Source organism: Triticum urartu, chromosome 5 (assembly GCF_003073215.2).
Source record: "Triticum urartu cultivar G1812 chromosome 5, Tu2.1, whole genome shotgun sequence".
Classification (NCBI taxonomy): domain Eukaryota; kingdom Viridiplantae; phylum Streptophyta; class Magnoliopsida; order Poales; family Poaceae; genus Triticum; species Triticum urartu.
The window spans coordinates 642,674,160-642,746,248 of NC_053026.1; the positions used below are offsets into that span (position 1 = coordinate 642,674,160).

At 44.3% G+C, this 72,089-nt stretch overlaps 2 protein-coding genes and 1 pseudogene across 4 annotated transcripts; 2 read left to right on the forward strand and 1 right to left on the reverse strand.

Annotated features, from left to right (window-relative positions):
- Positions 1-39,476: 39,476 nt before the first annotated feature.
- On the forward strand, positions 39,477-42,756 carry LOC125511530 (pentatricopeptide repeat-containing protein At1g03100, mitochondrial). The gene is made up of 2 exons (XM_048676919.1): positions 39,477-39,809; positions 39,926-42,756. The coding sequence occupies exon 2, from the start codon at positions 39,937-39,939 to the stop codon at positions 42,256-42,258; it is 2,322 nt and encodes a 773-aa protein (XP_048532876.1). The 5' UTR covers positions 39,477-39,809; positions 39,926-39,936; the 3' UTR covers positions 42,259-42,756.
- Positions 42,757-43,131: 375 nt separating this feature from the next.
- On the forward strand, positions 43,132-49,324 carry LOC125511529 (annotated as a pseudogene).
- Positions 49,325-49,455: 131 nt separating this feature from the next.
- Positions 49,456-52,971, reverse strand: LOC125511531 (putative F-box/FBD/LRR-repeat protein At4g03220). 3 transcript variants are annotated; one of them, XM_048676922.1, is made up of 5 exons: positions 51,927-52,971; positions 51,658-51,852; positions 51,152-51,443; positions 50,153-50,218; positions 49,456-50,048 (listed from the first exon to the last, which is right to left on the reverse strand). In XM_048676922.1, exons 1-4 carry the CDS (start codon positions 52,926-52,928, stop codon positions 50,181-50,183), a joined length of 1,527 nt encoding a protein of 508 aa, XP_048532879.1. In that variant the 5' UTR covers positions 52,929-52,971; the 3' UTR covers positions 49,456-50,048; positions 50,153-50,180. The 3 variants fall into 3 exon arrangements, with proteins under 3 accessions (XP_048532879.1, XP_048532880.1, XP_048532878.1); XM_048676923.1 differs by having other exon boundaries at positions 49,456-50,218; positions 52,014-52,971; XM_048676921.1 differs by having other exon boundaries at positions 49,456-50,218.
- Positions 52,972-72,089: the final 19,118 nt, after the last annotated feature.

Below are 72,089 nucleotides of genomic sequence, written 5' to 3' on the forward strand. Positions count from 1 at the left end.
TCTTTTAGCACCGCCTTCCACCCCCAATCAAGTGGTCAAGTAGAGAGAGTCAATCAAATTCTGGAGGATATGCTCTGGTCTTCTGTCATCTCATTCGGAATGGATTGGGAGAAATGCCTTCCATTCGCAGAGTTCGCTTATAACAATAGTCATCAAGCTAGCTTGGGCAAAGCTCCTTTCGAAGTTCTCTATGGACGAAAATGTCGAACACCTCATAACTGGTCAGAAACCGGGGAAAGACAACTCTTTGGCCCGGATATGATTCAGGAAGCAGAAGAGCAGGTTCGCGTTATTCGTGAGAAAAACAGAACAGCCCAATCTCGTCAAAAGAGACAATATGACCGTAAACATAAGCTCATGACCTATGAAGTCGGCGAGAAGGCTTACCTTCGGGTTACTCCGTTAAAGGGAACCCATCGTTTCGGTATCAAAGGCAAATTGGCTCCGCGTTACATTGGACCCTTTCGCATTCTTGCCAAACGAGGAGAAGTTGCCTACCAATTGGAACTACCTCCGCATCTTTCCAGAGTTCACGATGTCTTCCACGTTTCTCAACTCAGGCGTTGCTTCGCGGATCCTATCCGTGGAGTGGACCACGAAACGCTTGATCTACAAGATAATCTCTCATATCGGGAATATCCCGTTCGTATCCTTGATCAAGCCGAGCGTACCACTCGACGCCATAACATCAAGTTTCTTAAGGTTCAATGGTGACACCACTCAAAAAAGAAGCCACTTGGGAAAGGGAGGATCGTCTTCGACTCGAGTACTCCACCTTCTTCCCAACGGATCCTAAATCCCAGGATGAGATTTTTCGAGTGGGGGTGAGTTGTCACACCCTAGCTAGTTCATGCATTGGGGTGTTGCATCATGTTTAATTTCCCAGAAAAATGAAATGGGGATGACAGAACCCCCAGCACCCCCCCCCTCCCTTGAACAACTAGGGTTTACAAAAAACTTTTTCAATGAACCTGAAATGCCCTTCTAAAAAGTCCACCCTTTTTGTTTTGGGTTAAAACCTTTGACAAAAATGGTGCACACTTTCCTAGGACATCTTAAGGTCACTGGATTAAGTCATTACTAATTACATTTGGGCAATTCAAATGCTATAAATATTTTAAAATGCCCAAATAATCCTAAAAGTATTTTTAGGCTCTTGAGAATATTTTAAAATGTGCCTCTGAATATTTTCAGGTTTTTCCTAAATGAAATAGTATTTTTACTATTTCAAAACACAAAACAGAACAAATAAAAAACAGAAAAAGAGAGAGAAAGGAAACTTACCAGCCGGCCCACCTGGCGGCCCAGCACTGTGCTGGCCCATGGCCAGTCAGCTGCTTCCTCTCACCAGGTAGGCAGGCAGAGAGGTGAGAGCCGGCGCGCCTGAGCTCGCCACGGCGCCACCTGCTTGCCGCCCGCGTCCCTGGACGTCTGTACGACCTCCACGTCGTCGCCCCAACCCCCTGGACCCCTCCATTCGCCCCCAATGCCTCTCCCTTGCCCTCTCCCACCATGGCCGACGCCCCTGCCGCCGCACCGTCGCCGTAGCCACGCCCTCCGTCGTCCTCGCGCCGCGCCATCGTGTCCACGAGCTCCGTCGTCGTCGACTACGTCGAGCAGGCCGAGCCCCGAGCGCTCGCCCGCTCTGGAGTCGCCCCGACCCCGTCTTCCCCAACTCCGGCCGCCGGAGATCCCCTTCGCCTTCACCGCAGCACCAGCTCATCCCCGACCTCTCCGTCTTCCTCGTTGTGATCGTCGTGAGCCCAACTACCTCCTCCCCCTCTCCATTAACTTCCTCTTGCACCGTGTGCACCGCACCACGCACACCCAAGCACCCGCCGCCGCCGAGCTCGTCGCCGACGTGACTCCGGCCACCCACCGTCCACACCCTTGTGACCAACGCACTCACCGCACTCGTAGGAGCCCGTAGCACCACTCCACGCACCTCGCTGTGCCCCATAGCCTCGGTTTCGACCTCGCCCGAACTCCGGCGACCGCCAAGGTTGTCGCCGGCGATGTTTCCGGCCACCCCAGCTCCACCCACTGCCACCACTCGATGCGGCTTGCTCCCAGCTACGCGTAGATGCTCTCCGCTGTCGTTTTGGTCACTGGAGCACGAAACCTGCATCACTCCGCCGTGTCTGGCCTCGCCGGCGGCTAAACGCCGGCGAGTTTGACCCTGTTTGACACAGTGTGGGCCCAGGTTGACTTCCCCTGAGTCTATGACATGTGGGACCGCCCTACTAATTAATTTAGATTATCACTAATCAAACTTATTTAGTTAATTTACCACTGACAGACGGGGCCCCCCGGTCAGGTTTGACCTGGGCTGGCGCCTTTGACCTGCTGACGTCACCCTGACGCAATGCTGACGCAATAACTAAATTACTGGAATTATTCTTATATAGGAAATTCCAGAAAATATTACAAACTTCAAAAATTCATAACTTTTAATCTGTAACTCCAAATGCAAAGATTTATATATGAAATTTGATCAGAAAAATTCAATATTTCCATCTGTAATGGTTTCATGCATAACAAAACATTTTAACCTTGCTGATTAGGTGAAACAAGCTAATACACTTATAATGCTTAAGAACATAAGCTTCCATTTGAATCTTTGATTCAAATGGACCCAAACCAACTTGTTTCACATTGCATTAGGCAGGACACCTCATATTGCCATGTCATAGCATGCATCATATTGTTGCATATTGCCATGTGATGATTGTGTTATGTGCTGTCTTTCGTGGTTGGTTTTGCCTCCGAGGATATCTCTGAGTATCCAACTGAAGGGCAGTACCCTACTACTACTCCATCAGGCAAGCAGCACCATTGATCATATCGATACAATCCCATGTTCTCGCTTCTACTCTCATTTACTGCATTAAGACAACAATGTTTCAAACTGCTGTGTGCTGCGGTAGTTGAACCTTTATCCTCTGCATGACCTGTCATTGCCACAGTAACTAGATGAAACCCACTAGCATGTGTAGGAGTTGATTGAGCCATGTATGTGTTTCCTACCTTGCTATGCCTGCTATGCTTAGACTTGTGTCAGGTCTGGTTCATCTGGGTGATGGGCTAGAGTGAAATGATTACATCGGTAATGTGAGGGATGTGTTGAACATGATTTGGTAAAGGTATCGATGAGAGGCCATGTAGGAGTACATGGTGGGTTGTTTCATTGAGGCCGTCCCTAAGAACTGAGATCTGTATGTGTGATTTAAGAATCAGTTACTACCATGCATTGGGATCCTTAATTGACCCTCTCGGCTTCTTAACCACTCTAGTACTCTATCCAGGAGTCGCAACTAGTTTCTGGTGTTTGTAGATTATGTGTTGGCGGCCGTGCGTAGCGCTGACCCTAGGGGTGGGCTATGTTGCGGTAGATACACTGTGGCCGGGTATGTTGGGCGCCCGTTTGGCATCTCGGGACCCTGTACACATCATTCGGGGCCGTATGTGGAAACCTCGGCCGGACTCCCTGCGGATGGAACCTGGATAGGCGATAAACCTGGACTAGAGACTTGTGTGTTTAGGTAGGCCGTGGCCGACACCCTCGTTGGGCTTCCGCTTGAAGGTTGTCGAGTACATGTTGTGTAACGACGATAAGTGGTGAGAGCGTGTATGAAGAAGTACACCCCTGCAGGGTTAACATCATCTATTCGAATAGCCGCGTCCGCGGTAAAGGACTACTTGGTTGCCTATACAGTTCATAGACAAGTTAATGGTTACTACTAAAAGACTCAAGATAAGTGTGAGTACCGAGGATGGCCCTCTCGTAGGATGACGAGGGAGGATACCCAGTGGAGTATTGTGTTGGTGATTAGTGGACTCGTGTGCGAAAACTATTTTATAGTGGTGTCTCGTAGGATAGCTTAGCCAAGAGTTAGAGCTGGCTTGCTGCAATAACTCCACCACCTTCTTGAGAATGAGCATGTATAGTAGGATCTGTTGTAAGACTTGCTGAGTACCTTTGTACTCATGTTGCTTTAATTACTGTTTTCAGACGACAATACCGCCCCCTCCGATGGGTTTTATGTAGACCTCGACGTCGATGAGTAACTTGCCACCCAGGTGGTGATTCTGGCCATGGAGGGGCCTATGTAGATAGACAGGCTTCGACAAGCCTTCTTTCTTTCTAGTGTTTGTACTCAGACTTATTTGCTTTCGCATGTTCTTGTATGCTTGTATGACTTGAGTGTCGGGTCTTGTGACCCCTACCTGTATGAACATGTTATGTATGGCTCTCCGGAGCCTTTAAATAAAGTACTTGAGTTGTAGAGTTTTGTTGTGATGCCATGTTGTATTTACACATATCGAGCATATTGTGTGTATGATTGAAATGCTTGGTATGTGTGGGATCTGACAATCTAGTTGTTTATCCTTGGCAGCCTCTCTTATGGGGAAGTGTAGTCTAGTGCTCCTTGAGCCATAGTAGTCCGCTACAGCCCGGTTCACCGGAGTCCTGCTAGCCCGGCACTACTGCTCAAGACACTTGACTGGCCGGCATGTGTTTCACTTCGTTCCTATGTCTGTCCCTTCGGGGAAATGTCACGCGGTGACATCCGGAGTCCTGCCTAGCCTGCTACAGCCCGGGTTCCCCGGAGTCCTGTTAGCCCAGTGCTACAGCCCGGTTTCACACGCTGTTGACCGACATGCTCGATGTGATTCATCTATGCCTGTCCCCATAGGTCTATGCCGCTTTGGGTTCACGACTAGCCATGTCGGCCCGGGTTCTCTGTCATATGAACGTTAAGCGTGCGGACCCTACGGGTTAGAGAACTATGTAGACATGACCGACACACCTCTCTGGTCAATAACCAATAGCGGGACCTGGATGCCCATATTGGCTCCTACATATTCTACGAAGATCTTTATCGGTCAGACCGCATAACAGCATACATTGTTCCCTTTGTCATTGGTATGTTACTTGCCCTCGATTCGGTCGTCAATATCTCAATACCTAGTTCAATCTCGTTGCTAGCAAGTCTCTTTACTCGTTCTGTAATACATCATCCCGCAACTAACTCATTAGTTGCAATGCTTGCAAGGCTTATAGTGATGTGCATTATGATACGTCTCCATCGTATCTACTTTTCCAAACACTTTTGCCCTTGTTTTGGACTCTAACTTGTATGATTTGAATGGAACTAACCCGGACTGACGCTTTTTTCAGCAGAATTACCATGGTGTTGTTTTATGTGCAAAAAACAAATATTCTTGGAATGACCTGAAACTCCACGGAACATCTTAGAAAAAACAATAAAAAATCCTTGCCAAAGATGAAGACCAGGGGGCCCACACCCTTCTCACGAGGGTGCCCCCCCTAGGGCGCGCCCCCCAACCTCGTGGGCCTCCTGTTGCGTCTCCGAATCCAACTCTACCTCCATATATTGAGTTTCGATGAGAAAAAAATTAGAGAGAAGAAATCATCGCGTTTTACGATACGGAGCCGCCGCCAAGCCCTAAAACCTCTCGGGAGGGCTGATCTGCAGTCCGTTCGGGGCTCTGGAGAGGGGGATTCGTCGTCGTCATCATCATCAACCATCCTCCATCACCAATTTCATGATGCTCACCGCCGTGCGTGAGTAATTCCATCGTAGCTTGCTGGACGGTGATGGGTTGGATGAGATTTATCATGTAATCGAGTTAGTTTTGTTAGGGTTTGATCCCTAGTATCCATTATGTTCTGAGATTGATGTTGCTATGACTTTTCTATGCTTAATGCTTGTCACTAGGGCCCGAGTGCCATGATTTCAGATCTGAACCTATTATGTTTTCATGAATATATGTGAGTTCTTGATCCTATCTTGCAAGTCTATAGTCACCTACTATGTGTTATGATCCGGCAACCCTGAAGTGACAATAATCGGGACCACTCCCGGTGATGACCATAGTTTGAGGAGTTCATGTATTCACTATGTGCTAATGCTTTGTTCCGGTTCTCTATTAAAAGGAGGCCTTAATATCCCTTAGTTACCAATAGGACCCCGCTGCCACGGGAGGGTAGGACAAAAGATGTCATGCAAGTTCTTTTCCATAAGCACGTATGACTATATATGGAATACATGCCTACATTACATTGATGAATTGGAGCTAGTTCTGTGTCACCCTATGTTATGACTGTTACATGATGAACCGCATCCGGCATAATTATCCATCACTGATCCGGTGCCTACGAGTTTTCCATATACTGGTTTTCGCTTATTTACTTTCCTGCTGCTACTGTTACAATCACTACAAAATACCAAAAACATTACTTTTGTTGTCTTTACTTTTGTTGCCGCTACCACCACTATCATATTACTTTGCTACTAAACACTTTGCTGCAGATATTAAGTTTCCAGGTGTGGTTGAATTGACAACTCAGCTGCTAATACTTGAGAATATTCTTTGGCTCCCATTGTGTCGAATCAATAAATTTGGGTTGAATACTCTACCCTCGAAAGCTGTTGCGATCCCCTATACTTGTTAATAAATTTGGCTCCCATAATGTTACTAAAAATTTCAGAATTTTTCAGAAAATGATGAGGAGATTATTGAGGGGCTCATCGAGCCAAAGCTCGAAGGAAAAGGCACCGAAGACTAAGTATAATTTGCCGCGCATCGCGGAGATTCGGACGTGTGAATGGCCTTCTGATGATTTCTTGAGAGCAGCCGGTATCTATGAAGATTTTCATGAATTGGCTCATAATGCAGGCCTCACCGCTTTCCTCCACGACCAATGCGATCAGTATCTCTTACTCACAAATATCTTTGTGCAAAACTTTCATTTTCATTCTAGGAACTCACCACCTACGGTGGAGTTTCATTTATATGATGAGCATAAGGAGATGTCACTTTATGATTTTTGTCGGATTTGTTTAGTCCCTTTTGAGGGCAAGACAGAAGAACCACATCATGATGATGTGGCTGGGTTTATTGATAATAACACTGTAGGAGAAACCAGGAAGGTTTCCGACGCACGAATCACTAGCATACATTTCCCTGTTTTGCGTTACTTTGCATTATTTGCTAGTCGTTGTTTAATTGGACGCGGAAATTCTGGAAACCTTAGTATCCCTGATTTAATTATTCTGCTCCAAGGTTTATACAGTGATAACACTTTTAGTTTGGGCGGTATTATTGCTAGATGGTTAAATATGAACTGTACTAAGGGCCACATCTTTGGGGGCATCTATGCCACACGCCTAGCCGCACATTTTAACATACCTATTAGGCATGCTGAGAAGGAAGAAAAGGTGCTGCCCCGTGTTTATCTAGATCATAAAAGTATGGTGGCACATGATTTTATTGTTAAAAATAGGGCAGGGGAGCTTAAATATCAATTGTTCTTTAATAAACATCATCCTGATACTATTACCTTGCATGCTCCTTCTTTGTTTGATTTGACTGCAGGCACGTACCTTGTTTCGTTGATGGCTATTCACGCCTACCGGAACCCTGTACCAGCCCCGGAACATGAGCCACAAGATGAGCCTCCACGACAATCTGTTTATTCTTGGGATCCAGAGATGACTGTCAGCCAGTGGCAGTCAGAGTCTTCTTCTTCATCACAGTATGATCCCAACTATTCCTGCTCATCACAGTACGACCCCAACAAGTATTATTATGGATATCCGCCAGGCCAGTCGTGGCCATAGACCAACTTAGGCCAAAAGGCTAAGCTTGGGGGAGTACGTATTTCTCACCGACATTACATTTATGTTCACACACACTCATTGCTAGATGTCGGTGCTCATACTTTTTCACTGTAATATCCATGCTAGTTTATTTTCTTTTTCCTGCTTTCTTCTTGTGTGTTTGTTAAACCTTAAGAAAAACCAAAAAAATAGTAGTAGTTTATTTTTCTGCTATAGTAGTAATAATTAAAAAGAAAACCCAAAAATATTTCCCGTTCTTCTTTTGCTTGTTGGGAGCTTTCCCGTGTAAATAGTTTTATTTCTTTTCTTTTCTTTGGGGGTCAGTAGGAGAAGGCCATAATTAAATTGTTGAAGTGGCTCTTATATGCATCATTGTTGATTTAACCAAGAGCCCATATTGCCTTGTCTTCACCTGTTTATTGTATGCTCGCAGATTCCAGCTTAGTCCAATGCGCGTACACTCTTATTATTATTCACACCGTTCGGTCATGCAAGTGAAAGGCAATTATGATGATATATGATGGACTGACTGAGATGAGAAAAGCTGGTATGAACTTGACCTCTTTTGTTTTTGTAAATATGATGAGCCCGTCGTTCTTGATTCAGCTTATAATGAATAAATATGTTTGCAATGACAATTAGAGATTATAGTTGCTTGTGACATGCTTGATTAGCTATGAGTTATAATGATTTACCTTGTATGCCAACATGCTATTGAGATGATTATGATGTGGTATGATGGGGTGGTATCCTCTTTTGAATGATTTAAGTGACTTGACTTGGCACATGTTCACGCATGTAGTTGAAACAAAATCAACATAGCCTTCACGATATTTATGTTCATGGTGGATTATATCCTACTCATGCTTGCATCCAATGTTTATTAATTTTAATGCATGTACATGGCTGTTCCCGCTCTCTAGTTGGTTGCTTCCCAGTCTTTTGCTAGCCTTCACTTGTACTAAGCGGGAATACTGCTTGTGCATCCAATCCCTTAAACCCCAAAGTTATTTCAGATGAGTACACCATACCTTCCTATATGCGGTATCTACCTGCCGTTCCAAGTAAATTTGTATGTGCCAAACTCTAAACCTTCAAATAAACATTCTGTTTTGTATGCTCGAATAGCTCATGTATCAACAAAGGCTGTCCTTATCTTCCGTGTTAGGCGGGTTATTGTCAAGAGGAGTGGACTCCGCTCCTCACTCACGAGAAAATGGCTGGTCACCGGGATGCCCAGTCCCATGCTTTATGCAAACTAAATCAAAATTAATTGCAAACAAAACTCCCCCTGGGACCTGATGTATGTTGGAGGCACTCATTGTTTCGAGCAAGCCATGGATTGATGCTTGTTGGTGGAGGGGGAGTATAAACTTTACCATTCTATTTGGGAACCGCTTATAATGTGTTTAGCATGGAAGATATCGACATCTCTTAGTTTTTACGTTGACAATGAAAGTATACCGCTCAAAATACAATTTATCTCTATTTCAAAACTGAGCTTTGGCACCTCTACAAATCCCTGCTTTCCTCTGCGAAGGGCCTATCCATTTACTTTTATGTTGAGTCATCACCCTCTTATTAAAAAGCACTAGCTGGAGAGCACAGCCGTCATTTGCATTCATCACTGTTAATTTATATTGGGTATGACTATGATTGGATCTCTTTTACCATGAATTACAATGTCTAGTCAGTCCTTGATCTTTAAAGGTGCGCTACATTTATGTTTTGCGGTCTCGGAAAGGGCTAGCGAGATACCATCTTGTTATATCATATTATGATTGTTTTGAGAAAGTGTTGTCATCCGAGATTTATTATTATGACTTGCTAGTTGATTATGCTATTGATATGAGTAATTGTGAGACCTGAGAATTATTGCAAATGTGGTTAGTTATGATCTATGCTGAAAACTTGAATGCTGGCTTGACATAGTTACAACAACAAGAGCAAACAGAGTTTGTAAAATTTTTTCTTTCTTTCTTTCAGTTTGTCAACTGAATTGCTTGAGGACAAGCAAGGGTTTAAACTTGGGGGAGTTGATACGTCTCCGTCGTATCTACTTTTCCAAACACTTTTGCCCTTGTTTTGGACTCTAACTTGTATGATTTGAATGGAACTAACCCGGACTGACACTATTTTCAGTAGAATTACCATGGTGTTGTTTTATGTGCAGAAAACAAATATTCTCGGAATGACCTGAAACTCCACGGAACATCTTAGAAAAAACAATAAAAAATCCTCGCCAAAGATGAAGACCAGGGGGCCCACACCCTTCTCACGAGGGTGGGGGCGCCCCCCCCTAGGGCGCGGCCCCTACCTCATGGGCCCCCTGTTGCGTCTCCGACTCCAACTCCACCTCCATATATTGAGTTTCGATGAGAAAAAAATCAGAGAGAAGAAATCATCACGTTTTACGATACGGAGCCGCCGCCAAGCCCTAAAACCTCTCGGGAGGGATGATCTGGAGTCCGTTCGGGGCTCCGGAGAGGGGGATTCGTCGTCGTCGTCATCATCAACCATCCTCCATCACCAATTTCATGATGCTCACCGCCGTGCGTGAGTAATTCCATCATAGGCTTGCTGGACGGTGATGGGTTGGATGAGATTTATCATGTAATCGAGTTAGTTTTGTTAGGGTTTGATCCCTAGTATCCATTATGTTCTGAGATTGATGTTGCTATGACTTTGCTATGCTTAATGCTTGTCACTAGGGCCCGAGTGCCATGATTTCAGATCTGAACCTATTATGTTTTCATGAATATATGTGAGTTCTTGATCCTATCTTGCAAGTCTATAGTCACCTACTATGTGTTATGATCCGGCAACCCCAAAGTGACAATAATCGGGACCACTCCCGGTGATGACCATAGTTTGAGGAGTTCATGTATTCACTATGTGCTAATGCTTTGTTCCGGTTCTCTATTAAAAGGAGGCCTTGATATCCCTTAGTTTCCAATAGGACCCCGCTGCCACGGGAGGGTAGGACAAAAGATGTCATGCAAGTTCTTTTCCATAAGCACGTATGACTATATACGGAATACATGCCTACATTACATTGATGAATTGGAGCTAGTTCTGTGTCACCCTATGTTATGACTGTTACATGATGAACCTCGTCCGGCATAATTATCCATCACTGATTCGGTGCCTACGAGTTTTCCATATACTGGTTTTCGCTTACTTACTTTCCCGCTGCTACTGTTACAATCACTACAAAATACCAAAAACATTACTTTTGCTGTCTTTACTTTTGTTGCCGCTGCCACCACTATCATATTACTTTGCTACTAAACACTTTGCCGCAGATACTAAGTTTCCAGGTGTGGTTGAATTGACAACTCAGCTGCTAATACTTGAGAATATTCTTTGGCTCCCCTTGTGTCGAATCAATAAATTTGGGTTGAATACTCTACCCTCGAAAGATGTTGCGATCCCCTATACTTGTGGGTTATCACATTACCGAGTGGGCCCAGAGATACCTCTCCTACAATCGGAGTGACAAATCCTAATCTCGAAATACGCCAACCCAACAAGTACCTTCGGAGACACCTGTAGAGCACCTTTATAATCACCCAGTTACGTTGTGATGTTTGGTGGCACACAAAGTGTTCCTCTGATAAACAGGAGTTGCATAATCTCATAGTCATAGGAACATGTATAAGTCATGAAGAAAGCAATAGCAACAAACTAAACGATCATCGTGCTAAGCTAACGGATGGGTCAAGTCAATCACATCATTCTCTAATGATGTGATCCCGTTAATCAATGACAACTCATGTCTATGGTTAGGAAACATAACCATCATTGATTCAATGAGCTAGTCAAGTAGAGGCATACTAGTGACACTTTGTTTGTCTATGTATTCACACAAGTATTATGTTTCCGGTTAATACAATTCTAGCATGAATAATAAACATTTATCATGATATAAGGAAATAAATAATAACTTTATTATTGCCTCTAGGGCATATTTCCTTCAGTCTCCCACTTGCACTAGAGTCAATAATCTAGATTACAAAGTAATGATTCTAACACCCATGGAGCCTTGGTGTTGATCATGTTTTGCTCGTGGAAGAGGCTTAGTCAACGGGTCTGCAACATTCAGATCTGTATGTATCTTGCAAATTTCTATGTCTCTCACCTGGACTATATCCCGGATGAAATTGAAGCGTCTCTTGATGTGCTTGGTTCTCTTGTGAAATCTGGATTCCTTCGCCAAGGAAATTGCACCAGTATTGTCACAAAAGATTTTCATTGGACCTGATGCACTAGGTATGACACCTAGATCGGATATGAACTCCTTCATCCAGACTCCTTCATTCGCTGCTTCCGAATCAGCTATGTACTCCGCTTCTCATGTAGATCCCGCCACGACGCTTCATTTAGAACTGCACCAACTGACAGCTCCACCGTTCAATGTAAACACATATCCGGTTTGCGATTTAGAATTGTCCGGATCAGTGTCAAAGCTTGCATCGATGTAACCATTTACGACTAGCTCTTTGTCACCTCCATAAACGAGAAACATATCCTTAGTCCTTTTCAGGTATTTCAGGATGTTCTTGACCGCTGTCCAGTGATCCACTCCTGGATTACTTTGGTACCTCCCTGCTAGACCTATAGCAAGGCACACATCAGGTCTGGTACACAGCATTGCATACATGATAGAGCCTATGGCTGAAGCATAGGGAACATCTTTCATCTTCTCTCTATCTTCTACAGTGGTCGGGCATTGAGTCTTACTCAACTTCACACCTTGTAACATAGGCAAGAACCCTTTCTTTGCTTGATCCATTTTGAACTTCTTCAAAACGTTGTCAAGGTATGTGCTTTGTGAAAGTCCAATTAAGCGTCTTGATCTATCTCTATAGATCTTGATGCCCAATATATAAGCAGCTTCACCGAGGTCTTTCATTGAAAAACTCTTATTCAAGTATCCCTTTATGCTATCCAGAAATTCTATATCATTCCCAATCAACAATATGTCATCCACATATAATATCAGAAATGCTACAGAGCTCCCACTCACTTTCTTGTAAATACAGGCTTCTCCAAAAGTCTGTATAAAACCAAATGCTTTGATCACACTATCAAAGCATTTATTCCAACTCCGAGAGGCTTGCAGCAGTCCATAAATGGATCGCTGGAGGTTGCATACTTTGTTAGCTCCCTTTGGATCGACAAAACCTTCTGGTTGCATCATATACAACTCTTCTTCCAGAAATCCATTCAGGAATGCAGTTTTTACATCCATTTGCCAAATTTCATAATCATAAAATGCGGCAATTGCTAACATGATTCGGACAGACTTAAGCATCGCTACACGTGAGAAGGTCTCATCGTAGTCAATCCCTTGAACTTGTCGAAAACCTTTCACAAAAAGTCAAGCTTTATAGACAGTAACATTACCGTCAGCGTCAGTCTTCTTCTTGAAGATCCATTTATTCTCAATGGGTTGCCGATCATCGGCAAGTCAACCAAAGTCCACACTTTGTTCTCATACATGGATCCCATCTCGGATTTCATGTCTTCAAGCCATTTTGCGGAATCTGAGCTCACCATCGCTTCTTCATAATTTGTAGGTTCATCATGGTCTAGTAACATGACTTCCAGAACAGGATTACCGTACCACTCTGGTGCGGATCTTACTCTGGTTGATCTATGAGGTTTAGTAATAACTTGATCTGAAGTTTCATGATCATCATAATTAACTACCTCACTAATTGGTGTAGGTGTCACAAGAATCGGTTTCTGTGATGAACTACTTTCCAATAAGGGAGCAGGCACAGTTACCTCATCAAGTTCTACTTTCCTCCCACTCACTTCTTTCGAGAGAAACTCCTTCTCTAGAAAGGATCCATTCTTAGCAATGAATGTCTTGCCTTCGGATCTGTGATAGAAGGTGTACCCAACAGTCTCCTTTCGGTATCCTATGAAGACACATTTCTCCGATTTGGGTTCGAGCTTATCAGGTTGAAGCTTTTTCATATAAGCATCGCAGCCCCAAACTTTAAGAAACGACAACTTTGGTTTCTTGCCAAACCATAGTTCATAAGGCGTCGTCTCAACGGATTTCGATGGTGCCCTATTTAACGTGAATGCACTCGTCTCTAAAGCATAACCCCAAAACGATAGTGGTAAATCAGTAAGAGACATCATAGATCGCACCATATCTAGTAAAGTACGATTACGATGTTCAGACACACCATTACACTATGGTGTTCCAGGTGGCGTGAGTTGCGAAACTATTCTGCATTGTTTCAAATGTAGACCAAACTCGTAACTCAAATATTCTCCTCCACGATCTGATCGTAGAAACTTTATTTTCTTGTTACGATGATTTTCAACTTCACTCTGAAATTCTTTGAACTTTTCAAATGTTTCAAACTTATGTTTCATTAAGTAGATATACCCATATCTGCTCAAATCATCTGTGAAGGTGAGAAAATAACGATATCCGCCACGAGCTTCAATATACATTGGACCACATACATTTGTATGTATTATTTCCAACAAATTTGTTGCTCTCTCCATAGTTCTGGAGAACGGAGTTTTAGTCATCTTGCCCATGAGGCACGGTTCGCAAGTTGTCGTGGTTTTGTCACGGCAGATGTCCTATTGAAAGGACTTAGTTGTGGAGCCATCGCTACGGGTTAGCTTGAAGGGGTTAAAGCGGACACAAGAACGCAAGAGAGTTTATACTAGTTCGGCCCCTTCAATGAAGGTAAAAGCCTACCTCTAGTTGTGATGGAATTGATGGGTGTTTCGATGACTAGGGAGCAAATAAGCTTCGCCTATGTCTCGAATTGTTGTCTGTTGTCCCTAAACCGCCGCTGGGTCGTCCCCTTATATACATGGGTGACGCCTGCCAGTTCAGAGAGTCCCAACATCGGTTCATACTCGTATCCGGGTTCGTCTCTCCTTGTTCCTAACTTATATTACAAGTATATGCACAAAGCTGATGTACGGCTATAGGTTGTAAACCGACTACGGGCCCTGGGCCTTTATCTGCCTCTTTAGGCTTTAACACCTTTGAACTACTGATGGAGTTAATCCAGCCCAGGTAGGCCGGTTTATGCCCAGTAGTAATATCCCCAACATTAGGCCCCAGATTGATTTGAACAGGTTCATGTCAATCCTTAGCAAAAATCTTCGTCTTCAACATCTTCTTGTAGTTTTTGAACCGCCGTGACGTCATCTTCTCTGTTTGCTGTAAACCGGCGTGACATCATCTGTCATAAAGAAAACATCCATGCTATCTTCTTGTTTAATATATTCGCAATGACCGAGGTGACCGCCCTACTTCCAAAATCTGCGGTCCCTTGATTCCCGCGCCTGACACATGTCCTTTGCCTTATAAATAGGCCTGAAGGGTCATTTCTTTCCTTCCCTTCGTGCCCTTCCTCTTCGTCTTCCTCGCGTCGCCAGTCTTAGAGCTCCGCCGCCGCCGTCGTCTTCTGCATCACCCTTGGCCGCTGCATCAACTTGAACGCGCCAGAAAGCCGCGGCGACCTTCCGCGTTTTCCTTAGCTCTGGTAGGTCTTCTATTCTTCTCAACATAGATCTGATCTAGGGCTTCGTGTTCTTGCGGTGTTCATCACTTGTTCATACTCATGTACTATCTCCTGGATGCACATGCGAACCCTTGCTTTGTGTAGCGGTAACTTTTAGTACCCGCCGTTAGTTTCCTGCCCAAAACCGTAGATCTCACATATACTTCTGCCCTTTGATTCAATATTGTTCTGCTTTGATCTTCGACTATTTTTCTTATTTTCTGAACTTGCTTCAGATCCAACGCAGTAACAAGACCTTGTGAAACCTGTTTCTGCAGACTTAACCATCCGCAATCTCAATTGCTTCAATGTTTAGATCAGGCGGTTTAACCTGATAGAAAATTTTCCAAACCGGTATATGCCATTAGTCCCCTTGTTGAACCGCCATATGTTGTTGCTTCATAAAACTTCGGTTTAGATAGATCTGCTTCCGGTTTAACCTTGTAGATTTCATCATGGCCAAGCAAGTGTATGAGTGCAACTGGGTCCCTTCTCGCGTCACAGAGGATCAACTGGAGGATTTAGTCCTGATTGGCGCCTTGGGCAGCAAAGACACCATCCATTGGAGGGCTCCTGGGAAAGAATGCCCCCCCACACCTCGAGAAGGAGAGGTTGTTGTCTTCGTAGACCACTTAGCCCGGGGTTTTAAACCGCCCGGTTCTAAATTTTACCGGGATGTTCTAGCTGATTTCCAACTCCATCCGCAAGACACTGGCCCCAACTCTGTTACAAATATGTGCCACTTCCAAGTGCTCTGTGAGGTGTTCTTTCAAGAGGAGCCCACGGTGGAATTATTCAGAGATCTTTTCCATCTAAACCGCCGTACTGAGTTTACTGATGGCTCTAATACGGAGTTGGGTGGCATGGCGATTCAAAAAAGTAAAGAGGTCACATACCCTCACGCCAAGCTGCACAGTCACCCCAAGGAGTGGAATCAGACATGGTTCTACTGCAAAGATACCTCCCCTGCTGGTGAGAATCCCTTGCCTGGTTTTTGTCTGGAGCGGCTCAGCAATACCCATCCTTTTCCTCAACGATTGACTGCCCAGGAGAGAAGCAAATATGCTCCCCAGCTGTCAAAGCTCAGAGCCTTTATGGCCAATGGTTTAACAGGGGTTGACCTTGCTCGCTGTTGGATATCATGGAGCATACTGCCCCTTAGTCAGCGCTCCGGTTTGATGTGCGAATATACTGATAGTGTGGATGACCCACTGCGACATTCAAGACTCCAGCTGTCCGGTGAAGAAATCACGGAGGCTGTGCGTAAGATACTGAATGAACCGGAGCACATCTGCGCTAGAACCGGCCTGCTTCCCTTCTGCGCCACCAACAAACCACCAGTTGTAAGACTTTGATTTTTCTCTTTGCTGAATCTGTTATCGATATGTCTGGCCATTGATTCTAATATCAGTATCTGCATAATCAGGGTGATGACCTGTTTTGGAGCAAAAAGCTGTCACAGGAGAAACCAGAGAAAACAGATAAACCGGAAAGGGAAACCTGGCAAAAAACTAAAGCTGTGAAGAAGACTACCCACCGGAAAAGAACCACTGCATCTTCTAATCCGTCCCCTGATGACGAGGTGGATAATCCGGACTTTGAGGTAGAGCTTGACTCACTTGGTTTATTTTTCATGCATCTTATTGATGATGATATTTGTCAGGATGATGCCGAAGCCAGCCATGCGGATGTTGCAGAGGTAATTATTCTCTCTTCCGATTCAGAAACTTTGCCTTCACAAAAAATCCGTCAGGCAAACCAGAAAGTTAAATTTTCTCATCCTCTTGCTTATTTGGATCCTAAACTTCTTATGAAGACTCAACAACACAAAGCTCGCCGCACCACCCGGCACAGCGGCCAGGTAGTTACCTCTGCCGGTTTACCGAACAGTCCGGTTCAGAAACGTCATTCCGAGGTCTCTAATTCACTTGTCAGTACTTGTCCTAAAGCGGGCTGCTTTCGTCAACCTCTTAATCCGTCTGACTCCGATTATCAGGCTATTTCCCACTCATCTTCTGGCGAGTCGTCGGCTACTCAGCTCCCACTGCTCAAAACGGTGCTTGGGTAAGCTATATTTATTGTGATGTTTGCAGTATATTGCCTTAGAACATATGCTGTATTTAATTTTGTTATTTTTCTCAGGGCCAAACCTAGGCCGAGCAAGAAGGCCCGCCTGGATAAAGCGGCCGAAGAAGATGTCATTCTTGAACCAGGCACAACACCCAATCTTGAAGCGGCTATTCCTGAGGATATTCCCAATGATCCACCGCAGCCAGATGATGATCTTACTGCTGAGGAAAGACCTACTGATACCTCAGGTCCTATCCATCAGCCCACAGGTTCCCTCCGGGTTGAAAGCTCCACCGGTCTCGCAAAATCTACTGACAAGCCAACAGCTCCAGTGCAAACCGGCGGTACGAATGATGATGAAGTTGTCATTACTGGCACTGGCCATACTGAGCCAAGCAACCCTGTCGCTTTATCCAAACATTCTGCCAAGGAGGAATTAGCTGCTTTTGGCAAAGGCAAGTGGAATGCTGATCTGACGGCTTACGCTGCTCTGAATGCCCGAGATATCCATTCTGGCTATCTGAACCGGCTGTATACCAGCCGTGACTATGAAGTCGGTCTGGTTAATATGATGAAGGATAAATATGAGGTAACTTCCATATGCTCCTTCTTGCTTGTATGCTTTCATTCTTGTTGACTCTCCTAGCCCCTAAGGGCCGATTTGAAATATTCTTTCAAACTGGGACTTAATACTATGAATCTTGATGATTTGAAATTTGTTGATGTAGTCCCCAAGGGCCGGTTCAACTTAGCGTAGTTAAACCGGTACTTTAAGTAAATGAAACTGCCGCATCAGAATACATATGATCAAATAGCCATTAGCCCCCAAGTGCCAAGTTGAATACTTGTATTGAGCTTGGGACTTTGTAAACAATTGAAAGATGAAGATCGAATATGCATTAGCCCCCAAGTGCCAAGTTGAATACTTCTATTGAACTTGGGACTTTGTAAACCATTGAAAGATGAAGATCGAATATGCATTAGCCCCCAAGTGTTAAGAACATAACTTGTTATGTGGTTGGCACTTGAATCCTTCTACCAATTTGCTGAAGCATATATTTGTATGCATGCAGGCGGAGCTAAAGACGAAAGAGAACCAAGTCATCGATCTTCAAGAAGCCCTGAAAACCCAACAAGCTGAAACCTCCAAAGCAAAAGAGGAATTGGCCAGTGCTTTAAGCGCCATGGAACAACTTAAGGAAAACTTCAAAAAGAAACGGGCGGACTGGGCCACTGAGAAATCCGCTTTGATCAAACGAGCAGAGGATGCTGAGGCTGCACTAAAACCAGTGGCAGATGAACTGACCAGCATAAAGCGGCACGTGCATGCCATGACTGCTGCTATCTTTGTTAAGCCAGTTTTCCTACTGAATTGGCTCTACCTTCTGACAAAGTCGCCGGTTTATTAACCCTTTATGGTATTTCAGAGACACGCATTGGTCACTTGGGGTCAGATGTACGAAAGAAGCTAAAAGCCGCCTATACATTGGTTGAACAATTGTATACTGGTGCCCAGCGGATCATCTGTACCGCCTCTCATAACAAACCGGCGCCTACTTTGATTCAAGATACTCTGATGAAACTGTCAGTGCTTCCTGCCCGGATTGAAGAGCTAAAGAAATCTGCTGCTCGAACCGGCGAAATCAATGCTTTAATCCGGGCAAAAGCCTGGGTGCCGGATTTTGATCCTGTTGAAGCGGCTCAGGGCTATCCCATCTTGAAGGAAGACGGATTAGAATTCGTTGAAGCGGATCTGCGAGCGATAAACCGGGAGGTGCGTCCACTAGCTTGTCAGTTGGCTGAGGAAGCAGACTTGTCTCGTTATCAAGCGCAATATGACAGTCAGAACAAGCGAATAGCTGCGCCAATCCATGAATCATAAAATCTGATTCCTCCAATCCGTAAGCATACTTACGCTCCCGATATTGACCCGTCCTTGCTGATCCACGATGAAGCTATTTTTCAAGCATTAATGGGAATCGACTGGACAACTGTGGATTTCCAGCCACTGGGTAGGGATACGGAGGCTGAAGCGGCGCAGGACGACCTACAACCATCAGGCCAGGCTGGTGACCAAGCTTGAACCGGACGCCGGTTTAAAACTGCCTCTTCTTCGCGAAAAACAATTATATTATTATGGGCACCATGTTGCCTTGTAATAGGCTAGCCGATACCTTTGATGTTGATATGCCTTCGTGCATAATTTGTTCTTCCTATGGCAATGAACTTTCCAAAATACTTTCTGAAATGAAAAATTCGTCAAGTGCCACCGCGGTTGTACCGTCAGGCGGAATATGATGTCTGCATATATGAAATCAGAACAAAATTTTAAGTATGACCAAATTTCGAGATACATAATACCTACCGTCATTGAGCGTGAAGTTGGCTTGGCCAATCTTGAAGCGGAGTTTTGCAAACCCATACTGTTGGAGGAGATAACAGCTCCTGTGTATATATATGACGCTGGTTTACCATGTAAACCATGCCGGGTTATGATAAACACCGTGTTACTCCATAAGAGGATGTTAACAACAAGGATCAAACCGGACTAATAGTCTCCGGATTGACGTGAACTGTGTTCCGTCAATTGATTGGTTAAAAAACTTTGTCGGTTTAAAGAACACAATAAAAAGCAAAAAAACCCTTTAAAGAAAAGTATGAAGCAAAAGCAACGACAAAAACGTTTGCCAAAAAAGATTTATTTAAGCTGATCAAATGGCGTAACCATGGCTAAACACGACCAAGCTCCCGTTAGGTGTAACTATGGTTCTAGTTAGCCAGGTCCCCAAGTGATTCTTGTGGCATTTATGCCAACCAAATGGCGTGGTCATGGTTCGGGTTCGACCAAGCCCCCAAGTGATTCTGTGGCCTTAGGCCGATCAAGACGCATGACTGGTTCAGACATGACCAAGTCCCCAAGTGATCTAGTGGCTTTCGCCTATCAAGAGGCATGGTATTGGTTCGGACACGACCAATCCTCCAAGTGATATAACACGATACTTTTAGCAAAGCGAACTCAAGGGGTAAACCGGAGGCCGTTTTAGAGCAACTCCGTGTAACCTCACATGATGTAAAAGAACAGATACCCCGCTTTAGCTGAGGTTCCGGTTTATTATACTTAATCATAATATATACATTGTATGTACATAAGTATAGCCAATGGCTCAGGTATAGTAAGGCCGAAGATGAGCTATATTCCATGGCCTGTTAGTCTCTTCCCCTGATGCACGTGAGTCCTTATGCTCTCGAATATCGATCAGATAGTACGACCCGTTGTGCAGATTCTTGCTGACCACGAAAGGCCCCTCCCAAGGTGGGGATAGCTTATGCATATTGGTCAGATCTTGGATGAGCCGAAGCACCAAATCTCCTTCCTAGAAGGCTCTGGTTCTGACTCGGTGACTGTGATAACGACGAAGATCCTGCTGGTAAATCGCCGACCGGGCGGCTGCGATGTCACGCTCTTCATCCAACCGGTCCAAAGCATCTTGCCGTGCTGTCTCGTTGTCCGCTTCAACATAAGCCGTGACACGCGGTGAGTCATGACGGATATCGCTGGGGAGAACCGCCTCCGCTCCATAAACCATGAAGAACGGTGTGTATCCTATTGATCTGTTGGGTGTTGTATTGATGCTCCATAACACAGATGGTAATTCTTCTACCCAACAACCCGATGTTCTCTGCAAAGGAACCATGAGCCGGGGCTTGATGCCTCTCAAGATCTCTTGATTAGCTCTTTCTGCTTGACCATTGGACTGTGGATGTGCCACTGATGAAACGTCGAGCCGGATGTGCTCCCGTTCGCAGAACTCCTTCATAACACCTTTGGATAAATTGGTACCATTATCTGTGATAATACTGTGCGGAAAGCCAAACCGGAAAATCACCTTTTTGATGAACTGAACCGCCGTGGCCGCATCATACTTGCTAACAGGTTCTGCCTCCACCCACTTTGTAAACTTGTCCACCGCCACCAGGAGGTGGGTCTTCTTATCTTTGGACCTTTTGAAAGGCCCAACCATATCCAGCCCCCAAGTCGCAAATGGCCAAGTAATTGGAATCATCCTCAATTCTTGAGCCGGTACATGAGCGCGTCTTGAAAACTTTTGGCAACCATCACATCGTCTGACCAGATCCTTCGCATCAGCATGAGCAGTTAACCAATAGAAACCATGGCGAAACACTTTAGCCACCAGAGACTTTGAACTGGCGTGGTGACCATAATCTCCTTCGTGGATCTCCCGCAAAATTTCACGGCCTTCTTCAGGAGACACGCAACGTTGAAAAGCTCCTGATACACTGCAATGATGCAACTCACCGTTGATGACAGCCATGGACTTGGATCACCGAATTATCTGCCGGGCCAGAATCTCATCTTCTGGCAACTCGCCCCGGTTCTTGTACGCCAGATAAGGAAGCGTCCAATCCGGAATAACATGAAGAACTGCCACCAATTGAGCCTCCGGATCAGGAATGGCCAAATCCTCTTCACCAGGGATCTTCACCGATGGGTTGTGCAGCACATCCAGAAAAACATTGGGTGGGACCGGTTTGCGCTGAGAGCCCAGCCGGCTTAAAGCGTCCGCCGCTTCATTTTTCCGCCGGTCTACGTGGTCCACCTGATAGCCTCTGAAATAACCTGCAACAATATCCACCTCACGACGATATGCTGCCATGAGTGGGTCCTTGGAGTCCCAAGTGCCAGACACTTGCTGAGCCACAAGGTCCGAATCACCGAAGCACTTAACTCGACTTAGACTCATCTCCTTAGCCATCCGAAGACCATGGAGCAAGGCTTCATACTCAGCTGCATTGTTAGTACAAGGGAACATTAAACGGAGAACATAACAAAACTTATCACCTCATGGGGAAGTTAATACGACTCCAGCCCCCGAGCCTTCCAACTGCCTGGATCCGTCAAAATGGATGGTCCAATACGTATGATCCGGCTTTTCTTCAGGTGCTTGCATTTCCGTCCAATCATTGATGAAATCAACAAGTGCTTGAGACTTAATCGCTGTCCGAGGCACATATTTCAAACCGTACGGCCCCGGCTCTATAGCCCACTTTGCAATCCGGCCAGTTGCTTCCCGGTTTTGGATGATATCTCCCAAAGGAGCAGAACTGACCACCGTAATTGGGTGCCCTTGGAAGTATTGCTTAAGCTTCCGGCTTGCCATAAAAACTCCGTACACCAGCTTCTGCCAATGCGGATACCTTTGCTTGGACTCAATGAGCACCTCACTGATATAATAGACCGGATGTTGAACCAGATGCTCCTTATCTGCCTCCTTTCGTTCCACCACAATAGCCACGCTGATCGCACGAGCATTAGCAGCAACATATAGCAGTAACGGCTCCTTGTCAATGGGAGCGGCGAGCACAGGCGGATTGCCCAATTGCCGCTTTAATTCCTCAAATTCTTCATCAGCAGCAGAAGTCCAGACGAATTAATCCGTCTTCTTCAACATCTGATACAAAGGGATCGCCTTCTCACCCAGGCGGCTGATAAACCGGCTTAACGCGGCAATCCGGCCTGCCAGGCGTTGAACATCATTGATACACTTCGGTTTAGCCAGGGAGGTGATGGCTGTGATCTTCTCCGGATTAGCCTCAATTCCCTTGTTGGACACCAGAAAGCCCAATAACTTGCCCGCCGGTACACCAAAGACACACTTGTCCGGATTAAGCATCATCTTGTACATCCTTAGGTTATCAAAGGTTTCCTTCAAATCGTCAACCAGAGTCTCCTTCTCCCTGGATTTAACCACGATATCATCCACGTAAGCATGTACATTACGGCCAATCTGCTTGTGAAGACAATTTTGTACACACCGTTGATAAGTTGCCTGGGCACTTTTGAGCCCAAAGGGCATAGACACATAGCAGAAGGCTCCAAAGGGAGTTATGAATGCTGTCTTCTCCTGGTCCTTAACTGCCATTTTGATCTGATGATAACCAAAATATGCATCCAAAAAACTTAAACGCTCATAACCCGCCGTAGCATCAATGATTTGATCAATACGGGGGAGGGCAAAAGGATCTGCTGGACAAGCTTTATTAAGATCTGTGTAGTCCACACACATATGCCAGGTGTCATTTTTCTTAAGGACTAGCACCGGATTGGCAAGCCACTCAGGGTGAAAAACTTCAACAATAAAACCAGTTGCTAAGAGCCTGGCTACCTCTTCCCCAATCGCCTTGCGTATTTCTTCGTTAAACCGGCGGAGGAACTGTTTCACCGGTTTGTATTTAGGATCCACATTAAGTGTGTGCTCAGTGAGTTGCCTCGGTACACCTGGCATGTCAGAGGGCTTCCATGCAAAAATGTCCCGATTCTCACGGATGAACTCGATGAGCACGCTTTCCTATTGCGGATCCAAGTTGGCACTAATGCTGAACTGCTTGGACGAATCGCCAGGCACGAAGTCAACAAGCTTAGTTTCTGCTGCCGATTTGAACTTCAGGGCCGGATCATGCTCCGTAGTTGGCTTCTTCAACGGAGTCATGTCTGCCGGATCAACATTGTCTTTATAGTACTTCAACTCCTCGGTGGCACAAACCGACTCTGCATAAGCCGCATCTCCTTCCTCGCATTCCAAAGCGATTTTGCGGCTTCCGTGAACCGTTATTGTCCCCTTGTGACCCGGCATCTTGAGCTGCAAATACACATAACAGGGCCGAGCCATAAACTTGGCGTATGCCGGACGCCCAAACAGGGCATGATATGGACTTTGGATTTTCACCACTTCAAACGTTAATGTCTCCGATCTGGAATCATGATCATCCCCAAAGGCCACTTCAAGAGCTATCTTACCAACAGGATATGCTGATCTGCCAGACACTACACCGTGGAATACTGTATTGGACGGTTTGAGATTCTTATCTGTAAGTCTCATACGACAGAAGGTCTCATAGTATAGGATGTTAATGTTGCTCCCTCCATCCATGAGCACTTTGGTGAACTTATAACCTCCCACCTGAGGCGCCACCACCAGAGCCAACTGACCCGGATTATCGACCTGGAGTGGGTGATCCTTTCTGCTCCATATGATTGGTTGTTCAGACCAACGTAGATAACGGGGTGTGGCCGGTTCAACAGAGTTGACTGCCCGCCTCTGAACCTTCCAGTCTCGCTTGTCCAAGCTAGTGGTAAAGACATGGTACTGCCCACTACTCAACTGCTTTGGGTTGCTTTGGTAACCTGACTGTTGCTGCTGTTGGTTGTGACCACCTTGGTTGTTCTGACTATTTTGACCATTATGCCCGCCCGGATTACCATTAAATCCTGAACCGGAACTTCCTCCACCGTAACCCGGCCCGGATCCTGAGTCGCCGCCAGATCCGTGGTCATACCGGAAATTATTAGAATTCTTGAACTCCTGCATAATAAAACAATCCTTCCAAAGGTGGTTTGTTGGCTCCTCCTTCGTCCCATGTTTTGGACAGGGCTGGTTTAGCAAATAGTTCAGGCGGTTTGGGTTGGGGTTGGGCGCTCCACTATGATTTTTCGGCCTGCCCTTGCGCCGCTGGCCATTGTCCTGTACGTTGGTATTAGCCACAAAATCCAAGTTGCCATCCGCTTTACGCTTGCCTCCTCCGCCATTGCCTACCCAGTGATGTTGCTGACCTTTGGAGCTGCTGTTCTTCTTCCCCTTCCCTGTCTTGTCATCATCAGACTCGGGATCCTTGGTAGCATATTTTACCAAAGTGGCCATGAGGGTTCCCATGTCGGTGCAATGACGCTTCATCCGTCCCAATTTCAACTTCAGGGGCCCAAACCGGCAGTTGCCTTCTAGGTTTAATACTGCGGTGTCAGCGTTGATGCGGTCTGAGGAGTGCAACACTTGTGCAACCCGGCACACCCAATGAGTCGTTGACTCTCCTTCCTCCTGGACGCATGCAGCTAAGTCCACTATCGACATAGGCTGTTTACAGGTATCCTTGAAATTGTTGATAAACCGGGCTCGTAATTGGGCCCACGAGATGATAGAATTAGCAGGCAAGCTTTTTAGCCAAGTACGGGCCGTTCCTTCAAGCATCATGGTGAAGTATTTCGCACACGCTGTGTCATCCACATCAAGCATCTCCATGGCCATCTCATAGCTCTCTACCCATGTCTCTGGTGGTTGATCCGCCGTATAATTTGGTACCTTGCGTGGGCCTTTGAAATCCTTGGGCAAACGCACGTTGCGTAAAGCGGGGATGAGGCAAGGCACCCCCAAAGAACTAGAAGTAACACCAGGTTCGATCGAAATGGTTGGACGAACCGGCGTGAGCTGCCGAGCCTGATGTTGTGCGGCTAACTCGGCCTCCCTATGCACTCGGGCCCGGTTCACCACTTCCTGAGCGTCATCAGCACCACCCATCGGGTTGTTACCATGGGGTGCTCCACGTCGTTCATTACTCAATACTGCTAGTTCATCCATATGTCTGCTATAGCTCCGGCTCGGACGGGGGGTCGAGTGGATTCGGTCGCGGCTGTACGAGTACGCCTCCTGTTGGGCCAAAGCTGTCCTCAGAAGTTCCTTGACCCGTCGCGTCTCTACTGCTTGCGGCGAGTCACCTTCAACTAGAATGGCCTCCAGTCGTGCAGCAGCGGCAACAAGATTGTCCATTGGGTTGGAGTAGTGACCCGGAGGTGTTAAAGCATCCCGAGGTATAACGGTGTTTTGACGAGGCGGGTCGATCTGACGAGGCTGAACCGGTGCACCGGTCCCAGGGGCTTCTGCCCGGTTCCCCTCCAGCGGATTGCCGGCTCTTGGCCCTGGAGTGTTGAAAAGGTCTCTGGCCTCGAAAACCGGAGGTAAGCGGGATCGATGCTTCCTTCTCATGACTTCATGTGATGCGCTCTGGTCTAACATAAGCCTGTAGGCCTGTGCGTCTAAAGCAGCCCGCTCTGCGGCCATCCTGGTGTCCTCAGCCGCCAGATCCACCTTGGCCTGGGTGATATGTTCCTTTACCTTTGCAATCTCCGTATTGTGAACGTCCTGATCTGGCGGATTAACTTCCGCCATAAGCACAGCCAACGCATCAAATAGCTCTGATAGAACCTGAGCCGGCGGGCGCACAGAGCCTCCTGCCCCGGCGGCCGTTGCTGCTGCTGAACCGGAAATCGTTGCCGCAGCTGTCGAAGAATGAAGCGTTGCTTGTGTTCCGGCCATGAATATTCCAACCCGGTTGGGCGGATCAGAGGGGTCCGGAATACTGTCGCCATCGGAACAGCTCCCAATCCGGCCATCTTGTAGCTGATAAAGAGATTCGGTTTCTCCGGTCGAAGATTCGTCACCGGAACGACTGGCAGTCGCCCCGCGAAGCTCCGATCCATCCTCATAACTCCCTCCATGGATCATTCCCATGAAGGCACGCTTCATGGCCGGTTTAACCCGGGCGGATCGCGTACGCTAAGCCGTCTCGACGAGGTCGGTGCAGATGTCCGGCTCAGGGCCCGGTTCACCGATCTTGCCAATGAAAACATGAATGCTACCAAAGGGGACCCGGTACCCGTACTCAATTGAGCCGGCCTCGGGGCCCCAGCCTGCGTCGTCGATGTAGAGTTTGCCGCGACGACTCTTAGTCATCCGGCCTACAGCGTAGCCCTCGAGTCCTTCAAAGCGGCCCTCCAAGAACCGGAAACCATCGTGCGATAGCCCCACGGTGGGCGCCAACTGTCGTGGTTTTGTCACGGCAGATGTCCTATTGAAAGGACTTAGTTGTGGAGCCATCGCTACGGGTTAGCTTGAAGGGGTTAAAGCGGACACAAGAACGCAAGAGAGTTTATACTAGTTCGGCCCCTTCAATGAAGGTAAAAGCCTACCTCTAGTTGTGATGGAATTGATGGGTGTTTCGATGACTAGGGAGCAAATAAGCTTCGCCTATGTCTCGAATTGTTGTCTGTTGTCCCTGAACCGCCGCCGGGTCGTCCCCTTATATACATGGGTGACGCCTGCCGGTTCAGAGAGTCCCAACACCGGTTCATACTCGTATCCGGGTTGGTCTCTCCTTGTTCCTAACTTATATTACAAGTATATGCACAAAGCTGATGTACGTCTACATGTTGTAAACCGACTACGGGCCCTGGGCCTTTATCTGCCTCTTTGGGCTTTAACACCTTTGAACTACTGATGGAGTTAATCCGGCCCAGGTAGGCCGGTTTATGCCCAGTAGTAATATCCCCAACACAAGTACCAAGTGATTCATAATCAAGTGGTTCCAAAAGTCCATCCGAATGGAGTTTCTTCATGCGCTTTACACCGATATGACCTAAATGGCAGTGCCACAAATAAGTTGCACTATCATTATCAACTCTGCATCTTTTGGCTTCAACATTATGAATATGTGTATCACTACTATCGAGATTCATCAAAAATAGACCACTCTTCAAGGGTGCATGACCATAAAAGATATTACTCATATAAATAGAAAAACCATTATTCTCTGATTTAAATGAATAACCGTCTCACATCAAACAAATCCAGATATAATGTTCATGCTCAACGCTGGCACCAAATAACAATTATTTAGGTCTAATACTAATCCCGAAGGTAGATGTAGAGGTAGTGTGCCGACGGGGATCACATCGACTTTGGAACCGTTTCCCACGCGCATCGTCATCTCGTCCTTGGCCAGTGTTCGCTTAATCCGTAGTCCCTGTTTCGAGTTGCAAATATTAGCAACAGAACCAGTATCAAATACCCAGGTGCTACTGCGAGCTCTGGTAAGGTACACATTAATAACATGTATATCACATATACCCTTGTTCACCTTGCCATCCTTCTTATCCGCCAAATACTTGGGGCAGTTCCGCTTCCTGTGACCAGTCTGCTTGCAGTAGAAGCACTCAGTCTCAGGCTTATGTCCAGACTTGGGTTTCTTCTCTTGAGCAACAACTTGTTTGTTGTTCTTCTTCAAGTTCCCCTTCTTCTTCCCTTTGCCCTTTTTCCTGAAACTGGTGGTCTTATTGACCATCAACACTTGATGCTCCTTCTTGATTTCTACCTCTGTAGCCTTTAGCATTGCGAAGAGCTTGGGAATCGTCTTATCCATCCCTTGCATGTTATAGTTCATCACGAAGCTCTTGTAGCTTGGTGGCAGTGATTGAAGAACTCTGTCAATGACACTATCAACAGGAAGATTAACTCCCAGTTGAGTCAAGTGATTATGATACCCAGACATTTTGAGTATATGTTCACTGATAGAACTATTCTCCTCCATCTTGCAGCTGCAGAACTTATTTGAGACTTCATATCTCTCAATCCGGGCATTTGCTTGAAATATTACTTGAACTCCTGGAACATCTCATATGCTCCATGACGTTCAAAACGTCGTTGAAATCCTAGTTCTAAGCCGTAAAGCATGGCACACTGAACTATCGAGTAGTCATCAGCTTTACTCTGACAAACGTTCTTAACGTTGTCATCAGCATCTGCAGCGGGCCTGGCACCCAGCGGTGCTTCCAGGACGTAATTCTTTTGTGCAACAATGAGGATAATCCTCAAGTTACGGACCCAGTCCATGTAATTGTTACCATCATCTTTCAACTTTGCTTTCTCAAGGAACGCATTAAAATTCAACGAAACAACAGCACGGGCCATCTATCTACAATCAACATAGACAAGCAAGATACTATCATGTACTAAGTCCATGATAAATTTAAGTTCAATTAATCATATTACTTAAGAACTCCCACTTAGATAGACATCCCTCTAATCCTCTAAGTGATCATGTGATCCATATCAACTAAACCATAACCGATCATCACGTGAAATGGAGTAGCTTTCAATGGTGAACATCACTGTGTTGATCATATCTACTATATGATTCACGCTCGACCTTTCGATCTCAGTGTTCCGAGGCCATATCTGCATATGCTAGGCTCGTCAAGTTTAACCTGAGTATTCTGCGTGTGCAAAACTGGCTTGCACCCGTTGTAGATGGACGTAGAGCTTATCACACCCAATCATCACGTGGTGTCTGGGAACGACGAACTTTGGCAACGGTGCATACTCAGGGAGAACACTTTTATCTTGAAATTTAGTGAGAGATCATCTTATAATGCTGCCGTCAATCAAAGCAAGATAAGATGGATAAAAGATAAATATCACATGCAATCAATATAAGTGATATGATATGGTCATCATCATCTCGTGCTTGTGATCTCCATCTCCGAAGCACCGTCATGATCACCATCGTCACCGGCGCGACACCTTGATCTCCATCGTAGCATCGTTGTCGTCTCGCCAATCTTATGCTTCTACGACTATCGCTACCGCTTAGTGATAAAGTAAAGCATTACAGGGCGATTGCATTGCATACAATAAAGCGACAACCATATGGCTCCTGCCAGTTGCCGATAACTCGGTTACAAAACATGATCATCTCATACACTAAAATTTAGCATCATGTCTTGACCATATCACATCACATCATGCCCTGCAAAAACAACTTAGACGTCCTCTACTTTGTTGTTGCAAGTTTTACATGGCTGCTACTGGGCTTAGCAAGAACCGTTCTTACCTACGCATCAAAACCACAACGATAGTTCGTCAAGTTGGTGCTGTTTTAACCTTCGCAAGGACCGGGCGTAGCCATACTCGGTTCAACTAAAGTTGGAGAAACTGACACCCACCAGCCACCTGTGTTCAAAGCACGTCAGTAGAACCAGTCTCGCGTAAGCGTACGCGTAATGTCGGTCCGAGCCGCTTCATCCAACAATACCGCCGAACAAAAGTATGACATGCTAGTAAGCAGTATGACTTATATCGCCCACAACTCATTTGTGTTCTACTCGTGCATATGACATCTACGCATAAAACCTGGCTCGGATGCCACTGTTGGGGAACGTAGTAATTTCAAAAAAATTCCTACGCACACGCATGATCATGGTGATGCATAGCAACGAGAGGGGAGAGTGTTGTCTACGTACCCTCGTAGACCGTTCGCGGAAGCGTTATATCAACGCGGTTGATGTAGTCGTACGTCTTCATGATCCGACTGATCCAAGTACCGAAAGCACGGCACCTCCGAGTTCTGCACACGTTCGGCTCAGTGACGTCCTCGCCTTCTCGATCCAGCAAGAGGTGCGAAGTAGTAGATGAGTTCCGGCAGTACGACGGCGTGGTGACGGTGTTGGTGAAGAACAATCTCCGCAGGGCTTCGCCTAAGCACTACGAAAACTATGACGGAGGATAAATAACTAGAGGGGACGGGGTTGCCAGCACACGGCTTGGTGTTTCTTGATGTCTTGGGTGCTAGCCCTACCCCTCTATTTATATGTTGAGCCTTGGGGTCGAAACTTGGAGTAAAAGCCTCCACAAAGTCGGTTTCACCCGAAAGGCAAGAGTCCTTCTCGGACACCAGGGCCAGACGCGTCTGGACCCAGACGCCAGGGACCCTGGCGTCTGGCCCCTGGACTCCGCAAAACTTCCTTTTGCGCTTTTCAAAAACCTTGTGGGCTTTCCCCTTTGGCCCAAATAAAGTGTTCTCGTACCCAAACATTTCGGGAAACATTTGAAACCCCTTTCGGTGAATTCCGGAACCCTTCCAGTGACCAAACACTATTATCCCATATATCAAACTTTATCTCCGGACCATTCCGGAGTTCCTTGTCATGTCCGTGATCTCATTCCAGACTCCGAACAACATTCGGTCACCAACATACATAACTCATATAGTACTATATTGTCAACGAACGTTAAGCGTGCGGACCTTACGGGTTCGAGAACTATGTAGACATGACTGAGACACCTCTCTGGTCAATAACCAATAGCGGGACCTGGATGCCCATATTGGCTCCTACATATTCTACGAAGATCTTTATCGGTCAGACCGCATAACAACATACGTTGTTCCCTTTGTCATCGGTATGTTACTTGCCCTCGATTCGATCGTCGGTATCTCAATACCTAGTTTAATCTCGTTACCAGCAAGTCTCTTTACTCGTTCCGTAATACATCATCCCGCAACTAACTCATTAGTTGCAATGCTTGCAAGGCTTATAGTGATGTGCATTACCGAGTGGGCCAAGAGATACCTCTCCTACAATCGGAGTGACAAATCCTAATCTCGAAATACGCCAACCCAACAAGTACCTTCGGAGACACCTGTAGAGCACCTTTATAATCACCCAGTTACGTTCTGACGTTTAGTGACACACAAAGTGTTCCTCCGGTAAACGGGAGTTGCATAATCTCATAGTCATAGGAACATGTATAAGTCATGAAGAAAGCAATAGCAACAAACTAAACGATCATTGTGTTAAGCTAACGGATGGGTCAAGTCAATCACATCATTCTCTAATGATGTGATCCCGTTAATCAAATGACAACTCATGTCTATGGTTAGGAAACATAACCATCATTGATTCAACGAGCTAGTCAAGTAGAGGCATACTAGTGACACTCTGTTTGTCTATGTATTCACACAAGTATTATGTTTTCGGTTAATATAATTTTAGCATGAATAATAAACATTTATCATGATATAAGGAAATAAATAATAACTTTATTATTGCCTCTAGGGCATATTTTCTTCAAGGCGTGGTGCCAGATTCCTCCGTCGTTGTCGATGTTGTCATCGCCTCTGATGTCATGGCAGAGCCCCAGGTATGTCGCCGCCAGTATCGTTAGGTTTCCGAGGGCTGAGAGAGCAACAAGGAAGGGAAGGGAAGGGAAGGGAATGAGGCGAAGGACAATCTCGGGTGGATAGGGCTTGCCTGGTACCCAAGGTACCAGATCAAGAGAAAGTTGACTGAAGGGAGATGTCGTCACGCCTCGGATACGGGAATATCATCCCGGCGGCGGCCGGACCTAGGGCAGACGCCGCCAGAGAGGTCGCGACTCACGAGAGGAAAAATCGTGCAGCGTCGCCTGCTTCGCCTTCCCTAAAAGACCGAGGTTGGCCAGTTAACCAGAGAATGCCAATTTTGTTACGGGAGCGGCGGCCCATTCCCATTCGCGAAAACTGTTACGCTCAGAGGTTGATCCAACGGCCCAAAATTGATATGACTATCGATCCGACGACCGAAAACACTGATGGCCTTAGAGGGCTGGAACAGTGCTAGGTTGTAATGTGTCTAAAAATAAATAACTGAAATGGGAAAAGCCCATGTAACCACTTGGTTTTTTACAAACCAACCGCTTAACTTCTTGAGATCTAAAACCAGGTATCTAACCCCCTCATCTTTCTCAAACCATGTGAATCGGCTCTTAAAACAATCTTAGAGTGGATTATGTAGGCGGCATTGTTGACAGCGCCAAGCTGCTCAAGTTCACATCCAGCTGACACCAAAGCATCGATCCAGCGCGTTGGAAAGACACAATGCCCAACCTCGCGTGGGACGGTGACACCGACATGCACGTCGTGATGTTCCCCTTCCTTGCCTTCAGCCACATCATGTCGTTCATGCAGCTGGCGTGCATGTTCTTAGCTACGGCGAATGTACCCCGCATCGAATTCATGTCGGGCTCGCAGCCGACACAGTGCTAGTTGTGTCGCTGCTCTTCAGAGTGTTCGCCGGGGGGTCTCCTTGAGGGCGCCGAGAGCATGACCAAGGTCTCGCCGGACGGTCATGAGCTGCTCACGGTGGCCATCGACGGCACCAGACCACACGTGGTGGCCCATGGCCATGCTCATGGAGCTCTGCCCTGGCATGTATCGACCTCCCCTTGATGTAGACTAGACTAGATGGCGAGTCGTCGACGGCCTGATCTTTCACGGTACTAGCAGCAGGAACAAGAAATTTCGGTCGAGTAAAGATGCAAGATCGTAAGATCAGAAACTTATGTCGAGTAGGTTAGATCGACTCCACACGCAACAGCAACAAAATCCCTTCGAATCAGCAACAAAAATATTTGATGTCCCCCAACATGGGACATTTTCTGTAGTTTTATTAAACTCACGACTAAAACAAAAATCTAACCTGATACATCGGCCATAACCAGCCTTTTATATAGGCGTCACACGGCCAAACCGACCAACGAGAGAAACTAAAACGACACGAACTCTATATCAACTAATCTCTGTTATACGTATAGGAATCTCTCTCCTAACCATACTAAATAATGTTTTCCTAATAAAATAATATGGCTACGCTGATCACGTACATCTAACCCAACTTAACTAGGACTCTTAGCAAAGTGAAACCCCAGTTGGAATTTCTCCAGCCAGGTTACAACTACACGGTGGTGTTCTGAAGTTTGGCTTGATGTCTTTCTTCCATGATTCAGCTAAGTGAATTTGAATACCAACAGAGCCAATATAAAGTATACACGAAGTCTGTGTAGATGCATGCGTTGGAGCTTTCAATTCCTTTGCACTGATACTATTGTGTTTCTCCGTTATCTTGAACATATGGCACGACCCTAGATATCTTCATGGTGTTTCTCTCTTTTCTAGTAGCTATAACACCGATGACCACGTCACCCCTACTTGTTCCCTAACTTCTACAGCGAGCCGTGCATGTACGGCTGCTACGTCCTCACTAGGTAGCCTTTTGAGACCAACGACGCCCTCGTAATCAATGTGTGTGTCTAGATGGAAGGCCGCTACATTAGCATCAACATCAGATCCCATGACACCAGAGCGCGGGGTGCTTCACGAACCACGCGGCGCTGTGCTTCATTGTGGAGGGGCTCACTGCCGGGCAACCAGCCGGTGCTTTCTGCAGACTAGTAAGTATGCACATGCAACACACATCTCGATCAAAACATCTATAAAATTCGTGTGGGTACTGAATTCTGAGTTCATATTTAAATAAATTAACCTCTATGTAACGGAAGATCTCCTCGGTGAAATGAAGCTTACTGTATACTACTCCCTCCGTAGACAAATATATGAGTGAGTTCTATTTTCAACAACACATGAAAAATAGTAATAAACCCGTGTAATAGCAGCATCTATGACAACCATATAGAGATTTGAATAATAAAAATGAATGATAAAAAGTGCCTGCATGAAGCATTACACTGCTATACGATATTGGACCAAAGTAAACATATTTGCAATCCTTAATCTTGGCACATAGCATTGGCCTTGTTTCACGGGAGTTGTGCGGGTCATCTTCTTGATTAGGAACATTTGGCTTCAGGCCTTCAACTCTTCCGCCTAAACCATTTTCTTTTGTAAATAATCTGCAAAAGAAAGACCGAATTAGGTTGATAAATCAAACCACATAAAACAGAACGCCAGAACAATCAAATGTGTAAGTGCTTACCAAAGAGTGAATAAATCAATTTTGATTTATATATCACTAAAATCAGATATAATCTAGATGGAACTCGGATATGATACAAAGGAGAACTGGTTTACATAGAAGGTTGAAGATTTTAAGAAAAGATCAATCTATTTTTTTAGCAGGTGTGTTTCCAAACCAAATGATTTATATTGTGATTAAACTTGCCATGAGCATCCTTGGTTCAGTTGCTACCACAAAATATATATTATGAACACATGATGTTCTCAATTATGAAACCCATCCTCGTGTTGATGCCACAAAAAAAAAGAAATTAGTTGCTAAACATCCTTGGTTCAGTTCGTGCAGCAATGGGACATCCACAACCCTTTATCCTGGATGCTCTACACTACAGATGTTTGTAGTTCAGTTTTACATCCTTCTTCCCTAGGGTAGCAAATATATGTACATGATTCAGTGTTTTGGTGGATCAAGAGCTTTCCTATGTGAGATAGAGAAAACAAACAACAGAAAGAGGAGATTGAGAGGGAGAGAGACATGAAGGAGTAGACTGGTGCAGAGGAGACAGGAGGGCTTCGCTGGCAGCAGGGAGGAGACCAGTGCTCCGCGCAGACTCGACCTCGTTTGCCAGCATGTGACAGAGGACGGAGTGCTTGATCTCCTACCGGTGCCCACACCCAAAACTTAATCATGGACATAATCAGGATGGAAAGTTGCAGTTTTAATAGCAGAGAAACTTACATTAAACCCCCAACCTTGAGAAAATTTGTGAATAAAAAATCTCTTCAGGTGCTTAATTCAACATATTTTAGTCTTTGGACCGCTCAAGAATTTATGTTTTTGCCCTTTGCCTCTCGAGCTATCCCCATCTAGCTCCGCCACTGTAATTAGTTAATTAAAATGACTTAGTCAAAAAGGCATTCGGGTGTTGCATCCACCCAATGGGTTCTTTGTTATGTTGGCGGAAGAAATCCTTTCTTGTTGGCCCTTCAAAATAAAAATGTTTGGCAATGTTATCATTTTATATTTTAAGATAAGATGGTGCCCAACCTTGGCACAAACCACAAGAATACTTTTGTCCAACAAATTGTTATATACTCACATGGTCAGACAGCACAACATAAGTACACCAATGACTCAGAAAACAATTGTTCTTTTAAAAATGTATGGTAAGGCAAGATGGAATTTGGAAAGATATATAGAGGTACAGTATATACACAAATGCTTCCATCGTAGATCTCCATGCCCAATCCTTCTATAATATACAACTAAAAATAATATATTAAAAAAACAAGATAAAAGTGCAAAAAAGAGGAAAAGTCCCTTCTCCGATGCCACAAACAGGTCAAGGACTACCATATAGTGAGAAAGAAAATTTGATAGCATGAATAGAGTGATATCAGCTGACCAAAAATGATAGTTTTCAGACGCCAATAGAAGATATGAACTCAAGGGGCCATGCACATGATAGAAAATGGTACTGAAGCTTAGGTGAAGCAAATTACCCAAGAGAAAATATGTATTGACTGTCGAAAGAGTGTGACCAGGTCAGACCACCATATAAAAGAGCCTGACCAGCAGCAGACTTCAGAGGGAAGTTGATTTTACCCCTAAATAACTTGTACTTCCATTTGACATGCTCTAAATGCACTAATGAAATAATGTAGAACTCCTCTACAACTCTGGGGATTTAGTAATTAACTGCAGATTGTACAAAGTGTCAAATATGCGATTTAAGTAAAATGTAGAACAATGGAAGTACAAGTTATACGCCTGAATAAAGCATAACCTACAAGAATCACAAGGGCTAAAAATTCAGAACGCAGAAAATCTACATATGCCAAGAAGGTCCCTAACCAATAACCATGTGTACTTCCATATTGCGCAAACAGGGGATAAAAATTATTTGATCTGCAGTTAATCACCTAAGCATTGGGTTTACACACTGGTGCTACTTTTCTTTTATGTCCCAAACGGAACCATCATGTCTTTAGTTTCGTAAACAGCAGTAGACATGCATAAGAATCCTAGTACTAATTAACAATTGATAAAAGATGTCGATCAAGCTTCAGAAACTTAGCGGCTGCATATTGAGTTCCATAATTGTTTTCTTTGAAACCACAATCCATAACACCTGCATATATCTCACCTGGAGTATTATGACATACCCGTCTTCATGCCTTTGAGAGTATATATCACCTGCAAAATAGGACATGTGCTACTTAGATTCTATTTTTGATCTGACAAGGCACTGAATCAAATAATTCCTTTGCCCATGAGTCTAGGTTTCTAACAATTTACTGAGAAGGGCAAAAAAAGTGCAGCTTTTGTAGGACATGCCAAAACAGAAAAGTATACATGTAACAGAAGTGGGAAGGACGGAACCAGGGTGATGGTATTTATATGGAGGTTATGGAGCTGAATTTCTCCCTCTGTGTCTGGTTATGGGATAACCAATCTTCAGACATTTGAAAGATGGGCCTTTGTTCTGCCGTTTGTTGGGAAGATTTGCTCTTATGTAAGAAGGCAGTTAGATTAAAAATTGTGAACACAACTTGCCGCAGAGCTTAATCCATGTTTTGCCACAGAACAAAATACATAGCCTAGCATAGGTGTTCTAGAGTACATAACCTACCAGAAAAAAATCTGGAGGCAAAGAAGAAAGGATCATACATTAACGAAGAAAAGGGGCTAACCTCAGAATCCTGTTTTTTCAGTTGAAGTTTATCTCATGATTCATACTCATCATCCTGTGTCCCCTGCCTGGTTCACCACACTTATGATTACTGCAACTTCTTCCTTCTTCTCCCTGTCCGCTAATCTAGCAGGAAGTGGCGGTCGTGGTCTAGTAGGAAAACGTGGCCACGAACCCGCAAAATAGGATGGCGGCCAGCCCGGACCACAGCAGCCGCGTCGGTGATCTGGTCGGGAGGAAGGCTGGCAGTCATGATGGAAGGTCCGGCGGAGCTTTCATCCATGGCCATGGCGTCCTGCACGGGAACGAAGAGAGGGAGAGAGATCAGCGAGGAGAGGGAGGGAGAACGGAGGAGGAGGGCGTTGGGTACGGCTGAACGGAGGCCGGCGACAGCTTGCAGGAGCGCAGGCGGCGACCGAGGGTGGGGTGGATGGGGGGAAGCACACGGGTGGAGGGGAAGGAGCAGCGACACGAGGTTTGCTGCTGATTCGTTCTTCCTTATCAGGTGGAATCGATCCGGTAATTAGGGAGTTGCGGGCGACGCCGCGGGGATCTATGGACGCGGAGCGCGCGGCGATGTCTGCCAGGCAGAACATTTGATCTCAGACGTTGATTGAGATGGCAGATTATTGATGTAATATGGTCAATTGGATGTGTTTAATTTGATTTGATCAGAGGGTCTGGGTTATTCTGTGTACAGTTTGTTGTGTGGCTTTAGACAAAATTATGTTTGCCTTTTTAATAGTAATATAGATATAGATATAGAAGTAGTATAGACATAGATCAAGGGCGACTAATAGCTCATCACCGTGTCGTTTGCGCGGGACCATCGTGCTGGGGTCGAGGTGGCACAGCGCAATGACGATTTATTTTATTTTTACAAAAACAACATACAACAGGCAAAAATCACGCTAATTTTTTTTATATAAATGCATCCATTTGACATTTTGACTACACAACGCTCAGACGGGCGCGAGGATATGAGCGACGCTGTATGTAGGACGATGGCAGACAAATGTTAGAGTAGTTTCAATGAGATGATCCATTTTGTTTGCCTGCATCTGTTTGGGTTGACACAGACAAAAGTGAAGGCCCAACGTGTTGGCCTAAACCCAAATGCGGACGCCAGTCGACTTATTTTCGGTCCAAAACTGCGTCTGAAATGCATTGGCGCGGAGGCGAAGCGGACGCGCCGCGCGTCTTCTGGGTGTCCGCCGCGGCCCCACTTGTAGGCCCCAACTACCGCTCGTCGTTTAATTTATGACGGCCACCGACAGCGGGCCCACTAGTCAGCAAGTGGACGCGTCATTTTTTAACCACACGTGTGGCGGGGGCCGGCCTCATCCACTTCCATCCACATCTGCCCTCCCACCACCCCCTTGTGCTTCCTCGCCGGCGACGCCACCAAAACCCTAGCAAAGCAATGGGCCTCTTCGGCAGAAGCAGCGGGAAGGGCAAGGGCAATGGCACCCTCGGCACCTCATCCTCCCGTGCTCCTCCTCCGCCGCCGGCGTGTTTCCGCCCAGGTCGCCGGCGTTTGCACATCCCGGTGCACCAAGCGCAGTAGCACTGGGAGTACAGGCAGTCGCTGCCCTACCCCGACGTCACGTTGCCGCACCGCTGGCACCTGGATCCGCAGCGGATCCCGATGCCGGCGGTTCTGCGAATCCCAGCGGGCGCACGACGAGGGGGTGCGTAGGCACTGGGTGCAGCTCACGCCAGAGCAGCGACGGATGCCCGAGTACGCCGCCGACTCTCTCAACTGGGAGGCTTGGTTTGCCCTCGAACACGAGGAGCAACGATGGGTCGGCGTCGACGCCATCTCGCCACCGTTTCAACTGTCGCCCTCGCGGGTAGAGCCGGAGGAAATGGAGGCGGAGTACCAAGCCGCCCTTGAGGAGGCCCTGCAGCATGCGTAGGAGGCTAGCCGGCTCGAGGAGGACGCGTACTGGGATGGTCTGGAGTAAGCCCTTGCCTTGTCGGCAGCGGGGGACACCGTCCACACACCGCTCTTCGTCCCGCCTCTGCCACCGCCGTCGCTCGTCGAGCCCAAGCCGGAGCCGGAGCCGACGCGGAAGCGCTCTCTGCCTCCACCCACTTGGCCGGAGGAGGCCTACACGTGGACCGACCAATACCGTGAGTAATTGAGCGCGCCTCCTGTCCACGACATCAGAGGAGGAGACGGTCCATCTTGAGCGCTGGAGTTGGAGTTGCTCTTAGGGGGAAGGGAGGAATTGGGCGGACGTGGTACTGTCAACCGTGCCAGGTCAACGTACAGAACCTGGGCATTTTTTTTACGACCTGGGCTGGTTACGTGGACTTGTTTCGCCCCAAGGCCCAACAAATCCAACAAGGCCTGCCGCTCCCGCCGCCGCCGGCGCTCTCCTACCCGGAGCTCGCCCCCCTTCCCCGCCGCCGCCACTCCCACCCGCTGCGGTGCTCCCCCTCCCGCCACACGCCGCCGCGCCTCCATTGCCGCCGTCGCCCGTCGCCCGCCCCCATCTCTGTCGCGACTGCTCTCTCGGCTCGGCAGGCGCCGAGGATGGAGAGCGGAGGAAGCAGAGGCCAGGGATGCCGCCGGGGAGGGGATTATTAGGCGGCGCTCAGCTGCGGCCTGTGTCGGCTTCCACTCTTCGTGTAGCCAAACCGAGGTACATCCCCAATCTTGGGAGCTGATTTCCCCCAATACAATCTTCAGTGTTACCGCCGCCGTTTGCTGAATCTGTAGTACAAGACCGCGTTGATTTGATTTATCCATCCATGGCAGGCAACACGCAGATGCTCCGCCTTGCAAGAATCTGTACTGCAAGGCCGCGTTCAGGCCGTGCCGTATTTGCGCTCCTCGCCTGTCCGCCACCCTGTATTGCCTCTCACAGCTTGGACCACAAGTATCATGATGCTATCAAGTGCACCGGTGACAAAGATACCGGATTCTCGAACCGGAAATCGCATGTCGTTACTCGTGGCGCTTGCTTCTCCACCGCTACCGAAACGGTTCTCGTCCAAGCCCGGGACTCGTCTCTGCTAGCATCGGAGATAGAAACTGGGACCGACCAGCAGAGGTTCGATGATGCGTGGAGGGCCTACGAGAAGCACCTTCACATGGACGGGCTCCCGAGAAAGTCTGTTCTGAGCAAGCTCATCACTGGCTTCGCGGCGACCTGTGACACTCACAGGCTTAACCAGTCATACAATGTGGTTGATCGCGCATTTCAAGAGAGGCATGAACTGCTGGAGAAGGAGGCCCTGATTTACCTGTCCCTTATTCTTGCACGGTGCGCTCTTCCTTATCTTGCTGTAAATGTTGTGAGGAAGCTGGTGAAGATTGAAGCATACCCACCCGTTGCAGCATGGTCTGCAATTATAGCACACATGTGTCAGACTGCAACCGGCTCATTTCTTGCTGCCGACATGGTAATGGAGATCGGATACCTTTTCCAGAACAATAGAGTTGATCCGCGGAAGAAGAGCAACCGTCCACTGCTAGCAATGAAGCCCAATTCATTTACCTTCAGCATTGTTCTGACTGCATCCCTCCTGTTTGGTACTACTAAAAAGGCGGAGCAGCTTCTCGAATTAATGCCTAGGATAGGGGTGAAACCTGAAGCCAGCTTGTTGGTTGTCATGGCTCGCATATATGAAAAGAATGGACACAAAGATGAGATTCAGAAGTTGAAGAGGCATGTAGATGAGGCCTGTGGTCTCAGTGAATCAGAGTTCAGGCAGTACTATGATTGCCTGCTCTCCTGCCATTTGAAATTCGGGGATTTGGATTCTGCTGTGGATATGGTACTGGATATGCTTAAAAAGGGTAACAACGCAAAGCGGTCACTAGAAGCAGCTAAAGCAGTTCTTGAAGCAGTCGAATCTAACAAATTGTATCTTCCTTATGAGAAAACGGGCCCTGAAAATTCAGGTTCCCCAGATAAACCTCTGTCTACTGATCGCCAAATGCAAAATTACTCTTCATTCTTCAAAGATAAGAGCTTTGCAAGGTTTGAATTAGAGGCGAGAGAATTACACAAGCTATTATCAGATAAGCTGCAGGAACAGGTTGGACTGGTAAAATCTGAACATGGTGTCCTCCATCCAACTGAAACAATGTATGCCAAACTAGTCAAAGCTTTCTTGGAAGCAGATAAGATCAGTGCATTGGCATCGTTTCTTGTGAAGGCAAGCAAAGAGGATTCACCTGTGTCTGTTGAGAGCTCCTTTGTTGTACAAGTGATAAATGCATGCATTTCTCTTGGGTTATTAGAGCAAGCACATGACCTTCTTGACGAGATGAGATTTTCTGGAGTTAGAATTGGTTCTTCCATTTATTCGTCACTCCTAAAAGCTTACTGCAAAGAGGAGAATCATGAAGATGATATAACTGCACTTTTGAAGGATGCTCAACAGGCAGGAATCCAGCTTGATTCAAGCTGCTACGAAGATTTGATACAATCCAGGGCACATCACAATAACACCACAGGCGCTCTCCATCTTTTTAAAGAGATGAAGAGCTCAAACATTCAAAAATCTGTTAACAGGGAGTTTGAGATGCTAGTACAAAGCTGTGATAGCAATGAAGCTGCTTTGACGGCTAAGCTAGTGGAAGAAGTCAAAAGTGGCCATACAGTTAATCATGCCCTTCATGACTGGAACAATGTTATACATTTTTTCTGTAAGAAGAGATTAATGCACGATGCTCACAAAGCACTGAGCAAGATGCGTGTTTTAGGCCACACGCCAAATGCACAAACTTTCCATTGTTTAGTAACTGCTTATGCTGCTGTTGGTGGCAAGTATGTGGAGGTGACAGATTTGTGGGGCGAAATGAAAGTTCTGGCCAACTCCAACTCGATGAAATTTGATCAGGAACTGTTGGACTCTCTGTTGTATTGCTTTGTGAGAGGTGGTTTCTTCCTTCGAGCAATGGAAGTTATAGAATTGATGGAAAAGTGCGAGATGTTTATAGATAAATACAAGTACAAGTCCCTGTGGCTTAAATATCATAGAACATTGTACAAAGGTAAGGCTCCTAAGGTGCAAACAGAAGCTCAACTGATAAGGAGAGAAGCAGCACTACATTTCAAGAGATGGATTGGGTTGACATGAAAGTGAGATTTTGGAAGCATTGAAGCACGTGTGGCATAGTGTTTTTGGGACTAGCATGGTTGGAAACCAATGTATGGATGCCTCTATCTTTGATCCTTCCCCAGTTCCCTCCCCATCTCATTATCAGGCTAGACTTTCCCATGAAGATAGACCTGCTCTGAGGATGATGATTCTGGTTTGTAGCTGTGCCAGCTGCCGTGCTACAGGAATAAATCGCTTGCCAGATCATGCTTCCTCCAGATCAGAAACCCCGGTGGCCAATGTCGTCCAGTTTTGGTATGTTGTTTTTGAGTTGAAGTTCTGCAATAGCCATTTGTTCTAGTGGACCTAGCCATACGTGTATGTACAATCTGAGACAAGATGTACATGAACATAGAACAGCAGCGGAAAATCTGTATGCAATGCTGTCCAGTGTTCAAGTTGAAACAGGTCGTTGGATGGAAGGATGATGTGAGCGTGCAATGATATAACAAGAAAATATACATGGTTTACTTGGTATTACTTGAATAATATTGATAAGCCTTGACCTATTTGGAACTGCATTGATGCTTCTATGGAAAAAAGATGTCAGCAACGGATTTGTCTTGTTTTGTAAGTTAACATGGTCTGTGCACTAGTGTTAAGGTTTCAGTTAAGATATTTTTTCCTCCGTGGGAAAAGGATATTTTGTTACCAGTGATATAACCAAATTTGCTACAATTTGTGCTTATGTAATAGGCAAATTTACCTTTTCTGGCTATGCATCTAGATAATACTACTTGTCTTTTTTGTTCGTAATTATTCTATGATACTAACAGTTGTTGATAATACTACTTGTCTTTTTTGTATGCAAATTTTGTGACCAAATATATCTAGTCATCTTTTTCAAATAGTACTGTTCATATGATGCGACTGAACCAAATATCTCAGACTGTATATGTAGGTATACCTCCGTCCAGAAATAACTGTCGCTTAAACGGATGTATCTAGACGTATTTCAGTGCTAGATACATCCGTTGAGCGACAGTTATTTCTGGGCGGAGGGAGTATAATTTGGTTTGATTGAGATCGTGTTTTGAACCATGCATTGTATCTAAGAATATTGACAAACTATGTTCTTCTGTCAGCTTATGTACTTGTTTGCGTCTCATTGATGATGATTGTAACCCTACTTTGATTTAACAGATCTCACCCTTTCTTCGTAAGGAAAAAACCTAGCTCACTTATTGTAGCAAATATTTCGTACCCGTCAGTAAGTCACTAACCATCATGTGTCTCGCCTGCCTTTAGTTCTGACTAATGTGTAGGGCATGTACAAATCATATGAGTCAGTCTTTTGATTAACTGTATACAAGCAATCACGACATCTGAACAAAACCAGCTTTCTTAATCATGCCTGATCATTGCTGGTTTATTAGTTGATGGCCTGTTTTTGTCCTCATTTGCATATTAAATTGCATCAATTAATGTATTCCCAGGATTTTTTTAATTGTGCAACTTGCCTATTATTTCTCAGAGACAAATCTCAAGCTGACACATGCACCAGGTTTCACATTTGCTGATTGAATCTTGACGAGGTAAACAGATCAGAGTCTTACCTGCTTGCTGGTTCTGTGCATCATCATCCATCACGGCCAGTAAGCAAGCTGCAGGCTTGCTTATTAATGAATGGTTGCATCAGAGCCAATGCCATCCTATAGTAAAAATAATACTACAGAACAGACTTTTTGGACTGTGCTATCTAGTGGACATAGTTTATGCAAGCTCCCCTCACTGTTAGTGTGATATAAGAAAATGGTTCTTCTTATCTTTCGCGGGGAAGAAGCCGATGCTTCAGTAGGAAAATACTCTTCAGTTTTCAACCATTTCACTGCGTCCATTCAGTTCTCAACATTCTGCTCATTTCTGCATCCATTCTCTTGATATCTAGTAAGCATATCCTTTAATCAATAGAGTAGACATTTCATCCTTCTTCTTATCTTAACCTTTCTGAACTCATACCTTACTTGCACCTGCTGATCGCGCAGACTCGTTTCATGATTGGTGAGCCTGTTCTTATTTTTGTTGGACTGCTTAGCAAAGATATCCTGTTGGGAGGGAACAATTCATTCGAACACATCCTGTTCTGCTGCAGCAGTCTAATCAATTTAACTTATTCAGGTATTTTCTCTAGTTCAGATAGCTCTATTTAGTGTTACTTTTTGTTGTATTCATTGAAGCAGTTTTCTTTCAAGGGAAGCATACTTCACCTTCTCTTTTTCCCCTTCTATATGTGTTGCAGTGCGGCTTCCTTTGGTTATTTGCTGACAATCCTCTGCTATCTCTTCTATATGTCAGTCTAGTCAACCAATTACCTTCCATCTTCCTTGGGTTCGGCCATCGAGATCTTAAGTAGTCATGGGTTGATCGAGATCTTAAAGTGGTGATTGGTTGACCACTGGAGCAATCTGCTTCCGTGTTTATCGGCTGGTGTTACCAACTATTTATTTCTTGCTTTAAGGTTGGTTTCAAAGGTAATATTTGTACTGTATTCCAGATCTTCCATCTTTCTTTCCATGGTATTACTACAATGAAATGAAATGTGTTATTGTGACTCCTATGCTACCGTGAGAAAAAATCATTGTTGAGGAAATCGCTAACTGGTAGCTGCTCGGTTGGCTGGCGAGTAGGGGATTAATAGGCTAATTGGCAAGTTAATTAGCCATTTAATCAATTAATTGGATGATTTATCAGTTTATTGCCTACTCGGTGACCCTACGAGTAAGGATTAATCGGCAAGTTAACTGGTTAATGAACAGGTAAAAAAATTAATTAGAGTTATTTGTCTTTAAGATGGATAACCAGATAAAGATTGAACTGCTAGAAATCTCATGATGGTTGAACTAATTGAATATTACTTGAGGTTTAGTAAAACATACGGAAGGAATCATAGTAACTTATGGACTAAAAGAAATGATATAGAACAGAAGGACACAATGCTAAGTCAAGGGTTGATACTTCAATAGTAAAAGCTAAAATAGCAAAAGCGGGTACACGCTACTGTTGAATTTATCAAACATGGATGCAGATTTTTTTTTCCTTGCACCTTTCCTGTGGAGTTGAGTATATTGATTTATGATCAAATTACTCTGTCTATTTGCATTATGCATGCATTAATAACGTTCCTACTTACGCTACTATACTATACAGTACAAAAGCCTAAGTGATTGGCTGGTCCCATTGTTCAGAACTTGTACTGACATGCATGCTGTGCAAAGCGCACTAGAGCCATTATTGAAGTTCCGTAGCTCAGCCTCCTGTAGACTATTTTATTCAGGATTTAAACAGCAAACCAATGTCATTGTCTCTGACTTTCAGTTACAAGGATATGAATTTAGTTAACTTTCTTTTTGAGGAATGAATTTAGTGAACATTGTCTACCTTTTGAACCGTATTAACACATGTTGTGTATTTGTTGCCAGCCTGCAAATTTGCCAACACTTCCAGAGAAATTCATTTGTAAATTGGTGGATTAAACTCATCAAGTTTGTCTGATGGCAGCCATACTGGGATCTCTTGTTGGATCATGTGCCAAAAGATTGCAAGAAATAATTAAAGAAGAGGCGGTTCTTATTCTAGGGGTAAATAAAGGTCTTAGAGACCTGCAGCGAACAATGACTCAAATACAATGCTTTCTCAATGATGCTGAAGAAAGGAGGACAGAAGAGTCAGCAGTCAACAATTGGCTTGGTGAGCTGAAAGATGCTATGTATTATGCTGATGACATTATCGACTTGGTGAGATTTGAAGGAGGCAAGTTACTAGCTGAACATAATTCTTCATCAACGAAGGTAACCAAATGTGGTGGAATTTCATTTTTCACATGCATTCCCAATTGTAAGAAACGTCATGATGTTGCCATAAAAATCAGAGATTTCAATGGAGAACCTGAGAAGATTTCAGAGTTGGGGGCAAGATTTTTAAAGCTCCAGAGTATGCACTATGCAGCATAAAGCGGAAGCTCCACTGGTGAAGCAGATGAGAACTTGCCACCTTGTGGAGCCTAATCTTGTGGGAAAGGAAACTTTACATGCTTGCACAAGGTTGGTTGAACTGGTGCTTCCACAAAAGAAAAGGAAGGCGTACAAGGTTGGTATTACTGGAACAGGAGGGGTTGGGAAGACAACTCTGGCTCAGAAAATATATAATGACCAAAAAATAAAAGGAGCATTTAGCAACCGAGCATGGATCTGTGTTTCTCAGGAGTACTCTGAAGTCGCTCTATTGAAAGAAGTGGTTCGAAATTTTGGTGTACATCAAGAGCAAGGTGAAAGTGTGGGAGAGCTCAGCAGCAAGCTTGCAGAGGCCATTCGAGGAAAAAGTTTCTTTCTTGTGCTAGATGATGTTTGGCAGCCTCAGGTGTGGACCAATCTGCTGAGAGTTCCATTACATGCTGCTGCAACCGGAGTAATTCTAGTAACCACTCGACATGATACAGTTGCACATGTAATTGGGGTGGAGGATGTGCATCGAGTTGAGTTGATGGCATTAGATGTAGGATGGGAACTGCTCTGGAAGAGTATGAACATTAATCAAGAAAATGATGTGCAAAACCTTCGGCATATAGGCTTGGAAATTGTGTGTAAATGTGGCGGACTTCCCCTTGCAATCAAAGTTACTGCTAGTGTTCTAGCAACTAAAGAGAGAACTCAGAATGAGTGGAGAAAGATTATGGAGAGAAGTGCATGGTCTATGTGCAATCTTCCAATCGAGCTCAGAGGTGCTCTGTATTTGAGTTACGATGATCTGCCACGGCATTTGAAGCAATGCTTCCCCTATTTGACCTTATATCCAGAAGATCAGTACATGTACCGTGATGATCTTATCAGGCTTTGGATTGCTGAAGGCTTTGTTGAGGAGCATAAAGAACAACTTCTGGAAGATACAGCTGAAGAATATTACTATGAGTTGATGTATAGGAATCTACTGTAACTAGACCCTTTGCGTTTTGACCGTAGCATGTGCAAAATGCATGATCTCTTGAGGCAACTTGCTCAACACTTTTCAAGAGACGAAAATTATTGTGGTGACCCACAATCATTACAGGTTACAACTCTGTCCAAGCTACGGCGTGTTTCAGTTGTCACTGACAAAGATTCTTTAATGCTCCCCAATGTGGACAAAGAGAAGATTAGAGCAAGGACACTGTTAATTCATTCTACTAAGAAATTGAGTGTTGAAAATACAATTTTCAAGAGGCTACCATGCATCAGAGTTTTAGATCTGACTGGTTCATCTATAAAAAGCATTCCAGATTGTGTTGGTGGTTTGATCCATCTACGACTTCTTGATCTAGATGAGACAGCCATATCTTGTCTTCCAGAGTCAATCGGTTCTTTGACAAACCTTCAGATACTGAACTTGCAAAGGCGCAAAGCTCTGCACAGCCTTCCTTCTTCGATCACACAATTGTGCAATTTAAGGCGCCTTGGTCTAGGTGGTACACCGATAAATCAGGTGCCAAAAGGGATAGGTAAACTAGAATTCCTCAATGATCTGGAAGGATTTCCTATTGGTGGTACAAGTGATGACGCTAATACACAAGATGGATGGAAGTTGGAAGAGTTAGGGCATCTTTGGCAGCTAAGGCAGCTTCACATGATCAAATTGGAAAGAGCAGCTCCTAGTACGGCAAATTCTTCATTGTTAGGAGGCAAAAGTATCTCAAATTTTTGAATCTTTGGTGCAGTCAACGTAAAGAAGAACCAAATTCAGATGATATCAGCAATATTGAGAAGATTTTTGAGCAGCTAGTCCCTCCACTCAACTTGGAAAAGCTTATTATTGTTAAATTCTTTGGTCGAAGGTATCCCACCTGGCTTGGTACCATTATCCATTTGTCTTCAACAACATATTTGAACCTTATCGACTGCAAATACTGTGCGCATCTTCCAGCAATTTGGCAGCTAGCCAGCCTGAGATATCTGAAAATTGTTGGAGCAACCGCAATTACCAAGATCGGACCCGAATTTGTTGGATGCGGGGAGGCTAATCCCATAGAATCCATGGAGGCAGTTGCCTTCCCCAAGCTCGAATACCTCGTCATCAAAGACATGCCCAACTGGAGCGAGTGGTCCTTTGTTGAAGAAGAAGATGCAATGGCAGCAGCTACAGAAGGGGGAGTGACTGCGACGTCTCCCCCGATGCAGCTGCTGCCATGCCTGAAGAGGTTGGAGCTTCTTGGCTGCCCCAAGCTAAGAGCTCTCCCACGACAGCTTGGACCGGAGGCCACCAACCTGAAAGAGCTCTTTATTATTGGAGCAAGTTGCTTGAAGGCAGTGGAGGACCTCCCTTTCGTGGAGAGCTTCTTGATCTCGGGATGTCAAGTCCTGGAGAGGCTCTCGAACCTTCCTCGACTGAGGGAGCTACGCATAAATGATTGCCGGACATTGAGGCGTGTCGAGGCACTGGCAAGCTTGCAACAGCTGTGGTTGACAGAGAACATGCAGGAGATCTCTTCTTTGCTGTGGGTGCAACGACAGCGCCTTCAGCTTCACGGCCATGGGGAAGACCCGCTGGATGTCTACCAATGGGCAATGCCTCTAGTAGATTAGATGCCCAATTATGTGGCTTCTGAAGACACACAATGAGGCATGACCATTTACTGACAGACAGTTTGGACTATTAGATGCTCCCCTTGGACTTAATATAATGTGTGTCGTCTGTTATATATCGTACCATTTGTATTCTCAAGTGATAGTACATGTCTTGAGCTTCCAAGAACATGGTATGTGTTGTTGCCCACGTGTCCAAACGACATTCAGTTTTTATCTTTGTCTATTTTGTCCCGAATTTTGAAGCTCTCAATGGACAGTATGATAGAATGAGCAACGCTGGAGATGTATGGATTTATCTCTAGAGCCAGATATTCAAATGAAATGATAGTGTTGGCATAATGTAACTGGACCAAATATCTCAGATTGTATCTGAATGCATGTGTTATCTTCATGTACGTATAATTTTGTTTGATTGAGACCGTGTTTGGAACCATGCATTGGTGTATCTGAGAAAATTTGACAAGCTATGGCTACAACATTGCTTGCTACTGTAATTTATTCTTGAATCATCTGTAAAGCTGGCTCACTGTTTGTAACTCATATTCAGTGGCAGGAAACCAGCTTTACAACAACGAATGGTTATTTGTAAAGCTGGTTCACTGTTGTAACCGAACCAAAGATCTCAAGGACACAATTTCCTTAGCAAGAACAGCAAATCTTTTTCATATGGGAATGTCACAAACCTTTTCATACTACATAAAATTCAGACAACCATGGGATCAACCCATCCGGAATGCACAGAAACTATTCCAGATTGCTGCAGTTTGAATCTGAGGCTAGTTTGATTAGGATGGTACAGAGCATCAAATGAACCAAAGCACAAACTCAACTCCAACAGGCTTCATCACACCCAGTTGAGGCCACAATGAGGCGACGGCATCATGAAAAGCTCTGGCCACTGTAGGTGCTACCCATTTCCGCAACACTTGACAACGCAGTTGTGCGCCAGATGTTTTAGTGTAGTATGCAACTTCATTTTTCCTTCCAACATTTTAAGCAGTGATGCCTTAAACGACCATGTAGTGCCATACCGAGTTTGCTAATCAGGAACATGCTGGCCAAGAAAAGCATACAAGCCATAATAGGCTTACAGAACATCACTTGGGCAGGCTGACATAAGTTGAGTCCACTAAATCTGGTAATTGCTACGCAATCAGGCAATGGCTACCGCTAATGCATTAACTAAGAGCGCAACATTTCGTGCCTGTGGCTCCACTGCAATAGCAAAATAACATATCAAGCCACCAAGCAAAATCCTGGAACTAGGTAGCTAGTGGAGTCAGCCAGCACGGTAGAAGACGGTCTCTTTGACAACCCACCTGATTCGGCAAATGTGGCAACTGAGGATCATGTCGAGGCACCACCATGGCTGCTGTCTGTTGACTCTGCGTGCGAACAAGGTGAATCAACACCAGTTTCAGTCAGCTCCTCGGTATGGAAACGTAGTGCCGTTGTATGTATAGAGATTGTTGTCCATAGCAACTAAAATCATAAAGTAGTGACAGCATGGAGAAAACAACAACCAAGAACTTGTTCAACAAAATATAACTATAACTTCTTATTTTTTTACTAATCACATAAATATCTGAAGCAGTTTAAAATAACTTAAAACAATGAAGAGCTGTCAATCTCTTTTCATATGCCTGTTTGAGAATACTTCTAAATTTTCTCTCTAGGCCTACATAGAAATCTAATACTAAGACACATAACTTCAGCCAATCCAGAAAATTCTTTATTGGCTACTGAATCCTAGTGGTCCAAAACCAGAGTGCGACGAATAAAGAATATTGCCAATAACAAAAAGATGCATGCATAGACTAGAAAGTTACAATACTTCTTATCTCCAATTTCATCATTCAGCACCTGTCATTTTGCATGAAATAAACTGTATGGACACAAATTCAGAAGCAATATTCTCTTAAAGAAAAAACATCACTAACATAGCATGTTCAGACATTTATTGGGGTCAAAACCAAAATTTTCAGTGGCCTAGACAAACAACAAATCATCTGATAGCATGGATGAATATAGATTTAAGGGTCTACTCCTCCAAGGCAAACACATTGCCAAAACATAGGACCATCACAATGGACATTTCTGCAGCAAACAAAAAGATTAAAGAGCAAGAGCAAGCTAAAACTAAGCTGGCCTGAAATGAACAATCAGCATGTCAACGACACTTTGGAAGCATCGTATGAACTCGCACAACATGAAAGGCGCTAACAAAATAAAACAGGTAAATAAGAGTTTCAGAGCAGAATATATACACCAAGCATGAATTTAGAAGAATGCTAATCTTGCATTCCAAATCTACTTACCAGGACTAAGATCCACAATCACATTGCATTCCACAAAAGGATACATCTTGAAGACGTCATGTATTTTCTTGCAGCAATCGTCGTTACTTGCTGTGACCTCATCTGACAGCCTCACAGACATTGTTTTCAGCATTGGTACGCATCTAAATACCAGTTTCAAGAAATCAAACTCATGACCTTCTCCTTGGAAGCCTTTGATTTCCACTTTTTCAAGATTGGTCAAGGAGATAGTTTGGCTTCTCCAGTTACTGGGCTCCTCACAAGGGCAATTTTGTGGGCATGCTTCATCATCCTAAAAATAATAACATGAAAATTACTAGTACAATGTATACATATTATAGATAGATGCTTGACGGTTGGAAACTTTTTATTGAGAGAGCAAGTACTATATACTGCTCCGTCTGTAAACTAATACAGCATAAGATTGTTTAAATCACTAAATGATCTTTATTAGTTTACAGAGGGAATACACCATAAATATACAAGCACATGGATGAATTTCCTACCTCTGAACTCAGCAGGATGACTTTAAGGCTTTGTATAGCAGTGGAAATCTGATCCATTTCAAGGATGTGCAATGCAAATGCTCCAAAAACATGCCCCCATGTTTCGACACGTAGCTCCAAAACAGAGAAATGGGTAACCATATGTTTCTCTATCTCCGTCCTAAGGCTGACTTCCTCTGGAAACTCATATGAATCCTACAAAACCAATTCGGCGGGACATCATAAATAAATAATTTTTCAGTTTAGTTGGCGAATCTCGAGTGACATACATCTGCAGCCACGAAGAGCGACAGGACATTGACGTGAGGAGGAAGCTGCCCGCCATGTCCATTGTTCTCCTCCGTCTGTAACCTCACCTCTGAGAGGCCCCAAAGACCAAGCCGGGCAGACACTGTGGAATAGGTGCAGCGCCATGAGACCGTCTCCAGCATTGGCGCCAAAACGGACACCAGCACAATGATCTTGTCGCTGGTGCTGAAGGACATGGCCAATCGCTTGAGCGCGGGCGCCCTGATGTCGATGCGGTAGGTGAAGGGGATCCTGGTGTCCACATGGAGCTCCTGCAGCGACGAGGACCTGATGATGATGTTCATGTGGTGGGCGCCGTGGTCCTCCCTGAGTCTGAAGACGCGCAGGCGCGGGCAGCGGAGGACCAGGTCCGTGAGGTTGGCGCGGCAGCCGGTGAGGGAGAGCGTCTCCAGCGCGGGGAACCCCAGCCAGCTGCGGCGCGGGTCGGCGAACACGAGATCCAGGCCTTGAAGCTCCACCGAGATGGCGCGGGGGAGGCGGGGCACCTCCACCTGCACGTACAGGCGCTGCGTGCCCTCCCCCACGGCGAGGCGGAGGTCCACCGGCGAGAGCGCCGCGGCGGCGTGGAGCAGCGGGGGCATGTCGTACTCGCGGACGGAGTGTAGGAGCGCGTCGGGAACGCACATGTCGAGGAGGGTCACCCCCACGGGGCCGGCCGCGGCTTGGACCGAGGCGAGCGCCGCTTGGAGGGAGCGGAGCGCGACGCCGCGGAAGACGAGGTCGGGGAGGCGGGTCCAGAGGCCGCGCCACCGGCGGGAGAGGATGCTGGTGCGCGCGGCGGCGCGGGCGCATCGGAGGCACCCGAGGACCTGGAGAAGCAGATCCTCCGGGAGGGCGCTGATGAGGTCGGCTCCTCCGCCGCCTGGACCCATCTTGGGACGGCGTGCTCCTCCTCCTCGTCCTCCGCCGCCGCCGGCGGCTGGACCGAGCTTGGTACGGCGTACTACTTCCCCCTTCTCCATGGAAAATCCCCAAAGCCGACCTTTGCTCTGGCCAAAATGTCCTTTCTTCATACTTCAGTCCGTTCCAAATTACTTGTCGTAAAAATAAATGTATGTAGAATTAAAATACATCTAGATACATCTATATCTACGACAAATAATTCGGAACGAAGGAAGTATTAATAAATACGCATACAACATTAATAGTACTATTAGAAACAAAATTAATTACATGTCGGTATCAGATAGGATATTAGTTATTCCCTTCATTCAGAACTTGTCAGAGAAATGAATGTATCTAGACGTATTTTAATTTCAAATACATTCATTTATATTCACTTTTGCGATAAACAATCCCGGACGGAAAGAGTATATGTTAGTTATGCTACTATTAGTACAGACCTTGATATTTGATATGATGTTAATTGCACACTTAACATTTGATACTAACCTGCATGCATTTGTGAGTACCAAAAACATTATTAATAAAAGAAGATCTAAAATTAGACGAAGAATTGGGGGAAGAGAAGAGATAGGAAAGGAGGTTTGGAAGAATGGGGAGGATTAAGCCATGGTTGTCAGACAAGTTTTTTTGCGAAAATGAGGGTGTTGGATCTTATTATAATGATAAAAATAGATTTGAGAGGTCATAACTCTAATTAGTGATGATTTTACTATTTTGGAAGAGGTTTCAATTGATTATGATGAGAACAAAATTGGTACTTATGATGACTGTTGATAGCACTTACGCTATAAGTAGTGTAGTGATAATTATTCTCGTGAAACTTATCATAATCATGAATATCATTTCACTAAATTATTTTAATGTAGAATCGATTTGTAGTGTTCAAGTTATATATGCTACTTTCACTATTATGAATGAGAAAAATTTGCTTATGCGAAGAGTAATAAAAATTCTATGCTTGTGAATCATAAAAGGAATGTTTTATGTGATAGTTATGTTGTTGAATTTATTCATGATGCTACTGAAAATTATTATGATGGAGGAATATATGCTTATGGATATCTCAATAATACTAAGTTTCCTCTCTATGTGTTGAAACTTTTGAAGTTGCACTTGTTATGCCTTCCTATGCTAGTTACCTTGTTCTTCAATGAATTGTTTTCTTGTAAAATTCCTATGCATCAGAAGTGGGTTAGGGTTAAATGCATTTGCTATATTGTTCATGATGTTTGCTACCTCTTGAGCACTGCATTGGTTTTCCCTTAAAGAGGAAAAGGTGATGCAACAAAGTAGCGTAAGTATTTCCCTCAGTTTTTGAAAGCCAAGGTATCAATCCAGTAGGAGACTACACGCAAGTCGTCTCGCACCTACACAAACAAATAAGAACCTTGCAACGAACGCGATAAAGGGGTTGTCAATACCTTCACGGCCACTTGCAAAAGTGAGATCTGATAGAAATAATAAGATAAATATTTTTGGTATTTTTTAGATATAGATTGAAAGTAAAGATTGCAAAGTAAAATAGATTGAAAACTTATATGATGGAAAATAGACCCGGGGGCCATAGGTTTCACTAATGGCTTCTCTCAAAATAGCATAAGTATTATGGTGGGTAAAAAAATTACTATCAAGCAATTGATAGAAAAGTGCATAATTATGAGAATATCTAGGCATGATCATGTATATAGGCTTCACGTCCGCGACAAGTAGACCGAAACGATTCTGCATCTACTACTATTACTCCACACATCGACCGCTATCCAGCATGCATCTAGAGTATTAAGTTCATAAGAACAGAGTAACGCATTAGGCAAGATGACATGATGTAGAGGGATAAACTCAAGCAATATGATATAAACCCCATATTTTTATCCTCGATGGCAACAATACAATACATGCCTTGTTGCCCCTGCTGTCACTGGGAAAGGACACCGCAAGATTGTGAAGGAAATATGCCCTAGAGGCAATAATAAAGTTATTACTTATTTCCTCATATCATGATAAATGCTTATTATTCATGCTAGAATTGTATTAACCGGAAACATAATACATGTGTGAATACATAGACAAACGGAGTGTCACTAGTATGCCTCTAGTTGACTAGCTCGTTAATCAAAGATGGTTATGTTTCCTAACCATGAACAAAGAGTTGTTATTTGATTAACGGGATCACATCATTAGGTGAATGATCTGATTGACATGACCCATTTCATTAGCTTAGCACCCGATCGTTTAGTATGTTGCTATTACTTTCTTCATGACTTATACATGTTCCTATGACTATGAGATTATGCAACTCCCGTTTGCCGGAGGAACACTTTGTGTGCTACCAAACGTCACAACGTAAATGGGTGATTATAAAGGTACTCTACAGGTGTCTCCAAAGGTACATGTTGGGTTGGCGTATTTCGAGATTAGGATTTGTCACTCCGATTGTCGGAGAGGTATCTCTGGGCCCTCTCGGTAATGCACATCACATAAGCCTTGCAAGCATTGCAACTAATGAGTTAGTTGTGAGATGATGTATTACGGAACGAGTAAAGATACTTGCCGGTAACGAGATTGAACTAGGTATTGAGATACCGACGATCGAATCTCGAGCAAGTAACATACCGATGACAAAGGGAACAACGTATGTTGTTATGCGGTCTGACCGATAAAGATCTTCGTAGAATATGTAGGAGCCAATATGAGCATCCAGGTTCCGCTATTGGTTATTGACCGGAGACGTGTCTCGGTCATGTCTACATTGTTCTCGAACCCGTAGGGTCCGCACGCTTAAGGTTTCGATGACAGTTATATTATGAGTTTATGAGTTTTGATGTACCAAAGTTAGTTCGGAGTCCCGGATGTGATCACGGACATGACGAGGAGTCTCGAAATGGTCGAGACATAAAGATTGATATATTGGACGGCTATATTCGGACACCGGAAGTGTTCCGGGTGATTTCGGAGAAAACCGGAGAGCCGGAGGGTTATCGGACCCCCCCGGGAGAAGTAATGGGCCATATGGGCCTTAGTGGAGAGAGAGAGGGGCAGCCAAAGGTGGGCCACGTGCCTCCTCCCCCTGGTACGAATTGGACTAGGAGAGGGGGGCGGCGCCCCCCTTTCCTTCTCCCTCCCCACTTTTTCCCCCTCCTAGTAGGAGTCCTACTCCTACTAGGAGGAGGACTCCTCCTTGGCGTGCCATAGGGGCCGGCCGGCCTCCTCCCCTTGATCCTTTATATACGGGGGCAGGGGGCACCCCTAGACACACAAGTTGATCCACGTGATCATATTCTTAGCCGTGTGCGGTGCCCCCTTCCACCATAATCCTTGATAATATTGTAGCGGTGCTTAGGCGAAGCCCTGCGACGATAGTACATCAAGATCGTCACCACGCCGTCGTGCTGACGGAACTCTTCCCCGACACTTTGCTAGATCGGAGTCCGGGGATCGTCATCGAGCTGAACGTGTGCTAAAACTCAGAGGTGCTGTAGTTTCGGTGCTTGATCGGTCGGGCCGTGGAGACGTACGACTACATCAACTAAAGTTAACGCTTCCGTTGTCGATCTACAAGGGTACGTAGATCACACTCTCCTCCTCTCGTTGCCATGCATCACCATGATCTTGCGTGTGCGTAGGAAATTTTTGGAAATTACTACGTTCCCCAACAGTGGCATCCGAGCCTAGGTTTTATATGTTGATGTTATATGCATGAGTAGAACACAAGTGAGTTGTGGGCGATATAAGTCATACTGCTTACCAGCATGTCATACTTTGGTTCGGCGGTATTGTTGGACGAAGCGGCCCGGACCGACATTACGCGTACGCTTACGCGAGACCGGTTCTCCCGACGTGCTTTGCACATAGGTGGCTTGCGGGTGACAGTTTCTCCAACTTTAGTTGAACCGAGTGTGGCTACGCCCGGTCCTTGCGAAGGTTAAAACAACACCAACTTGACAAACTATCGTTGTGGTTTTGATGCGTAGGTAAGATTGGTTCTTGCTTAAGCCCGTAGCAGCCACGTAAAACTTGCAACAAACAAAGTAGAGGACGTCTAACTTATTTTTGCAGGGCATGTTGTGATGTGATATGGTCAAGACATGATGCTAAATTTTATTGTATGAGATGATCATGTTTTGTAACCGAGTTATCGGCAACTGGCAGGAGCCATATGGTTGTCGCTTTATTGTATGCAATGCAATCGCGCTGTAATGCTTTACTTTATCATTAAGCGGTAGCGATAGTCGTGGAAGCATAAGATTGACGAGACGGCAACGATGCTACGATGGAGATCAAGGTGTCGCGTCGGTGACGATGGTGATCACGACGGTGCTTCGAAGATGGAGATCATAAGCACAAGATGATGATGGCCATATCATATCACTTATATTGATTGCATGTGATGTTTATCTTTTATGCATCTTATCTTGCTTTGATTGACGGTAGCATTATAAGATGATCTCTCACTAATTATCAAGAAGTGTTCTCCCTGAGTATGCACCGTTGCGAAAGTTCTTCGTGCTGAGACACCACGTGATGATCGGGTGTGATAGGCTCTACGTTCAAATACAACGGGTGCAAAACAGTTGCACACGCGGAATACTCAGGTTATACTTGACGAGCCAAGCATATACAGATATGGCCTCGGAACACGGAGACCGAAAGGTCGAGCGTGAATCATATAGTAGATATGATCAACATAGTGATGTTCACCAATGAAACTACTCCATCTCACGTGATGATCGGACATGGTTTAGTTGATTTGGATCACGTAATCACTTAGAGGATTAGAGGGATGTCTATCTAAGTGGGAGTTCTTTAAGTAAATTAATTGAACCTAAATTTATCATGAAACTTAGTACCTGATAGTATCTTGCTTGTTTATGCTTAATTGTAGATAGATGGCTCGTGTTGTTGTTCCGTTGAATTTTAATGCGTTCCTTGAGAAAGCAAAGTTGAAAGATGATGGTAGCAATTACACGGACTGGGTCCGTAACTTGAGGATTATCCTCATTGCTGCACAGAAGAATTACGTCCTGGAAGCACCACTGGGTGCCAGGCTTGCTGCTGGAGCAACACCAGATGTTATGAACGTCTGGCAGAGCAAAGCTGATGACTACTCGATAGTTCAGTGTGCCATGCTTTACGGCTTGGAATCGGGACTTCAACGACGTTTTGAACGTCATGGATCATATGAGATGTTCCAGGAGTTGAAGTTAATATTTCAAGAAAATGCCCGGATTGAGAGATATGAAGTCTCCAATAAGTTCTATAGCTGCAAGATGGAGGAGAACAGTTCTGTCAGTGAGCATATACTCAAAATGTCTGGGTATAATAATCACTTGATTCAATTGGGAGTTAATCTTCCAGATGATTGCGTCATTGACAGAATTCTCCAATCACTGCCACCAAGCTACAAGAGCTTCGTGATGAACTATAATATGCAAGGGATGAATAAGACTATTCCCAAGCTCTTCGCAATGCTGAAAGCTGCGGAGGTAGAAATCAAGAAGGAGCATCAAGTGTTGATGGTCAACAAGACCACTAGTTTCAAGAAAAAGGGCAAAGGGAAGAAGAAGGGGAACTTCAAAAGAACAGCAAACAAGTTGCTACTCAAGAGAAGAAACCCAAACCTGGACCTAAGCCTGAAACTGAGTGCTTGTACTGCAAGCAGACTGGTCACTGGAAGCGGAACTGCCCCAAGTATTTGGCGGATAAGAAGGATGGCAAGGTGAACAAAGGTATATGTGATATACATGTTATTGATGTGTACCTTACCAGAGCTCGCAGTAGCACCTAGGTATTTGATACTGGTTCTGTTGCTAATATTTGCAACTCGAAACAGGGACTACGGATTAAGCGAACACTGGCCAAGGACAAGGTGACGATGCGCGTGGGAAACGGTTCCAAAGTCGATGTGATCCCCGTCGGCACACTACCTCTACATCTACCTTCGGGATTAGTATTAGACCTAAATAATTGTTATTTGGTGCCAGCGTTGAGCATGAACATTATATCTGGATTTGTTTGATGTGAGACGGTTATTCATTTAAATCAGAGAATAATGGTTTTTCTATTTATATGAGTAATATCTTTTATGGTCATGCACCCTTGAAGAGTGGTCTATTTTTGATGAATCTCGATAGTAGTGAGACACATATTCATAATGTTGAAGCCAAAAGATGCAGAGTTGATAATGATAGTGCAACTTATTTGTGGCACTGCCGTTTAGGTCATATCGGTGTAAAGTGCATGAAGAAACTCCATACTGATGGACTTTTGGAACCACTTGATTATGAATCACTTGGTACTTGCGAACCGTGCCTCATGGGCAAGATGACTAAAACACCGTTCTCCGGTACTATGGAGAGAACAACAGATTTGTTGGAAATCATACATACAGATGTATGTGGTCCAATGAATATTGAGGCTCGTGGCGGATATCGTTATTTTCTCACCTTCACAGATGACTTAAGCAGATATGGGTATATCTACTTAATGAAACATAAGTCTGAAACGTTTGAAAAGTTCAAAGAATTTCAGAGTGAAGTTGAAAATCATCGTAACAAGAAAATAAAGTTTCTACGATCTGATCGTGGAGGAGAATATTTGAGTTACGAGTTTGGTGTACATTTGAAACAATGCGGAATAGTTTCGCAACTCACGCCACCCGGAACACCACAGCGTAATGGTGGTGTCCGAACGTCGTAATCGTACTTTACTAGATATGGTGCGATCTATGATGTCTCTTACTGATTTACCGCTATCGTTTTGGGGTTATGCTTTAGAGACGGCCGTCTCACGTTAAATAGGGCACCATCAAAATCCGTTGAGACGACGCCTTATGAACTATGGTTTGGCAAGAAACCAAAGTTGTCGTTTCTGAAAGTTTGGGGCTGCGATGCTTATGTGAAAAAGCTTCAACCTGATAAGCTCGAACCCAAATCGGAGAAATGTGTCTTCATAGGATATCCAAAGGAAACTATTGGATACACCTTCTATCACAGATCCGAAGGCAAGACTTTTGTTGCTAAATTCGGAAACTTTCTGGAGAAGGAGTTTCTCTCGAAAGAAGTGAGTGGGAGGAAAGTAGAACTTGACGAGGTAACTGTACCTGCTCCCTTATTGGAAAGTAGTGCATCACAGAAAACTGTTTCAGTGACACCTACACCAGTTAGTGAGGAAGCTAATGATGATGATCATGAAACTTCAGAACAAGATACTACTGAACCTCGTAGATCAACCAGAGTGAGATCCGCGCCAGAGTGGTACGGTAATCCTGTTCTGGAAGTCATGCTACTAGATCATGATGAACCTACGAACTATGAAGAAGCGATGGTGAGCCCAGATTCCGCAAAATGGCTTGAAGCCATGAAATCTGAGATGGGATCCATGTATGAGAACAAAGTATGGACTTTGGTTGACTTGCCCGATGATCGGCAAGCAATTGAGAATAAATGGATCTTCAAGAAGAAGACTGACGCTGATGGTAATATTACTGTCTACAAAGCTCGACTTGTCGCAAAAGGTTTTCGACAAGTTCAAGGGATTGACTACGATGAGACCTTCTCACCCGTAGCGATGCTTAAGTCTGTCCGAATCATGTTAGCAATTGCCGCATTTTATGATTATGAAATTTGGCAGATGGATGTCAAAACTGCATTCCTGAATGGATTTCTGGAAGAAGAGTTGTATATGATGCAACCAGAAGGTTTTGTCGATCCAAAGGGAGCTAACAAAGTGTGCAAGCTCCAGCGATCCATTTATGGACTGGTGCAAGCCTCTCGGAGTTGGAATAAACGCTTTGATAGTGTGATCAAAGCATTTGGTTTTATACAGACTTTTGGAGAAGCCTGTATTTACAAGAAAGTGAGTGGGAGCTCTGTAGCATTTCTGATATTATATGTGGATGACATATTACTAATTGGAAATGATATAGAATTTCTGGATAGCATAAAGGGATACTTGAATAAGAGTTTTTCAATGAAAGACCTCGGTGAAGCTGCTTACATATTAGGCATTAAGATCTATAGAGATAGATCAAGACGCTTAATTGGACTTTCACAAAGCACATACCTTGACAAAGTTTTGAAGAAGTTTAAAATGGATCAAGCAAAGAAAGGGTTCTTGCCTGTGTTACAAGGTGTGAAGTTGAGTAAGACTCAATGCCCGACCACTGCAGAAGATAGAGAGAAAATGAAAGATGTTCCCTATGCTTCAGCCATAGGCTCTATCATGTATGCAATGCTGTGTACCAGACCTAATGTGTGCCTTGCTATAAGTCTAGCAGGGAGGTACCAAAGTGATCCAGGAGTGGATCACTGGACAACGGTCAAGAACATCTTGAAATACCTGAAAAGGACTAAGGATATGTTTCTCATATATGGTGGTGACAAAGAGCTCATCGTAAAAGGTTACGTTGATGCAAGCTTTGACACTGATCCGGACGATTCTAAATCGCAAACCGGATACGTGTTTACATTAAACGGTGGAGCTGTCAGTTGGTGCAGTTCTAAACAAAGCGTTGTGGCGGGATCTACATGTGAAGCAGAGTACATAGCTGCTTCGGAAGCAGCAAATGAAGGAGTCTGGATGAAGGAGTTCATATCCGATCTAGGTGTCATACCTAGTGCATCGGGTCCAATGAAAATCTTTTGTGACAATACTGGTGCAATTGCCTTGTCAAAGGAATCTAGATTTCACAAGAGAACCAAGCACATCAAGAGACGCTTCAATTCCATCCGGGATCTAGTCCAGGTGGGAGACATAGAGATTTGCAAGATACATACGGATCTGAATGTTGCAGACCCGTTGACTAAGCCTCTTCCACGAGCAAAACATGATCAACACCAAGGCTCCATGGGTGTTAGAATCATTACTGTGTAATCTAGATTATTGACTCTAGTGCAAGTGGGAGACTGAAGGAAATATGCCCTAGAGGCAATAATAAAGTTATTACTTATTTCCTCATATCATGATAAATGTTTATTATTCATGCTAGAATTGTATTAACCGGAAACATAATACATGTGTGAATACATAGACAAACGGAGTGTCACTAGTATGCCTCTACTTGACTAGCTCGTTAATCAAAGATGGTTATTTTTCCTAACCATGAACAAAGAGTTGTTATTTGATTAACGGGATCACATCATTAGGTGAATGATCTGATTGACATGACCCATTCCATTAGCTTAGCACCCGATCGTTTAGTATGTTGCTATTGCTTTCTTCATGACTTATACATGTTCCTATGACTATGAGATTATGCAACTCCCGTTTGCCGGAGGAACACTTTGGGTGCTACCAAACATCACAACGTAAATTGGTGATTATAAAGGTACTCTACAGGTGTCTCCAAAGGTACATGTTGGGTTGGCGTATTTCGAGATTAGGATTTGTCATTCCGATTGTCGGAGAGGTATCTCTGGGCCCTCTCGGTAATGCACATCAAATAAGCCTTGCAAGCATTGCAACTAATGAGTTAGTTGCGAGATGATGTATTACGGAACGAGTAAAGAGACTTGCCGGTAACGAGATTGAACTAGGTATTGAGATACCGACGATCGAATCTCGGGAAAGTAACATACCGATGACAAAGGGAACAACGTATGTTGTTATGCAGTCTGACCAATAAAAATCTTCGTAGAATATGTAGGAGCCAATATGAGCATCCAGGTTCCGCTATTGGTTATTGACCAGAGACGTGTCTCAGTCATGTCTACATTGTTCTCGAACCCATAGGGTCCGCACGCTTAAGGTTTCGATGACAGTTATATTATGAGTTTATGAGTTTTGATGTACCGAAGTTAGTTCGGAGTCCCGGATGTGATCACGGACATGACGAGGAGTCTCGAAATGGTTGAGACATAAAGATTGATATATTGGATGGCTATATTCGGACACCGGAAGTGTTCCGGGTGATTTCGAAGAAAACCGGAGAGCCGGAGGGTTACCGGAACCCCCCCGGGAGAAGTAATGGGCCATGTGGGCCTTAGTGGAGAGAGAGAGAGGGGCAGCCAAAGGTGGGCCGCGCGCCTCCTCACCCCTGGTCCGAATTGGACTAGGAGACGGGGGGCGGCGCCCCCCTTTCCTTCTCCCTCCCCACTTCTTTCCCCCTCCTAGTAGGAGTCCTACTCCTACTAGGAGGAGGACTCCTCCTTGGCGCGCCATAGGGGCCGGCCGGCCTCCTCCCCTTGATCCTTTATATACGGGGGTAGGGGGCACCCCTAGACACACAAGTTGATCCACGTGATCATATTCTTAGCCGTGTGCGGTGCCCCCTTCCACCATAATCCTCGATAATATTGTAGCGGTGCTTAGGCGAAGCCCTGCGACGATAGTACATCAAGATCGTCACCACGCCGTCGTGCTGACGGAACTCTTCCCCGACACTTTGCTGGATCGGAGTCCGGGGATCGTCATCGAGCTAAACGTGTGCTAAAACTCGGAGGTGCCGTAGTTTCGGTGCTTGATCGGTCGGGCCGTGGAGACGTACGACTACATCAACCAAAGTTAACGCTTCCGTTGTCGATCTACAAGGGTACGTAGATCACACTCTCCTCCTCTCGTTGCTATGCATCACCATGATCTTGCGTGTGCGTAGGAATTTTTTTGAAATTACTATGTTCCCCAACAGATTGAACCCAAAGCTAAGCTCTTCTCCCATTGCAAGAAAGATCAATCTAGTAGGCCAAACCAAAATGATAATTCGAAGAGACTTGCAAAGATAACAAATCATACATAAAAGAATTCAGAGAAGAACCAAATATTGTTCATAGATAATCTTGATCATAAACTCACAATTCAACGGATCCCGACAAACACACCGCAAAAAGAATTACATTGAATAGATCTCCAAGAAGATCGAGGAGAACTTTGTATTGAGATCCAAAGAGAGAGAAGAAGCCATCTAGCTAATAACTATGGACCCGAAGGTCTGTGGTGAACTACTCACACATCATCACAGAGGCTATGGTGTTGATGTAGAAGCCCTCCGTGATCGATTCCCCCTCCGGCGGAGCTCCGGAAAAGGCCCCAAGATGGGATCTCTTGGGTACAGAAGGTTGCGGCGGTGGAAATAGGGTTTCGTCGTGCTCTCGGATGTTTTCGGGGTATATGAGTATATATAGGCGAAAGAAGTCAGTCAGGGGAGCCACGAGGGGCCCACGAGGGTGGGGGCGCACCTGCCCCTAGGCGCGCCTCCCTGCCTCGTGGCCTCCTCGATGCTTCCCCGACATCCACTCCAAGTCTCTTGGATTGCGTTTGTTCCAAAAAATCACTCTCCCGAAGGTTTCATTCCATTTGGATTCCGTTTGATATTCCTTTTCTGCGAAACACTGAAATAGGCAAAAAAACAACAATTTGCACTGGGCCTTTGGTTAGTAGGTTAGTCCCAAAAATAATACAAAAGTGTATAATAAAGCCCATTGAACATCCAAAACAGATAATATAATAGCATGAAACAATCAAAAATTATAGATACATTGGAGACGTATCAATGGTCTCTTTATGTTGCAATTCCTACTTTTATGTGGGTATCATTAAAATCATTATGCCTAGCCGAAAGGCTTTAAACAAAAGCACTTGTCGAGAGGCAACCCAATATTTATCCTTACTGTTTTTGTGTGTTTACATGACTAAGCTACTGCAATAATCATGTTTTGTATCTTTTCTTTCAATAATGTGCCAAGTAAAACTTCTGGGATAGTGTGCGATAACCCACAAGTATAGGGGATCAGTTGTAGCCTCTTTCGATAAGTAATAGTGTCGAACCCAACGAGGAGCTAAAGATAGAACAAATATTCCCTCAAGTTCTATCGACCACCGGTACAACTCTACGAACGCTTTATGTTCGCTTTACCTAGAACAAGTATGAAACTAGAAGTACTTTGAAGGTGTTGTAGGATAGGTTTGCAAGATAATAAAGAGCACGTAAATAAAAGCTAGGGGCTGTTTTAATAAAGAAACAACTAAGTTAGTTTTATTAGAGAGTTTTTTGTCACAAGAAAGTTATTTGTCCCTAGGCAATCCATAACTAGACCGGTAATCATTATTGCAATTTTATATGAGGGAGAGGCATAAGCTAACATACTTTCTCTTCTTGGATCATATGCACTTATGTTTAGAACTCTAGCAAATATCCGTAACTACTAAAGATCATTAAGGTAAAACCCAACCATATCATTATAAGGTATCAAGTCCTCTTTACTCCCATATGCAAACAACCTACTTACTCGGGTTTAAGCTTATGTCACTCTAGCAACCCACCATAAGCAAATCATGAGCATATTGCAAACCCTACAACGGGGATCCCTCACGCTTGCGCGACACGGAGAGCACCATAGGATAGCACCAATAATAAAACATACAAATCAAACCAATCACGATCATCAATTAACCCATAGGACAATGTGGATCTACTCAAACATCATAGGATAGCCATACATCATTGGGAAATAATATATAGCGTTGAGTGATGTCTGCTAGAACTACGTCGGTATTTCCCCAAAGAGGAAGGGATGATGCAGCACAGCGACAGTAGGTATTTCCCTCAGTGATGAGACCAAGGTTATCGAACCAGTAGGAGAACCACGCAACACTACGTGAATGGCACCTACACAGAAATAACAAATACTCAGAACCCGACGTATTAAATGGGTTGTCAATCCCTTTTGGGTAACAACGCCAAAAATTGGCAGACGGACGTGAGAAAGTTGTAACAAGTTGATAGATCGAACACCTAATAAAATAAAGTGCAGCAAGGTATTTTTGGATTTTTGGTTTAATAGATATGAAAATAAAAGCAAAGTAAAATAGATCGCAAAGGCAAATATAATAAAGAAGAGACCCAGGGGTCGTAGGTTTCACTAGTGGCTTCTCTCGAGAAAAATAGCAAACGGTGGGTAAACGAATTACTGTTGGACAATTGATAGAACTTCAAATAATCATGACGATATCTAGGAAATGATCATTATATAGGCATCACGTCCAAGATTAGTAGAGCGACTCATGCCTGCATCTACTACTATTACTCCACACATTGACCGCTATCCATCATGCATCTATTATTTTAAGTTCATGGAAAAACGGAGTAATGCAATAAGAACGATGACATGATGTAGACAAGATCTATTTATGTAGAAATAGACCCCATATTGTTATCCTTAATAGCAACGATACATACGTGTCGGTTCCCCTTCTGTCACTGGGATCAAGCACCATAAGATCGAACCCATCACAAAGCACCTCTTCCCATTGCAAGATAAATAGATCAAGTTGGCCAAACAAAACCCAAATATTGGAGAAGAAATACGAGGCTATAAGCAATCATGCATATAAGAGATCAAAGAAGACTCAAATAACTTTCATGGATAAAAAGATAGATCTGATCATAAACTCAAAGTTCATCGGATCCCAACAAACACACTGCAAAAAGAGTTACATCATATGGATCTCCAAGAGACCATTGTATTGAGAATCAAACGAGAGAGAGAAAGCCATCTAGCTACTAACTATGGACCCGTAGGTCTACAAAGAACTACTTACGCATCATCGAAGAGGCACCAATGGACATGATAAACCCCTCCGTTGATGGTGTCTAGATTGGATCTGGTGGTTCTGGAACTTACGATGGTTGGAATTGATTTTCGTCGACTCCCCTAGGGTTTCTGGAATATTGGGGTATTTATAGAGTAAAGAGGCGGTTTGGGAGGCAACCGAGGTGGGCACAACCTACCAGGGCGCGCCTGGGCCTCCAGGCGCACCCTAGTGGGTTGTGCTCCCCTCGGAGCACCACCCAGGTGCTTCTTCGGCCCACTGGATGTCTTTTGGTCCAAAAAAGTCCACAAAAAGTTTCGCTACATTTGGACTCCGTTCGATATTGATTTCCTGCGATGTAAAAAACATGCGAAAAACAGCAACTAGCACTTGGCACTATGTCAATAGGTTAGTACCAAAAAAATGATATAAAATGACTATAAAATGATTGTAAAACATCCAAGAATGATAATATAACAGCATGGAACAATAAAAACATATAGATACGCTGGAGACGTATCATTGAGCACCATGTTTAAGTAGAGATTACAGCGGGAGAAGAGGTGTTACACCACTGCATAGAGGGGGAGAGAGTTGGTGATGACGACAGTGAAGTTGTTGGTGTAGATCATCGTCATGATGATGGCCCCGGCGGCGTTCCGGCGCCACCGGGAGAGAGAGGGAGAGATCCCCCCTCCTTCTTCTTCTTCCTTGGCCTCCCCCTGAAAGTGCAACTATCCCTAGGTGGTTTTGGTAATTCATAACAACATATAGCTCATTGAGCTAATGCTATTCCAAGATGATTATTTCAGGAAAGCTCAATGATTGGCATGGCATGGATGTGAAAGTGGAACCCTCAAAATGCTAAGGACAAAGGATTGGCTCAAGCTCAAAATCTCAAGACTCTTCATTTTATATTTTAGTGATCCAAGATCACATTGAGTCTTTAGGAAAAGCCAGTACTATCAAGGAGGGATGAGGTGTTGCTTAATGAGCCTCTTGCTTCATGTGCTTAGTGATATGCTCCAAAACCCTCAACTACTTTCCCATATCCACATATGACCTAAACCCTAAGCCAAACTCGGTCCTAACGATTCTTCCTATCCGGTGCCACCGAGTTTCACTTGTCATTAGCCACTGCCAAACCCTAGCAATTCGGTTCTACCGATAAGGATCTCGGTCTCACCGAGATGGGGTTGCAAACTCTCTGTTTCCCTTTCGTAACTTTTCGGTCTCACCGAAAGAGCGAATCGGTCCCACCGAGATTGCAATGTAAACTCAGTGTTTCCCCTTTGTAACTTTTCGGTCTCACCGAGTTCCACTCGGTCTCACCGAAAGAGCAAATCGGTCCCACCGAGTTTGCCTGACCAACTCTCTGGTTCGCTAATTACCAAATTCGGTCTCACCGAGTTTGTGTAATCGGTCTCACCGAGATTATGTTATGCCCAAACCCTAACCATATCGGTCCTACCGAGTTGCATGTCAGTCCCACCGAAAATCTCTAACGGTCACTAGGTTTACATTTTCGGTCCGACCGAGTTTATTGATTCGGTCCCACCGAGATTGGAAAACTGTGTAACGGTTGGATTTTGTGTGGAGGCTATATATACCCCTCCACCTCCTTCTCATTCGAGGAGAGAGCCATCAGAACACACACACCATTCCAACTCATATGTTCTGAGAGAGAACCACCTACTCATGTGTTGAGACCAAGACATTCCATTCCTACCATATGAATCTTGATCTCTAGCCTTCCCAAGTTGCTTTCCACTCAAATCTTCTTTCCACCAAATCCAAATCCTATGAGAGAGAGTTGAGTGTTGGGGAGACTATCATTTGAAGCACAAGAGCAAGGAGTTCATTACCTACACACCATTTGTTACTTCTTGGAGAGTGGTGTCTCCTAGATTGGCTAGGTGTCACTTGGGAGCCTCCGACAAGATTGTGGAGTTGAACCAAGGAGTTTGTAAGGGCAAGGAGATCGCCTACTTTGTGAAGATCTACCGCTAGTGAGGCAAGTCCTGTGTGGGCGATGGCCATGGTGGGATAGACAAGGTTGCTTCTTCGTGGACCCTTTTGTGGGTGGTTGCTTCTTCGTGGACCCTTCGTGGGTGGAGCCCTGTGTGGACTCGCGCAACCGTTACCCTTGGGTGGAGCCCTGTGTGGACTCGCGCAACCGTTACCCTTCGTGGGTTGAAGTCTCCATCAACGTGGATGTAGGATAGCACCACCTATCCGAACCACGGGAAAAACATCCGTGTCTCCAATTGCGTTTGAATTCTCCAAACCCTTCCCTTTACATTCTTGCAAGTTGCATGCTTTACTTTCCGCTGCCTATATACTCTTTGCATGCTTGCTTGAATTATGTGATGATTGCTTGACCTGTCCTAAATTAGCTAAAATCTGCCAAGAACTAAAATTGGGAAAAGGTTAAGTTTTTATTTGGTCAAGTAGTCTAATCACCCCCCTCTAGACATACTTTCGATCCTACACCCCCCTAGATGGGAGGAGGGTTTCCCCTCTGGTCCTTGGCCTCCATGGCGGCGGAGGGGTGGGAGCCCCTCCGAGATTGGATCTCTCTCTGGTTCCTTCTGTTTCTGTGCTCCCTGTTTTTGGCCTTTCACCGTTTCTTAAATTCCCGGAGATCCGTAACTTCGATTGGGATGAAATTTTAACACGATTTCTATCTAGATATTAGCTTTCTTGCGCCAGAAGAAGGGCACCAACCGCCTTATGGGCGCGCCTCCTGCCTTGTGGCCCCCTCAGGCATTGTCTCGCATTGATTCCACTTTCCAAAATTCACATATATTCCAAAAAAGTCTCCGTAAGTTTTTATCCTATTTGGACTCCGTTTGATATGGATTTTCTGCGAAACAAAAAACATGCAACAAACATGAACTAGCACTGGGCACCGGATCAATATGTTAGTCCAAGAATATCATATAAATTGTTTCCAAAAGTATGTAAAAGTTGTAGAATCTTGGCATGGAACAATCAAAAATTATAGATACGACGGAGACGTATGAGTGTGGATGCTTGTTGATTTGATTTTGTGCAGAAACATAAACTTTTGCGTCCAGGAATTGAATCCATGCTAGAACATGATCAATTCTTAAAAAAATTCACAACTTTGGGTTACAAATTTTCCAAGTTGTACTAGTTGTGAGTTACATAAGTATGGATAATAATTCATCATTTACAGACTGTTCTATTTTTGATAGTGTAGGCATTATGTGAGAGCAATTATGTCCTGTCTTTACAATACCCAAGTGAATGATTTATTTTATTATACTAAACTATCTCACGAGTTCTGTTAAGTTTTGTGTGAGTGAAGTTTTTAGGTTTTGGGTGAGAACACTGGCGGAGCTCTCCAGTGTGTAGGGTATGGCGCCTACCATACCTTAATTTTGAGCAATTTTTTTATACATATGTATAGATGATGGGCCTACGTAGCTAGTGGCCTGATGGCCAACAACCAAGGCAGCCAGCAAATGGCTAATTTTTTTAAAATAATTCATTTTTTTATTAATTTTCAGAAATATTACACCAAAATTATTATTTTTCAAAAATAATACACAGCCGGCCATCTGATAGCCGACTGGGTCCAGTAGGCTAGGACAAAGCCGATAGGTGCCTGTCGGTTACCAGATGGCCGATTGGGGATCCAGTCAGCCAACAGTAAGCCGACTGGGACTAAGGTTTACTGCTGGCTGATAGGTTCATGTACCCATTTTTCTTTTTTTCTTTTTGGTTTTAGTTATTGTTTTCTATTTATTCTAGCTATCAAATGAATTTGGTTTGTGTTGAAACTTTTTGCATAAATTACTAGCAATATTAATGAGCCACATATAAATTTTCATAATTTTTGGAACACCACATATTTACAATTGTATTTGATAGCTTTTGGTGACCACTCCTCTGTCCTCTCCATGCGAGGGGCGCGCCAACCCTAACCTAGTGCGGCGGCTGGCCAGGTCACCAAGAGCCCAAGACCAGGCGGGGCAGCTAATGGCGGCGGGAGGCTGGGGGGCTAGAGGGCGGAGCTTTTTATAAAAGTATGAAGTTCAATTTAAAAAAATTGTTTGATGCTTATTTTAAAAACATATTTTCCCCCAAGAATGAAGCAAAGAAGTTCAAATTAAACTAACAGAGAAGTCCGAAGATTATAAAAAGGTAAGATATTCTTGTTATTAAAGAATAAAACGAAGAAGTTCAAAATAAAAAGGAACAACTAAAAAAAGTTTAAAATAGATTTTACCCGTTTCTAAAAAAACTAGAAGTTCAACTGAAAATAAGGAAGTGGTTCAGTGTTTAATTTGAAACTAGGATTTGACCGTTATTAAAATACTCAGATATACCTTAATATGAAAGAAGAAACCATGAAGTACAAATTTAAAAATATAGTGAAACTCGATGTTTGTTTAAAAATAAAAACAATTATTTTAATCAAAAATAAAAATGTGAAGTTCAAATTAAATTAACACAGAAATTCAAAGTATATTAAACACTAGAATTTACAAGTTCAAAAAAACCAACGTCTATTTTGGTGTTTTTAGAAATCTCAAATTTTCCTCCTTACTAAATAGTAAAACCAAGAAGTTCAAATTTAAATAACAGAGCAGCTCATGTATACAAAAAACTCAGATTCTTCTCGTTTCTAAAAGAAAGAATTTAATTCAATTCAAATAATGTTGTTCGATGCTTTCTTAGAAAAATCTATTTTTTTCTTCTATAAAAATTGAACTAAGAAGTTCAAATTAAAATAACAGAGAAATACAAAGTTTATAAAAAACTTAGATTTACATGTTAAAAAAATTGATAACATTCTTGACATTTTAAAATCTACTCATAAATGGCAACCAATTTGAAAAAATTGTCTACATGAAAAATTGTTTACAAAACATAAGCTTTCCAATGGTATATCGTACATGTTAGTCACACAATAAAATTTGAATGTTTTGTGTATATCATTCAAATCAAGTTTTAGCATGTTCAAAAAGATGCTTCTAACCCATCATGATTTTGTCAAAAACCGTTTTCCAATAATTTTCTATTGGTACCATTTTCTCAAATTCGATGAGTGCTTCAGGAGTTAGGGGCAAAAAAAATTAGAGATCAGTTCAAGTTGAAAACAACCAGAAGTCCACATACTGCATGTTCTGTGTTTTCATATGAGAAAAAAAAGAATAAAATGGTAAAGTATAAAAAGTTTTTGCTAGAAGTTCAAGTGCTTGGCATGGGAAACTTCAAGACTTCTGTTGAGAGAGGTTCACAGTGTATTTTAATGTTCAAAGCACACACACAAAGTTGTTTTTGGTGTTTTAAAAAAATCTCTCAATCCATTACAAATTTGGAATAAAAATGTTCTGCATGAAAAAAGTTCCTCATATTCAACTACTTTCCAGGGGTATATAACATTCTTATTCCAAAATAAACGGTTTAAATAAATTGTTGTATGTTGTTCGAAAAGAAAAGTTTAACAGTATAAAAAAGTTAAGTCTTTTCAACAGGTTTCTAATGGTATACGGGTGAGGAATTACGAACAAAAATACATGATAGAAGTTCAAAGTGAAAACATTGAGCAGTTCAACAACTACACGAGTTGCTTTCCAACGGTATATTATATGCTACATTCCGATGAATGGTTTAAAATTTTCAGGTATATGATACGTCTCCAACGTATCTATAATTTT

Excerpts from the sequence above, each read along its gene's own strand:
- LOC125511530 (XM_048676919.1), top strand. The coding sequence starts at position 39,937 with ATGCTCCGCCTTGCAAGAATCTGTACTGCAAGGCCGCGTTCAGGCCGT.
- LOC125511531 (XM_048676922.1), bottom strand. The coding sequence starts at position 52,928 with ATGGAGAAGGGGGAAGTAGTACGCCGTACCAAGCTCGGTCCAGCCGCC. Across the intron at positions 51,853-51,926 it reads CGCTCTTCGTGGCTGCAGAT|GATTCATATGAGTTTCCAGA; the intron begins GTATGTCACTCG and ends TTGGTTTTGTAG. Across the intron at positions 50,219-51,151 it reads GATTGTGGATCTTAGTCCTG|AGTCAACAGACAGCAGCCAT; the intron begins GTAAGTAGATTT and ends GTTCGCACGCAG.